Source organism: Larus michahellis, chromosome 17, assembly GCF_964199755.1.
Source record: "Larus michahellis chromosome 17, bLarMic1.1, whole genome shotgun sequence".
Taxonomy (NCBI): Eukaryota; Metazoa; Chordata; class Aves; order Charadriiformes; family Laridae; genus Larus; species Larus michahellis.
In genome coordinates, this window is record NC_133912.1 from 1 (window position 1) to 69767 (window position 69767).

Here is a 69767-nt window from a genome sequence, read left to right on the forward strand (position 1 = left end):
AAAATGTCAGGGCCGGCTCAGCCCCGTTATTTGGACGATTCCCTGAAAAAAAAAAAAAAAAAAAAGGTGTTTTTTTTTTGCAAAAACCGCAGATTTTTGCAAAAGGAGAGGGCCTCGGCGCTCTCCCCCAGCCCACCCCCGGGGGCTTCTGCGCCTCCTCCGATTTCGTTATTGTTTTAGTTCATTGTATTTTGTGTTGGGGTTCTTTTGTTGTGTCGGGGGGGGGGGGGTGTTTCATTTTAACTTTTATTAATTTGCGGAGTTTAATTTATTTTATTGTTTTATTTACTTTTATTTATTTTATTTTGTTATTTTATTTTTTCTTTTCTTTTCTTTTCTTTTCTTTTCTTTTCTTTTCTTTTCTTTTCTTTTTTCTTTTCTTTTCTTTTCTTTTCTTTTCTTTTCTTTTCTTTTCTTTTCTTTTCTCTTCTTTTCTTTTCTCTTCTTTTCTTTTCTCTTCTTTTCTCTTCTTTTCTCTTTTCTTTTCTTTTCTTTTCTGTTATTTTATTTTATTTTTTAAATTTAATTTAATTTAATTTAATTTAATTTAATTTAATTTAATTTAATTTACTTTTATTTTATTTTATTTTTTATTTTCTTTTATTTGTTTTTTCTTTTCTTTTCTTTTCTTTTCTTTTCTTTTCTTTTCTTTTCTTTTCTTTTCTTTTCTTTTCTTTTCTTTCTTACTTTCTTTTCTTTATTTTTTAATTTAATTTAATTTAATTTAATTTTTTTAATTTTATTTTATTTTATTTTATTTTATTTTATTTTATTTTATTTTATTTTATTTTATTTTATTTTATTTTTTAATTTTATTATTTCCAACTGAAAAGCAAAAACGTCCATTTTATTTTATTTAATTTTATTTCATTTTATTTTATTTTATTTTATTTTATTTTATTTTATTTTATTTTATTTTATTTTATTTTATTTTTGATTTATTTCCAACTGAAAAGCAAACCGTCCTCCCCTCAGCCATGTGCTTCCCCCTCCTCCTCCTCCTCCTCCCTGCCAGCGCTCCAAGACATTCGGGGGGTGGGGGGGTGTCAGTGCCATCCCTGCCCCGATTGTTAATGCCGAGCAGCGCAGGGTGATGCCAGCATCGCTCCTAATCCCCCCTTCGGCTGATGCAACCCCTCCGAGCAAAAGGGCTACAAATTGCTCGGGGGCTGCGAATTCTCCCCCCACCCCCCCAAAAAAAAAACCAAACCCCAACCCCCCCCCCCCCCCCCCCCAATCCTTGGGGTGACTCCGTGCCGGCGTTCCTAATTCACGGAGTGGCTCTGGAAATGGCAGCGGGCACCCGCCGCGGGGCCGCCGCTTCGTAAGTCCCAATAATTCAGCCCGCGCCTGGAATTTGCCTTTCATATCCCTCGGCTCAGTCCCGGCGGGGCCGCCGAAATTATGAAATTATTTCCTCCCCCCCCCCAACCCCCCCCCCCGCCGCCCTCAACCCTCGGTTCCCTGCTCCAGCCCGGGCGAATCTTGCATTAAACCGGGATCAGGACAGATTAAACTATAATATGCTGCGGTATTAGCAGCTGCAAATGAAGACTTAGCCCAGGGGTTTAACCCCTTCGCCTGACTCCGGCTCGGAAAAGACGGGCGGGAAGTGATTCGTAATCGTCCTCTGGACCATCGTTTGGAGAGAAAATGGCGGAGCAAATCCCAACCCGCTGGGATAACCGGGGAGGGGCTGGGGGAGGCCACCCCTGGAGCGCCGGTTCGCATTTCTCCCCTGAAAGACTCCGTAAATACTTTATTTATTTATTTTTTTTTTATTATTAATTTGCGCGGCTGGAGAGGCTCGTCGAAATTTGCGCTAACTCATGGTCTCCATCCCCTTCTTCTCCACGCACTTTGCTGTCATTGCATATATTTTGCGTTTTTAATTGCGTCGATTTTGGCATCATCGTGGTGGTTTTGCAAGAAGAATTGCGAATCTTTGCTTTCTAAAAGCCAACTTGTGGCAAGAAAGAAGTGGGATTTGACCCACCTTCATGGCTGGACGTGGATGTGCTTGACAGAGGTGCACAGACATCTCTTGGTGGAGGAGGAACCCGTAGCAAGGTTGGTCCGTAGGATGCTGCGGGCACGTAGAAACACCAGCCCATCCCCGTCCAGCGTCTCCGACCGAAAGATGTTTTGGGGTAAAATAATACCATCGATGAGCAGGTGCTGATGTTGATCCCCAAAACGCACGGCCACCAGGAACAGCAGATGGCTCCAAGACAGCCACCCCGAAGCCAAACCTTTTTGCTCATGGCAAAACATTTTGGAAATGCTTTGGTGCAATGATAGAAAGCGCCAAGATATTGGGAGAAGTCATTGCCTGGTGGAGAAGATGAGGACTTTTGTAATTTTTGAGCTTTTTTTGTTGTTGGAAAAGGTCTAGAGAGAGGACTTCCAGCTGGCTTGGGAGTGGGGTGCGCACCATCAGGTTCTTGCGAGCTGGGAAAGAATGGATGGATGGTGTGGGGTAAAAATGGACATGGGACCTAAAACAGTGGGAATTATGGGGGGGTCTCCTATGTCCTCTGCAGGCACCCGCTGTTTCCGCTGCTGACTCTCCTCTTTGAGAAGTGCGAGCAGGCGACGCAGGGCTCCGAGTGCATCACCTCGGCCAGCTTTGACGTCGACATCGAGAACTTTGTCCACCAGCAGGAGCAGGAGCACAAGCCCTTCTTCAGCGATGACCCCGAGCTGGACAACCTGGTAGAGGCGGCTGGGGCTTGGCTTGGTTTTTGGGGGGTGAGGAGAAGGTAGGGGGTGAGGAACAAATTATGGAGATCTACCACCTTGGGCAACATCTTGGGACTCCATTTGTAGTGTTGGCCATCTTGGCAATGCTCTCTGTGAGACGTTCTCCAGGGCCTTCTCGGAGACCTTTTCCATAAGATTCCCTGTGAGAACAAACCCCAGCCTGATTTTTGGCTAGTTTTCCCACACAAACACCGTGGGGTCAATGTGATTCCTGGAAACAGTCAAGATCAGTGGCTGGTTTGTGCCCCGAAACTTGCCATCTCCACAGGATGTCCCACCTTCAGTGCAACACGCAATAGCCTCTGCCTTCTTGTCTGGCACTGTCTTGTTTCAAGCGTTATGGCCAGCTCTTGTCCTAGAAGCAAGGCAAAATAAGAGCTTTCTCCAAAAAGGATGGTGCATATCAGTGATTTGGGACACTTTGGACCATTTTTGGTGGCTTCCCTGTCATAGCAATCCAAATTTCCCACCATACACATGGCTACTGGAAGGCAGCTCAGAAGACTGCTTGGAATGGAGCTTTTGTCTTGCAGGGACCTCAGAAAACATCCCCAAATCCCATTATTTTCTCCAGGAAGCCTCCATGCGCGCTCTGCGTGGCAAGCACGTGGGGGGGACAGGTCCACGGCACCATCCTGGTGCGCCCTCCCGGAGCTTCGCAAGCAGATTTTTAAGGTCAAAAGAGGCAATTTCACCCACTTCCGATGACGCAAAGAGCAAAACACCTTCCCCGAGGGATGGCGTGCCCCCTGGCATGTGTCACAGAGGGATTTCCATCCCAGAAAAGAAGCAAAATCGGGCAATTCACAGGCAGCTTTTTCCAAATATCGGAGATGTCGTAGAGGTGAGTTTGTCCAAGAACCTGTCACGACGGGAAGAAAAATGAGCAGTGCTCCCCCAAGTGCGAAAACTACCACTTTCCCAAAAATCCCACGGAGGAGAGTTTTGCAACATCCCCTAAATCAAGAGTGGTTTAGCAGCCTGTGGAAAGCTCTCCAAAAAATTACAGGTCATGCTCATGCGAAGCCCCGTTTGCAGATTACTAAGCCCATTTTGCAATGTCTTATAGCCAGGACCAGAAATGGCTTCGGGATGAACGACCGAAAAAGCAACATTTTGGATCATTTCAGTTTTGGGAGTGAATACGCGTTGAACTAGTTGAGATGCACCAAAAAAAAAACCCCATTGCATTAAATTAGATAAAAACGGGTGCAATGACTTAGCAAGAGGAGAGAGATGAAGCCAGCCGAAGCTAAAAAAAAAAATATCTAAAATTTTGGGGGAGGAAAATCAATTCCTACGTATATCAAGGTGTGAAACATCTCCAGCAAACGGCAAGGGCAGGAGATGCGTCCACAGAGGCTATTTTGACTGTTTTTTGGTGGTTTCTTCCAAAACAACTCACACCAGTCATGTTTTTTGGGCCGTAAATGTCCTGTTTGGGAGCAACTCTTGCTGCCGAGGTCAGATTTGACTGTGGAGATACGCATTGGTCCAATGGATGGCCTCGCAGCACTGGATGTGTTTATATTCATATATAGGTATATCTATATGTATTTTTGACCTATTTTCAGGACATAGCTGTCAAATAGATATTCTAATCTAATGCCCAAAACTTCTCCAAAAGCCACCCAAAGCGCTCAGCGTGGTTGGCCTCCGTCAAGCCACAGGAGATGGTTAACGTGATGCTGAAGAAGGACCGTTCCTCTTGGTGGGAAGAGCCGACTGGAGGGAATTTTGGACGGAAACGTCTCGCAGTATTCAAAACTCAACATTTCCACGTGGTCTTGACCCGGCGTTTTTTTCCCAATTTGCATTGTCCTTTTTTTGGGGGGGTTGGGTTTTTTTTTTGTTTTTTTTTTTTTTAAAACGCCGCCGATCCCCCGGAAACCGGCGATGGCAAAGTAGGGATGAAAAGGCCAGCGGCATTAGCCATCATTAGAATAAGAGTCATGTATTCCTCACCGCCGAGATGCACATAATTAGAAATTAGAAAAAGGTCAGATCTCACCATTATCAACTCAATCAGCTGCCGAGTGCCACACAGTCAATTAATTCAGCATCTGTATTTTTTACAACCCCGCGCACGTACGCCGTCGGACTGTAACTCTTTATCCGGACAGATATACGGCGCAGCGGAGCAGGGACATAAAATGAGACCCTAAGCAAATGAGCTGAGATAATTGAGAGATTTATTTTTTATACATATATGTGTCAGGTCTTCTTGCCTTTGCCCTTGAATATTGACTTTCATGGCCGTTGAGCCCTGGGAGGATGCGGAGAGTCGGGGCGCGGACGCCTCCACCTCGCGCTTTGCCGGCGCCAACTGCGGAGGAGGGGAAAAAAAAAAAAAAAGCAGGAAAAAGCAAAAAAAAGGCAAAAAAGAGAAAAAAAAAATCAATAAAAAGCCATCCCTGTTGTTGGCCAACTGAAAATTCACTTTCTCCATCGTGGTGGAGCCGCCACCCCAGTTTGGCCCTGGATTTTTTCGGGATGTTTCCCAACCGTGGCGACTCGCAGTTTGTAAAGATGACCACTAAAATTTGCAAGTTAAAAACACCCTTTGAAATGCAAAGACGCTTTGTTACATAAAACCGGATTTATTGCCCCGGAGTGAATAGCTGAAATTTTATATATTATGCAAGATTTCAAACAGCGGCTGTAAAACTTAAGGTTTCAGCTCGGCGAGAGGAATGTTTTATGTGTAAATTTTTTAACGTTTATGGGGTACGTTTTAATGAGGCCCAGGCTTTGCACCGGCAACAGCTTACGGCGGAGTTGCAGCCCCATAATCTTGTTAGAAGAAGTGGCCTCCGGAGGATAACCAAACACTTTTCGACATCCAGGACTTTGGCTTGGACTTTTTTGGGGCACAGGGAGCAATTCCGGTGAAGGCAGTGGGAATTTGGGGGGGAATTTTTCCCTCTTGGGATTTTAAAGGTACGATCGATGGGGAGGGAGAAGTGAGGAGGTGCGGAGGGATGGGCTCTTGTTGGGGCGAGAACAGTGATTTTTTTTTTGGTGTGCCAAGAAAGGAAATGCATCTAATCCTGCTGTAGGGACGGGTTCCATGTTATATTTTGGGTGAGAATATTGATTTTTGGTATTTTTTTTTTTTTCCCCCCATGTGTCCAGAAAAAAATGATTTTAACTTTGCCGTTTTGCGTCCTTGCATAGATGGTGAAGGCAATCCAGGTGCTGCGCATCCACCTCCTGGAGCTGGAGAAGGTCAACGAGTTGTGCAAGGACTTTTGCAACCGCTACATCACCTGCCTCAAAACCAAGATGCACAGTGACAACCTACTCAGGAACGACCTGGGGGGGCCCTACTCCCCCAACCCCTCCTCCATCAGCCTCCATCCCCAGGTAATGCCTTAAAAAATTGCCTGTAATCGCCACCGACGCACGTTGGCCAACGGGCGAGTTTGGGCCGACGAGGCTTCAGGGTTGCTCTACAGCTCTTGTGGCCTCCTGGAAATTCATCAAAACCCATCCCCAGTTGAGGAAAACCATTAAACCCCCCCCCCCCCCACCCGTATCTTGCCCGTATGGCACGATGAATGATGCTGCAGTGATTTTTTTTTTTTTTTCTATTTTTTAAATCTTTTTTTTTCACGGCCTTTCTTTTTTCATGGGTTGGGCAGAGCTGCAACCCCGAGGTTTGTGCCTCCGCGAAAGGGACAGATGAGGACTTCTAAACTCTTACGGTGCGGCAAGGCAAAGTGGGGGGAAGGAGTTGCAGAAGCCGTGGAAGCGCACGGGAAAATGGACAAGAAATTTGCATTCTTCCATGAAAAAATACTATGTGTTGGCGGGGGGGACAGAAACGCCACGATTTTCTCTCCACTGCTTCCTCCCTCCCCATTCGTGTCTTTGTTTTAAAGCAGCTCAACAGATTTTTGGGACTCGGATAACCCTTTTTGGCTTTGCCGTTCCTTTTTTTTGCCCAGGCGCATCTCGCACTTCTCCCCCAGCATCATCCCACCTTGCCTTTTTTTTTTTTTTTTTCCGGCATAATTTGGGCTTTAGCTGTGAGAAGGAAACATGGGGTGCCTCAAGCACAGTGCGGAAGTACGAGGAGATGCCCAAGAAGTGCAGAAATACCAGCTGAAATGGCCAACCCAAAGTGCCCCTTGGTGGCTTCTGAGGCAAAAGAAGGGATTGTAACTGAATATTCCGAAAAAAAAGTTGCCAGTGGGTTAGGGTTTTCATTAGCATTTGCAGCGCGGGGAATAAAAGTTGGCTGGTTGCATCCCAAAAAAACTTCCTCAATGCAATATTGCGTGTCCCTTGGGGATTTTTCTCTCAGACACTCGATTTTTTTTTTGGCGGGGGGGGGGGTGGTTGGGGAATGAAATTTGGGATCGCACAATCCCGCCAAAAATAACTGCAGCCGACCCAAAAGGGCCCAGGCCGCTCTTGGGGTTCTCCCCTCGAAAGGAGGCGGGTGGTGGGGGCTTCTTAGGGCTTTATAGTGCATTCGCAGGGTGGTGGAAAGGCCAAAAACCGTCATTTTTAGCCACTCGGCTCCAAGTGCTGCAGAGTTTGAAGCTCCCAACACAATCCTTGCGGCCCAGCATGAAAAAGGGAAAAGCCCCCCCCCCCCAGAAGTTTTATTTCTTATGTGGGTTTCCTGAAAGCACCAAACCACTTAATCACTGATCTAAAAAAAACCCCCGTCCTCTCTCTATTTTCTAATAATCTCTAGAAATGGACTTATTATCCCTTCGCTGCTTTATGGTAGCATTCCTTATGATCAAAATTAGCAAGACACTTGCATAAAAGAGAACAATAATTGCTCAACGAGCATCTCGTTTGTAATTTATTAGTTTCTATTATTGTGCGTCGCCATGGCAACCGCTCGCATCCCGGGTGATGAGAGAGATGTTAGATACGAGCCGACGAAACTCCCGGTCCCAGCAAATGGAGATGCACGTTTTTTATCAGTAATTTTCATGAAAATAATAAGTGAGGGAGTTAATGAGATGGAAAGCCGTCCTGTGGCTATTGTGATTTTTTTTTCCTCTTTTCCTTTTTTTTTTTTTTTAAAGTGTTGATCTAATTAGAATGCATCGGTCAGGAAAAGTAATGAGGATTTAGTGCCTCACAAAGAGGTGAGGATCGTATCAGAAAATTAGCACAAGTCTTTGGGAAATAATCAGGCCCATGGAGAGGTACCGAGCACCTCTGATTCCTGCAAACCCAGGGCTGCCGACGTTTCCCTTCCGGGCAAGACTTGAAAGTTGAGAAACTCAAGTGAGGATTTGGAGGCAGTTGCTAAATAAACAGGAATTCGCCCGGGAAAAACCCAACTGGAGGGAAAACGCTGGCCCAGCGACAAAGTTATTTCAGCTGGAGCCGAAATATTCACAGTGATAGACCAGAAGGAGCCACCATCTCATCTGGTCGTTGGGTGAGGATGACAGTACGATGGCAATTTTTTTCTAATTAACCAACTGAGCAATGTCAAGTGCTTCGATTTGTTGAGTATACTTGAGTTTGCGTGGATAAGGCTTAAAAAAATGGGTGGAAATACTCTATATCCATCAGTTGAGCTTGAAAGGCTGGGGATGCTCCAGAGCGCTGAAGAATCGCAGGATCCATGTTTAAAAAATGGCAGGTAGGATGAATTCGTTAATTATCATCCTATTAAGCTCACACTGAGGGCAGGTAAAACAGCTAAGGGGCCACTCATTTAGGATATTTTTTTTTTTTCAGTAAATAATGGAAATGTGTCTGATGTCAATGAACAACGTTTCTCAGAAAATAGGTCTTCTCAGGGTATGGGAGGGGCATTGATCATTTTATGGGCAGATACACCAGGTTGGTCATGAAAGCAAAATATCTCTATTTTTTTGCAAAGTTTTTTATCATGGGACAGCCTGCTTAAAAAGCTATGGATAACACAGTAACAGGGATGTCAACCAAAACTGAGAAAACAATGTCCGAAGCTGTCAAAATGTCGTCGCAGAAGAATCGTGGTTGGATTTTCCTGGTGTATCCGAAAAGGATGCCCCTTGGCTTGGTGTTATTTGTCCTTTCTAAGATGAAAAATGCAAGAATTTCTGGAAATGTAAAAATCTTGGAAGTGACGGACGGATGAGAGAGCACCCCAACAGGTGTTTCAGCTGCTGGAGAAATCTTCTCATGTCGCCAAGTCTAGAGATGACTCCTGGCATTGGCCAAGTTTGGGTGAAAAGTTAGGTTTTTTTCCTATGCGGTGAGCCACCCCTGAACCTTCGTTGCCTTACAGGCATTTTTCGACCCAGTTTTCTCCATCGCTTTCTCATTTTGTGCTTCGCTTTGTTTTGTGGAGGAGTTTTGGCCTCTTTAGCTTCTTTGGCCTGCAAGTCCACCAAGCTATTCCCCTTCTTCCGTTTTTCTCGGTGGTTTTTCACTTGGCTTCGTTCCTCTCCCTTCAGTCCTTATCGGACCCTTTTTAACTCCCTCCCTTCGTTTAACGCATACTTTCCAAGATTTTCAGACAAGGGTAGGAGAGGGGAGGTGCTTGTGGCACGGGGGGAGAAAAAGTCGATTTAACCCAATGCTTAAAATGAATCGGTTCAACTTTCCTTCAACATCCCAGTGGTCCTCACTGCTCTCCAGTTGACTTAACTTGCAAGAAAAAACCCACCGCAAAGCCAATCACATGGGGAATCACAGCACCGCCAGCCACGTTCAAATTATTAGATCGAATATTGCATTTTTCAGCTCTCGTTTTGAGTGAGAAGTGCAGCAGATTGGCAATGTTTCAATGGGCATTTTTAGGACAACATTTCTGCTTCTCAAATTCCTTCTCCACCTTGTCGGCGGTTGGAGGCGGCCAGTTGGGTTGGCCTGGCAGTACTTCTCTGTATAAAGTTTGCCGGTGTGGACAAGCCTGGATTTTTCTTTTATTTAAAGCCAACTTTTTTTTCTCATCTCCATCCATCCACCCATCCATCCACGAAGGAGCCTTATGCATCTTCTTACATGAGTTTGAGTTTGGCCAACTCGTTCTCGGCAAACTCATGCGTTTCCTTTTTCTCCAACCAACCCCCATTTCCCTCAGCTTTACCCAAGCACAAATAAATGTCACAAAGTTAGGATGAGATAGACTTTTTTCGTTAAAGTGACTTTTCAGTCAGAGAAATCGTGTTTTGCCACAGAGCCATGGAAGGTCAGTGGCGAGATGTGGATCTGCAGAGACACCTAGTGATGCGGTTTTTTTTTTTTTTTTTTTTACACTCCAGTTTCAAAATTGCTGGAAACATTTAAACTTCTTTGAGTCCTAAAATATAAAATATTTTCCACTGTAGCGAAATCGCGAGCGTAATATAATTTGGCTGACATTTGCGATCCAAGGCAATTAGTATGCAAAATGTATTTTTTAAATCTTCTCGGAGATATCTATATTTATTTTAAGGCAGAGCCTCCACTTCCTTTGGGTCCCCTTGGTTTCACAGTGCCGTTGCAGAAACACCGTGAATTTCTTTCCTGTCTTTTTTCTGATAATTACCAATATTCTGCCTTTTTGAACACCGCTGAGCTGGTGTTTTGGGACAGTTTTCCTCTATGCCACCAAAAAAGTGCAATTTTTGTCATAAATGCTGCTGAGAATTGCTTTGACCGCTATATCTGGAAACGGCAGTTTCTTTGTTCCCGTTTTCCAATATCCCCGATTATTTCTTCCCAGCGCACTTCCAAAAATGGTCTTCTGGATGCCCTTCTTTTGGAGGTATCATGGGAAAACAAGACGGGAGAGGAAAGCTGGAGGTCCCCAGGCCGGTCCATGCCTCTGGTCACCCCTGGCCGTATCTGGCTGCTTTTCGAGGTTCTCCAGGGACCACATTTGGTTTTATTATGACCATTTCCACTGTGTTTGTTAGTCGGATGCTTAGCAAAAGCCAAGTCCAAGCGCGTGCAAAAGCAACCGATTTTTCGTTTTCTGTGTGCTGAGAAATCCTCGTTTTTCAAACCGAAAACCATTTCCCCCCACAAGGCTGGAGGTGGGGAAAGGATATTGAAAAACAAGTACCAGCATTTTGTAGCCACATTTGCATTTTTTTTTTTTTTTAAATTAGTTTAGCTGCGGAAAGGAATGTCTGGAAGACGAGGGAAAAATTCACAGTAATCACAGCAAAATTTCCAGGTCAAGAATATCCAGATCATCAATGTAGAGGACAAAAATGACACGCGGCAGAGGCAGCAGTTGCACCGTTTTGGGTTCGGCATCACGGGAGGGGAAAAGGCAGCGAGGGATTTTAATCGCAAAAGCGTGCAGGGGGATCGGAGTTTATTCAGGCGGATCAGCGGTGGGTGGTGGTGAAAAAGCTGCTAGAGGTAAAGGGGAAACCCCCCAAAAACGGACCCAAACCCAACATTTTCCCCCCAATCATGGAAAACGCAGCAAAACCTAGACGCAAGGGTACCCTGACTCCCCACTGAACGATGCGCCCGCAGCATCTCTTGACGTAAAATGAATTGTTTAATTCAAATGACCATCTCTGTGGTTTTATTGCGAGGGAAAGAGGAGCTGTGGCTTTTTCCGGCCCGACCGCGTTCGTGTGGTCACGTTTTCCGGTGTCATTGCGTGTCGCTCTTCCCGAGAAATCCTTTTTTTTCTTGAGCCAAGAAATAGGTTTCTTGAAGAAATGCATCAAAATGAAGAGAAATTGAATAAAAAGGAGAAATAAAAAATCCCCCTCGTTGGCATTTTGTTCGACAGTGGAAAACCAGCTGGACAGCAGGGAAATGGGAAAACGTGTAGAAAAGGGGGAAAAAGATTTTCCTTGCAAGAAATGAGCCTAGTTTTATTTCTGTTACAATCGGGCGCGTTAGAGATAGATAGTTACCGCGAGCTTATGTTGAAATGATAATTTTCTAAATATTGTTGGCATAACGCACGACAATTCTGCCCATCTGGGAGACTGTGCTACATCGCCCCGAATTCCCCAATATCCTCCATCGCAGCACCCTTCCCTTCCCTTCCCTTCCCTTCCCTTCCCTTCCCTTCCCTTCCCTTCCCTTCCCTTCCCTTCCCTTCCCTTCCCTTCCCTTCCCTTCCCTTCCCTTCCCTTCCCTTCCCTTCCCTTCCCTTCCCTTCCCTTCCCTTCCCTTCCCTTCCCTTCCCTTCCCTTCCCTTCCCTTCCCTTCCCTTCCCTTCCCTTCCCTTCCCTTCCCTTCCCTTCCCTTCCCTTTTCCCCTTCCCTTCCCTTCCCTTCCCTTCCCTTCCCTTCCCTTCCCTTCCCTTCCCTTCCCTTCCCTTCCCTTCCCTTTTCCCTTCCCTTCCCCTTCCCCTTCCCGAAACGTTGTGTTAAATATTCGAATAATCATTCAATTTGGGCTTTTCCCAATTGCTTCTCACATGCCGAAGCCACTCCAGAGCCAGGTTACAATTCCCAGCTTTTTTTTTTTTTTTAAAAAAAAAAAAAAAAAAAGTCTGCTTTCGCAAGAATTTGGCTTAAAGCTGCAAGGAATTCTATAAAATTGGGTTATATTATTATTATTATTATCATGATTTTACTATCATTCTGGCAAGGGGAAACCGTGGCGCTCGCCCCAGCTTTTGGCAACATCCAATTCCAGTCCAAGCATGAGAAAAATAGGAACTGATAGAATAAAAGAAGACGACTGGAAAAAAAATCCCGCTTCTCTACCACACTCTTTTTTTTTTTTTCCTCTCCTTTTTCCTTATGGGAAATAGTGGCTGCACAAAGAAGAGGAGTTTGGGGAAGACACTAAGTGGGAGGTTTGCAAAGCATCAATCCTTATTTTTCCACCGTTTGTTTTTGGGTGGTTTTTTTTTTTTTTTTCAATTGCAACAAACTGAAAAAAATCCCTTTTTCAGCAGTTTTGCTGGTTGAACCACCTAGAGAGGAATAAAAAAAAAAAGGCAACGGGGCGTATTTATTGGAAGCGGGGGGAAATGAAAACCTCGTGTGCTTCCACTGGGTGTTAAAATTCGTGTTTTCAGCGGGGTATTTTTTTTTTTGTTTGTTTGTTTTTTTCTTAATTCCGCAGGAGATGCTGCAGAGCTCACCCGCGGCGCTGCCGCCGGCCTCCAACCCGCCGCCGGGCATCGTGGTGCCGGCGGCCACGTTACCGCCGGGCAACTTGGCCATGAGCGCCGGCAGCGGCTCACCCGCTGTGCCAGGTAGGGACCGCCGAGAAGTTGCCAAGTTGGGGGGGGGGCGGGGGGGACACGCCACAGAAATTTGGGGGTTTGGTACCCCCACGAGCCTTTTTTCCCCAGGTGGAGCCTTGTACCAGCCCGTGACGATGGTGACGTCGCAGGGCCAGGTCCTAGCCCAAGCCATTGCCCCCGGTGCCCTGCAGATCCCCAACGCCCAGGTAAGACCTTCCCACCTCCGGTTTCCCGTTCAGGCAATATTTTGCGCTGCTGCAGGAAGCCAAAACCCTGTTTCTCCGGAAATTTAGCCCTTGGAGTATCCTAAATTTCGAATTAGCAAGAAAACACCGAGGAAATCCAACCGCCGGGCGCCTTTGGGGTACCCAACGAATTAGAGCAATCGCCTAACAAATTATGGGGATGCTTATGGTATTGCTATATTATATAGTATATTATTATATTATATTATGTTATGTTATGTTATGTTATGTTATGTTATGTTATGTTATGTTATGTTATGTTATGTTATATTACATTACATTATTATATTGTATGCTAGATGTGATATGACATGACACGACATATATTATTGCCGTTATATTCTGGATCTGGGATCCCCGGCGTCACCCGCCTGGTGCGGCAACCACGGGGCTCATACGGAAGGCGCCTTTTTTTTTTCCCTTGCTTTATGGATTCGGGGGTATTTTTTTTTAGCCCTTTGCTCCGGTTTCGTTCCTTTTTTTGCCACGAACGACGGGGAGTTCCCCCCCGCAGAGCTGCGTTCTTGCAATGAGGCAACAATTCCGGGGTGGAAATGGATTTCGAAGGGCAACTTGCCATCCCCGTTGGCCTGTGATCCCTCCCAAACCCCCCATTCCCCAGGAATCCGGGCAAAAAAAAAAACAAACCCCATCGGTTTCTGCTACGCTGCTTCCCGAGGGCGGATCAGCAAAAATACCCCCGTGCAAATATTTTTCTGAAATACCCCAATTTAATGGCATTTCTTAAAAAGAAGAATAAATGGCGTTTCGGAAATGGGCGGCGCTTTCCCGGCAGGTTTTATTGCCTGTGCAATGCTTTTTTAGATTTCTTTCTTTAATATCTCACCGTGGCGGGCTCGAATCTTGCAGCAAAACCCTCTGCGCTGGGAAAAACATGCGCGCAGGGAATATCGGGGCAGGGAGAGAGCCCTGGACAAGCACCTCTGGATGCTCTTCCCGTGCCGCTGGCATGATTTATTCAGGCGGAGCCCAGGGGAATCGCAGGGACCTGCTGGCCTGATGTTTAATTCATCCAGGAGAAGTGTTTTGATGAAGAGCTGGGGGGAAAAAAAATAGAAAAAAAAATAGAAAAAAAAAAAAAAATCCCTTTTTAAACTCAAGCGCCGAGATTTCAGTCCGGTTCCCGCCACCTCATTAAAACTTCTCTCGCAGCAAGACATTTATTTTTTTGGGGGGAGGCGGGGGAAGCGAATTTTAGCTCGATGGTTTAAAATTTAGCTTCTCCTCGTGGTAGGGATCGGATGGGTGAGGAACGCGGGTTTATGAGGAGTTAATGAGCGGCGGGGCTTTTACCTCAGGTTTAGAAAGTCATCTTTTTCAGGGTTGGTGGGGTTTTTTTTGTTTTTTAAGACAAAAGTGTTTTCTTCCTTCTTCGCCCATCGAAAACGGTTGCGGCGTCAGCACCCCAGTTCCCAACTGGGCCGGAGCCGCCGCGGGGAGAAAAAGCCGGTTGCCCTTTGCAAAGCGTTGGCAACAAAAAAAATTGAGGTGTTAAATAGAGAATCCTGGGGGAAAATGGGAATTTAATGCAAATTTTTTTTTTTGGAAAAAAAATGGGGTTTGGACGCTCCTGTTTTTTGCATCCGCCCCACCCCCATTTTGGGTTGGTTTTGCTCATTTTTTTGGGGGGTTGGTTTTGCTCAGGTTTTGGGTTGGTTTTGCTCAGGTTTTGGGTTGGTTTTGCTCAGGTTTTGGGTTGTCCGTCGCCGTTTTCAACCAGTTCTCTCTCCCTATTCTTCTCCCCTGGCAGGTGAACCTGGATCTCACCTCCCTCCTCGACGGTGAGGACAAGAAGTCCAAGAATAAGCGGGGAGTCCTGCCCAAACATGCCACCAACATCATGCGCTCATGGCTCTTCCAGCATCTCATGGTGAGCACTATAGACACAAAAACGCCTTCCGAAGCTGGGAAAAATGGCAAGAAAACCCAAAATGAAAGAAATTGAGGTGGTGGTTTGCCTGAATTTATATTCAGAGGCACGAAGTGGTTTTGCTTTTATTTGGGGAGTATTTTTGGGGGTGACCGTTTTCGCTACAGGTGGCAAAAATACTCCCTCAACGCATGGAGAAGCCAACAAAACCAGAGGTGGCCTTCCACAAATTATCGCAGTTGGGTGATGGAGCATTTTTTTCCAGTTACCGGCTCCAAACTACCGTTTTCCAGCAAGGCGGGTTGCGAAAGCTGCCCCGCAGGTAGGGGTCTGGCACGTCAGCAATCAGCAGAAATGCAGAATTGCAATGTCGCCCCCAATTTTGGGGGGTTGGTGGTAGAGATGTAAGTAGACGGAGGGACCTCAGAGGATGAAACCGGGATGTTTTCATGCAAGGAGATGGCTCTCCCACCCGCAGAGCTGCAAGAAGGGCAAAAAGCTAAAAAAAAAAAAAGAAATCCCTTTTCCCGCAATAATTTCGCCAAGAAATCCCTTGAAGGCTGGTTGCGAAGAGTCACGTGAGGGTCTCCAGGAAGACGGGAGAGCCACCACAGATAACAGCAAGACGCGAAATAGCAGCTCCATGGAGCAACTTGGCATAAAACACGACTCAGGACATGGAGCAGCAGCTGGTTGGGAACTTCCCAGCCTTTTTTTTCATGGGAAATTTGGGATTTATTGCATTGAGGACAAGAGCATCGTCATGTTGGGCCACCGTCCCAGGCTGCCTCCTGCAACTCCCATGCTTTTGGCGGGCTGGGCCGCAGATTTGCGAGCAGAATAAGGATTTAGGAGACCAGAAACTGAAGAGCAACTTTCTGCCAGGTGCCAGGAGAACCTCATGGTCTGAGATTTCCAAAACCGGATCGAAAAACTAGAAGAAATCGTGCTTCTACTGGATGGCTGGACATTTTGCTCAGCCTGGTCCTCATGGTCAGAAGATGCTTGGGCTTCCCCGTGGGATTTCTCCATCTGGCATCACAGATGATGTGGTTTTTAACCCAAGAGCATTGATGCTCATCATTTTATTGGGTGGGTTTGGAAGTTTTGTAGCACCCGCAGGAGGAAGGAATGCTGGAAATAACATGTCAAAAATGGGGATACTTTTGCCAAAAAAGAGCCATTTTTGACCACTTTGGCATCCCTGAGGTCCCGGCGGGACAGGAGTCTCCTGCATGATGTGACTTTGGGTGGTTTTGCCAAGGAAATCCCACTATTTTGGGGGCAAACGGCTTTAACACAAGTCACGTGAATCAACATCGGTGCCAGCTTGGGGGGCCGAAAAATGACACGTGGGGCTGTTTTGAGAATAATTTCATTTTTAATGTTGGAAAGGAGGATTTTAGCGGGGTTGGCAGGAGGTTCTTGAAGCTTTGGGTGCCGGCAGCCTCTTACCGCAGATGTTTCAGCATTTTTGATCGATGCACCTGACACGGAGCGTTGTGGGCGACAGTGGGTTTTCAAGCCCGAATCCCACCTTTACCAACAACCGTTGCTAGAAAATCACTAAAACTAAAAAAAAAAAAAAAAAATAAATAATAAACCTAATATTTTTCTTCCAGGGAAAACCTTTGATGGAAAACCTTGGAAAACCCTTAAGGACGCCAGGGAAACCATAATGCCACCCTTAAGCCTTGCATCTTGTAAATGCAAGAAGCCACCAAATTTGGGGTGGGAAAAATGAAAAAAACAAAACGTTTAACGCACAGGGATGTCATTTTGCTGCCCCCTCTCTTTTATTTTTTTTCTAGCACCCCTACCCCACGGAGGACGAAAAGAGGCAAATCGCCGCCCAAACCAACCTGACCCTCTTGCAAGTCAACAACTGGTGAGCGCATCGGTGGCCCCTGCAGTCCTCTGGCTGGCTTTAGAATGTCGTTCGCGCTGTTTCGGTGCCATGTTAATGCTTTTTTGGGGGTAACTTGGGCGGTTCAGGATGATTCCGGGGAGACAGGCTCGGGTGCGTTTAATTAGCAACGTTCGTTTGCGATGTCTCAGTGCCCTCTCCTGGCAAACCCAATATGTAGCAGCTTCCAACACTTGGCTGGAAAAATTAACGTGTAACATGCCTCAGACCAATAAAATAGGGTAAAACCCCAGCTTTTTGGACCATGCGGCCACTTTCAAAAGGGTTTTAGACTGCAGCTCATTGAATTGTTATAATGTCTGGTTTTTTTTAACTCGAAATTGATGTAAAACAACTCTAATTTGCTCGAATGGTCTCTCGTTTTCCCTGGAAAGGTTCATTAATGCCCGGCGGCGCATCCTGCAGCCAATGCTCGATGCCAGCAACCCGGACCCCGCCCCCAAAGCCAAGAAAATCAAATCTCAGCACCGGCCCACCCAGCGGTTCTGGCCCAACTCCATCGCTGCTGGGGTCCTGCAGCAGCAGGGCGGCAATTCGGGGACAAATCCAGACGGTAAGGACAAACCCCTGAGAGCTCCTGGTCTTCCTCGATGGGGTGGCCACACATCGAATTATGGCCTTAATTAGTAATTAAGCATTTCTTGAGCCCTTTATCACCCTGCAGGGAACAAACATGTTGAAGAGGTGGTCAATGCGAGAAGGTCCTTCCAATTGGCCATCACAAGGACACTGGCATGGCCATCTCCTCGGCATGGGAACAGCCCTCAGGGATCACAGAATGGCTGGAGTTGGAAGCGACCTTGAAGATCATCGCGTTCCACCCCCCTGCCCTGGGCAGGGGCACCTCCCACCAGCCCAGGTTGCTCCAAGCCCCGTCCAACCTGGCCTTGAACCCCTCCAGGGATGGGGCAGCCACAGCTTCTCTGGGCAACCTGGGCCAGGGGCTCACCACCCTCACACCAAACAATTTCTTCCCCAGATCTCATCTCAGTCTCCCCTCTTTCAGTTTAAACCCGTTCCCCCTCGTCCCATGGCTCCCCTCCCTGCTCCAGAGTCCCTCCCCAGCTTTCCTGGAGCCCCTTTAGGGACTGGAAGGGGCTGGAAGGTCTCCCCAGAGCCTTCTCTTCTCCAAGCTGAACCCCCTCAACTCTCTCAGACTGTCCTCACAGCAGAGGCCCTCCAGCCCTCTGATCATCTTTGTGGCCTCCTCTGGACCTGCTCCAACAGGTCCATGTCCTTCTTGTGTTGAGGACTCCAGAGCTGGACGCAGTGCTCCAGGTGGGGTCTCACCAGAGCAGAGTAGAGGGGGAGAATCACCTCCCTCGACCTGCTGGCCACGCTTCTTTTGATGCAGCCCAGGATGCCATTGGCTTTCTGGGCTGCCAGCGCACATGTTGCCAGCTCATATTGGCCTTCTCGTCCACCAGCACTCCCAGGTCCTTCTCCTCAGGGCTGCTCTCCAGCCATTCTCCACCCAACCTGTCTTTGTGCCTGGGATTGCCATGACCCAGGTGCAGGACCTTGCCCTTGGCCTGGTTGAACTTCATGATGTTGCCATGCTGCCACCTCTCCAGCCTGTCCAGGTCCCTCGGGATGGCATCCCTTCCCTCCAGCGTGTTGATTGCGCCACACAGCTTGGTGTCACCGGCAAACTTCCTGAGGGTGCCCTCAATCCTACTGTCCATGTCACCGACAAAGACGTTAAACGGCACCAGTCCCGGTACTGACCCCTGAGGAACGCCACTCGTCACTGGTTTCCACTTGGACATTGAGCCGTTGACCACAACCCTTTGAGTGCAGCCATCCAGCCAGTTCCTTATCCATCACCCACTTGGGATGTTTCCTGAGTGCTGGGAGGGGATGAAGGGGGAGATGGGGAGAGGAGACAAAATGAAAAAAAGATGAAAAGATGAGATGAGAAGACAGATGAGACAAGATGGGAAGAAAGAAGATGAAGAGAAGATGAAGACGAAGAGACGACAGATGATGAAAATGAGGAGTAGAGAAGATGAAGAGAAGGTGAAGAGAGCAGAGATGAGAATGGACTAGACAAGATGAGAACAGAGAAGGTCAAGAGAAAGGAAGGCGGAAATTAAGAGAAGATGAAGAGAAGGTCTGCCCAACAATTTGGGCATCTACTTGCTCAAAAATGAAGGTTTCTTGTCATTTAATGGAGACACATTAGCTAAAAAAATTAAGTGTTGGACCTTGGGGAGTGGCTGGGGCAGGTGAGACACCATACGGGGTGCTCTGTCTAGGTAGCTTTTCGCTTGGGTTACTCTATGCACTTTTTTGTCCTTTTTATGTTAGCTGGGGAGTCCTTATTTCTATATTTTTTTAATTTCAGGCTCGCTCAGCATGGACAACCTGCAACCCCTCTCGTCAGCCACGGCCACCATGGCCATGCAGCAGGCCATGCTGGCGGCCCACGAAGACTCCCTTGACGGCACCGAGGAAGAGGAGGAGGACGAGGAGGACGAGGAGGACATGGAGGAGGAGGAAGAAGAGGAGGAAGAGTTGGAGGAAGAGCCCGGTGGCCTCCCGGCAGCGCCTGGCGCCGACCTCGGCTTGGACCACAGTGACTCGCTGGAATAGCTCCTCCTGCGCCCTCCCCAAATCACTGGTGGCACCGGAAACAAAACTCCCCCCCAAATGCCAAAAAACTGGCAAGAGCAAAAACAAAATTGGTGAGAAAAAAGCAAACTGGAGGGGCGCTGGCAGACGACCGGTTGCCCACGGGAGCACGGGGACTACCACATCAGCGCGTGGAAGTGAAGGACACATGTTTACAAGGCACATATTGTGGCCAGATTAATTTTTTTTTTTTTGCAGGTTTTATTCTTATTTTCCCCTTTTCCCCTTCATTTTTGCTAAGAAGAAGCATTTTTAGGGGAAGCCGTTTTCCCCAGATGATGCTCGGATGCTGTTGGGCGATGGCGGGTTTTCACTGCGGGCCACCGCGTCCATCGCTTGGATTTCTTGGTGCAAAAAAAAAAAACCAAACCCCTAAACAACCCCAGGACTGATGCTTTTTGGGTTTTTCCCCCCAGAAGGCGGTTCACAGGCATAAATACGAGCACGCGGGGAAAAAAATGATCAATCATCAGGTGCAAATTCCGCTTCAGGTCGGATCTGAGGAGGTTTTCGCGCTCATGACCCACCAGATTGCCCAAACCTCCCCATTTTGATCCCGATGCTGCGGTTGTTTGGTGACTCTGGATGCAACTTCCTGGAAAAGGGAGGAAATTCCCCCAAATCCTTTAATTTATGTGCTACAAACCCATCGAATCTGGAAAAAAAAAACAAACAAAACCCCCATCCTCGTCCTTAAGGGCTGAGACTGGACGCGGGGTTGGGGCAAAGGCTGCCAGGAGCGAGACTTTCCCAGGGCACTTTTGGCACCGAGTCAGGAAAAAATGGGGGGAAAAAATGGGTTTAAAAAATGCAGGTTTTCCACCCAAAATTGAATGGTGACCCCCCACCCCCCGGGTGGAAGGAAATTCAATATTGTTGCCGGCAAGATGGTTTCTCCCTGATATTGTGGGGGAAAACGGTGGAGTTTTACCCCAAAGGAGCCACGGGGGAGGGCGGCTCTGCAAAAAAAAAACGACGTATTTTGGCATTTTTTTTAAATGCCGGCAAAAGGGCCAATTTCGCCTTAAAATGTGGCGCGGCGGGCGGGCGGGGCGGGGGGGGGGAAACGCAAAAGCGAAGGCGGGTGATGCGGGGGCGAAAATAATAAAGGAATTTTCTTCTGCAGGTTCCTCCGGCAAACGCAGGATATTATTTTTTTTTTTTTGGCGGCTTTTTGCCGGTTTTGTGTCCCCCCCCTTTTTTTTTTTTTTTGGGGTCTCGAGGAGTTGAGAAAAAAAATCAAACCAACAGCAGCCAGGGGAAAAAAAAACCACAAAACAAAACCAACAAACGAGTGATGCAATGGGCAGAAAAGCCTATTTTTCGATACCGATCTGGCGTGAATGTAATCTGTAATTTCATAAAGGATTCATTGTAATTTAGTATTAATTCATGGCCATTTATTATAAAGTGCTACGAGATGAGGTTTCGCAGCTGTATTTTATTGGCAGCTTCTTCCTGCGAGTGGAGAAGCCCCAAAACGGGCGAATAACCCCCCAAAACGGGCAAAACGCCCCTCAAATAGGCAAATTGGCCCCCAAAATGGCCGAATTGACCCAAATCCGGGAGGGAGCGGTGCGGCGCAAATAGGTTTTATACTTCTAAAAGTGGTGCCCCCCTCCTCCAAAATGAGTGATGTTCCCCCCCAAAATGAGTGATGCCCCGCCCCCCGCCCCAAAAATGACCTCAAATGTGATTTTAACCCGATATGAATGATGTTCCCCCAAAATGGGTGATGCACTCCCCAAAATGATGCACCCCGCCCTAAAATTAGTGATTTTTTTTCACACCCCCCCCCCCGAAGGAGTGATATTCTCAAAAAAACGAGTGATGCTCCCCAAAAAGGAATGGTGTTCCCCGAAAGGGACAACCCAGCCCCAAAATGCGCGATGCTCCCCCCAAAACGTTACGCGCGGGCCTCAACTGTGTGACGCTCGCCCCAAAATGAGTTCTGTTCTCCAAAAAGGAAGGGTTCTCCCCCAAAATGTGTGATGCTCGCCTCAAAACGAGTAATGGTCTCCAAAAAGGAGGGGTTCTCCCCCAAAAAGGTGTGACGCTCGCCTCAAAATGCGTTATTTTCTCCGAAAAGGAAGGATGCTCCCCGAAGAACAAGTGACCTACCTCAAAATGGGCGACGCTGCCCCAAAACGTGGGCCGCTCCCCCCCAAAATGAGGGGCGCTCCCCAAAGTTGAAGTCCTGCCTCCAAAAAAGTGCTATTTCCCCCCAAAACGAGGGGTGCTCCTCCAGAATTAAGTGCTTTTTTTATTTTATTTTTTTTTTTTTTCCTTGGACTGATGCCCTAAAAACGATTGAGCTCCTCAAAACCACGACGCTCCCCAAAACGTTACCCCCCCCAAAACACGCAAATCCTCCCCCAAAATGAGCAATGCTCCCCGAAACAAGGGAAATTCACCCAAAACGATGCTCTCCCGACCTCCTGAAAATGAGTTAACTCTCCCCAAAAGCACGGGATGATCCCCCAAATGAGTAAATCTCCCCAAAATGAGTAACTTCCCCCAAACCGACTGAATTTGCCCCACAAAATGGACGACGCTCAAAAAAATGAGCAGTGACCACCAAATTAGTGCCCGCCGGCCAAAATAAGTGACAACCCCCCCCAAAAAATGAGCAATTCTCCCCAAAATGGATGCCCCCCCCCGCCCATTCCCTAACGAGGCTAATTAATGGGTTGATTTTTCTGGCAAAAAAAAAAAAAAAAAAAAGGTGATTTTTGCTCGATCTTCAGCAGAAAATGGGGCTGCGGGAAAAGCTAAAAATGGGGAGAAAAAAAAATCCCCTCAAAACGGAATTTACGGGCAAATTTTACCCCTCGGATCGCGGCGGCTGCCTGCATACCCAGCACCTCCTTAGCCAGAAATTTGCATATTTTTAGAAAACGCTGAAGATTCGCGAGCACCGCAGCGAAATTTCCTCGCCGGTATTTTCTGCCAAAAAAAAAAAAAAAAACCAACCAAAAAGCGCGTTTTTCCTATCGAAAAGTCGCAAAACGACGGCGGTGGCGAGCAGAGTGGGGGGGCGGGGGGAGGGGATGAAGATGCCGGAGGCCGGTTGCTTAATTAATGAAACGAATTATTTATTTCCCAGCTATGCAAAGGTTGCGGGGGTGGGGGGGGAGCGCGGGGCGGGGGTGCAGGGTCGTGGGCGACCCGTTTTCCTCGGGTTTGGCCCCATTTTCAGGGGTCGGAGGGCGGGGTGGGGGGCACGAGGGCGGCGTCGCATCAGGTTGGGCAGAGCACTGCAAAGAGAGAGGTCGTGGTGTGCACCCCCGTGCACCGGGGATGGGGGGGGGCGGGGGGGGGACGGACACGAGCGTGCACGGGGAGGCACGAGGCCGCGCGCCGAGGCACGGCGACGCACGGGGGTGCGAGGGGGTGCACGAGGCCGCGCGACGGCTCCCGCGCGCATGCGCGGGGACGCAGGAGGATGCGTGAGGGCGCGCGAGCAGGCGCGGGGATGCGCGAAGAGGCGCGGGGACGCACGATGGTGCACGAGAGCGCACGGGGATGCACAAGCTCGGAGAGGGACGCGTGGGGACGCGCGATGAGGCACGAGCGCGCACGGGGACGCGGGAGGACGCACGACGCTGCGCGAGCGCATACAGGGACGCGTGGGGATGCACGATGAGGCACGAGCGTGCACGGGGATGCGCGAGGATGCACGAGCGTGCGTGGGGATGCAGGAGGATGCACAGTGATGCACAAGCGCACACAGGGACGCGTGAGGATGCACGATGAGGCACGAGCGTGCACGGGGATGCGCGAGGATGCATGAGGATGCACAGCGATGCGCATACAGGGACGCATGCGGATGCACGAGTGTGTAAGGGGGTGCACGAGCGCGCACAGGGACGCGGGAGGACGCACGACGCTGCGCGAGCGCATACAGGGATGCGTGGGGATGCACGATGAGGCACGAGCGTGCGTGGGGATGCACGAGGATGCATGAGCGTGCGTGGGGACGCACGAGGATGCAGAGCGATGCACAAGCACATACAGGGACACATGAGGATGCACGAGTGTGTAAGGGGGTGCACGACGCCGCACGAGCGCATACAGCGACGCGCGAGGATGCGCGGTGCCGCACAAGTGCGTAACGGCGTGCACGAGCATGCAGGGAGCCGCGTGAGGAGGCACGATGGTGCACAAGCGCATACAGGGTGCACAGCCATGCACAAGTTTGCACGGGGATGCACGCGGGCGTGCAAGGGTGCACAGTAACGCGGGAGGGTGTACAACAATGCATGAGGGCGCGCGGGGGGCTGCATGAGGATACACGAGTGCGCACGGGGATGCATTAGGGGTGTGTTAAGCGTGCCCGCACGAGGATTCCTGAGCATGCAGAAGGGGTGCACGAGCGCGCGTGAGGGCACCGGGGTGCACAAGGAGGCACCATCACGCACGCGGGCTGCAGGAGGCTGCCCAGCGGCTGCAAACGGGACGGCGCCGAGGATGCAGGAGGAACACGGAAGGGACGCGTGACGAGTGCACAAAGCGCGCGCGACAGTGCGCGAAAGGCGCCCGAGGGATGCACGAGGAGGCAGGAGGCTGCAGAGGAGCTGCACGAGAGCTGCGCGGGAGGCGCCCAGGGATGCACGAGGATGCCCAGGTGAGGGGTGCCCAGGAGATGCACCGAGAACGAACGGGGATGCACGAGGGACGCGCAGGAGGGAGGCACGACGGCACGGGAGGGGGGAAAGGGGGTGCGCGGGGGTCCGCGAGGCGGCACGAAGGAAGCAGACGGGCCACCCAAGGGTGCAAGGGGGGGATGCACGGCGGCCTGTGAAGGTGCGTGAGGATGCACCAGGAGCTGCACCTGGGATGCACAGAGGATGCACCGGAGATGCACAAGGGATGCACGGGGATGCGTGAAGGATGCACAGAGGATGCACAGAGGATGCACAGAGGATGGAAGGGAGATGCGCAAGGACGCAGAAAAGATCCACGGGAGAGGCATGAAGGACGCATGAGGGATGACCAGGAGATGCACTCGGGAATCAGAGAGATGCGTGAAGGCACGCATGGAGATGCGTGAGGAGGGATGCACGGGAGATGCGTGGGAGCTGCACAGAGGAGGGGCACGGAGGGTGCAAGGGAGACGCACGAGGACGCAGAAGGGATCCACGGCGGAGGCACAGAGGCACAAGGGCTGCACGGGAGGCGCGTGAAGGACGCGCAGGGGATGCAGGAGGCGAGCGGATACCTTTGAGGATGTAGTCCGTGAGCAGTGTGGGCACCTTCTCGTTCCCCTCCTTCATGGCAAACAGGACTGCGAGGGAGAACGGAGCCATGAGCCCAGCTCCACTGCTCCCCAAACGTCCCCTTTCCCCCTCAAAACCAGCCCCACAGTCGCCACGGAGCCACTGCCAGAGTTTCCCACAATGCACCAGGCCAGCCAGCATCCGAAATGAGCACTTTCACGCCCAACCATCCGGTCTGCGGCAACGCAGAATGGGTGTTTTAGCCCCAAATCGGCGCTGGTGTAACATGCAAAAAGGCCAGGGGGGAGGGGGAGGGCGGGGGCCGGGTTGCTGCAAATGCGCCGTCCTGCAGTGACGCAAAACGGGCGATCGCATCCCAAACCGGCCGCGCTGCCACGCTGCGAAATGGCTCAGCAACGCCCGCCGCCCCTCTGCGTCCCCAAACGCGCCCCGCCGCGGCGACGCGAAACGGCCGATTCTGCCCCAAAACGGGGCGGGGGGGGGCTTGCATGAACTACTCACTGTTGGTGAGCATCTGCAGGTCCTCGACGGAGGGCGGCGACCCTTTCTTCTCGTAGGGAATCACCGTGTTCAGGTACTGCATTAAAAAAAAAAAAACACCACCACCCCAAAAGCCACTCAGACGGCACAAAATTGCCTATTTTTTTGCACCGCCTTCCCGCAAATCGCCCCAAATTGCCGCAAAAGCAGCATACGGCTGTGATTGCGTTTAATTTTCAGGTTGTTTTAGGGGGTACCGAATTAATTGCATGCTGCAGAACCCGCCCAAACGCCAACTTCTGCTTAGGGAGGTTTTTTGGGGGGGTAAAAAAGGGTGATTTTTTTTTTTTTTTTTTTTTTTCAAGATGAATTAGCGGGGTGTAGGCGACGGAGCAGAATTGTAAAATTAAAAAATTTTTTAAAAGAGGTTTTGGGGGATGTAGGGGAATGGGGTGTGTGCAGGATGGGGCGGTGGGGGGGCTGAAAAGGGACAGATCTGGGCAATTTTGGAGGGGGGAGAAAGGGCACCTGCTTCTCATTGGCAGCGGGGCCGAAGGTCTGGCGCAGGCCGGAGTGCAGGATGCTGGAGATGCCCTCCATGCTGAAGCGCTGGGGACACACGTGTCACCCTGTCACCTCCCAGGGACACGGACATCTCCCGCGGCACCTCCCTTGGCACCAGCGTCCCCTTGGCTCCCCGAGTCCCATCCACCTCCCCCTGTCCTACATCCCACCCCCCTCCCCGACCCCGGCTCTGTCCCCACTCCACCCAAACCCGTGTCCCCCATCCTCCTGTTCTCATGTCCCATGTCCCCCTGTCTCCTTGCCCCATCCCCTCTCCTGTCCCCGCATCACCCCGTTGCGTGTTCCCCCATCCTGTGTCCCCATCCCTCCCATGTCTCCCCGTCCCATGTCTCTCTGCCCCTCCCGTCACCCGTCCCCTGTCCCCAAAACCCCCTGTCCCATGTCCCCGTCTTGTCCCCCCCACCCCACATCCCCCTGCTCCGTGTCCCCCTGTCCCCACACCCCCCTTGTCCTATGTTCCCCCCATCCCTCATGCTCCCGCCTCGTGTCCCCATCCCATGTCCCTCTGCCCCATCCCATCACCCATCCCCACGTCCCAGATCCACCTGCCCTGTCCCCTGTACCCACATCCCCCGTCCTCGCATCCCCCCGTCCCATGTCCCTCCATCCCTCATCCCCCTGCCCTGTGTCCCTGTCCCATGTCCCTCCGCCCCGTCCCATCACCCGCCCCCATATCCCCACCCCGTGTCTCCCTGTCCCCAGACCCCGCCGTCCCACGTGCCCCCATCCCTCATTCTCCTGCCTCGTGTCCTCCTGTCCCACGTCCCTCTGCCCCATCCCGTTCACCCCTCCCCTGTCCCCACATACCTGTCCCATACCCCCCATCCCCCTGCTCTGTGTCCCCCCGCCTTGTCCCCATCTCCCCTCCCCGTGGCCGCGGTGTCCCCCACCTTCCGGGGCATGTGGTTCCCGCGCTCGGGACGCCCCCCTTGCAGGCTCAGCCCCCTGTCACGACGGCGGCGACGGGCGGCCTCCCGCTGCTCCCGCTGCTCCCCCTGCACCGCCAGCAGCGCCCCGATGAACGCCGTCTTCACCTCCTTCTCGAACGCCAGCTCGTCCCGCCGCGCCAGCTGGGCCACCAGCTCCGCCGACAGCGCCCGGCTTGCCGCCTCCGCGCGCCCTGCCGCCGCCGCCAGCTCCCGCGCCGACAGCCGCCCCAGCCCTGCCGCCATGGCATCGCAGTTAGAGACGGGCCCGCGCCCGCCGGGAGGTGCAGCATGCCGGCAGAGACGCGGACAGTGCGATTATCGAGATGCGCGGGGCGATCGGTGGGCGGCCCGGTGCAATCGGTGCAAGGCCTGGTGCAATCAGTGCCATGCACAGGGCGATCAATGAAATGCCCAGTGCAATTGCTGCAAGGCCCAGTGCAATAAATGCAATGCCCGGTGCAGTGAGTACAACGCGCAGCGCAGTAAGCGCAATGCCTGGTGCAATTCGTGAGATGCACAATGCAATAAACGAAATGTCTGGCACAAGAAGTGCAATGCCCGGTGCAGTAAGTGAAACACCCGTCGCAGTAAGTGCAATGCCCCGTGCAGTAAATAAAATGCCCAGTGTAACGGGTGACGTGCCCGGTGCAGCTAGTGCAAGGCCCCACGCAATAAATGAAACGTCCAGTGCAACCAGTGAAACACCCAGGGCAGTCAGCGCGTCGCCCGGTGCAGTAAGCGCGATGCACAGTGCAATAAAGGAAATGCATAGTGCCGTAAAGTGCAATGCCTGGTGCAATCAGTGACACGCACGCGCTACAAACAGCCACACCCCGACAGCGATTACTGAAATGCCCGCTGCAACCAGTTACGTGCCCAGCACCCTCACTGGTGTGCGCGGCGCGACGAGGGGAAAGGCACCCTACAGTTTGCAAAATGCTTCGTGCAGGCAGAGGTGCACGCTGCCGTTATTAAGACGCACGGGGTGATTAGTGGGCTCCGCGGCGCAACTGGTGAAAACGACCGGTGCCATAAATGCGACGCCCAGTGCCGTGAGCACCGCGCACAGGGCAAGAAGCGCAACGCCTGGTGCAATGAGTCGAGATGCACGAGGCGACGGATGAAATGCCTGGGCACGGTTAAGTGCAACGCACAGCGCAGGAAGCGAAACGCCCGCTGCGCTAAGGGCGGTGCCTGGTGCAATAAATTAAAGGCCTGCCGCAATTAGTGTCGTGCAATTACTGAAAGGTACGGTACAACAAACGAAATGGCCGGTGCAGCTCGTGACCCGCACAGCGCAACGAGCGGCGCGCGCGGTACGGTTAGGGAAATGCACGCTGAAGTTTGCAAAACTGCCTGCCGTAATTAGCGAGGCGCGCATGGCGATTACGAAGCCACGTGAGGCAATCAGCGTGCTGCCCGGTACTGCCCGGTGCAGTAAGTGCAAGGCACAGCACAACTAAGGAAACGCCCGCCGCAATTAGTGGCACGGCCAGTAAAATTAGTAAAATGCACAGTGCAATTAGCGACGTATCTGATGCAGTTAAGCGTCATTGCGGGTGCAATTAGGGAAACACGTGACAGAATTAGCGACATGCCCGGAGCAATCAGGTGAAATGCATAGTGCAGGAGTGAAACACCTGATGCAATTAGCAACACGCCTGGTGCAATTAGTGACATGCACGGTGCAAGTGAACACACGCTACGTTTAGTGAAACTCCCCGGGGGCAATTAATGAAATGCCCGGGGCAATGAGTGAAATGCACGCCGACGCTGTTAAAATGCATCACGTGATTAATGAGGTGCACGGTGCATTTATTGGACCACCAATAAATAAATACATTGTGCAATTCCCGAAATGCCAGGCGTCAGAAAGGACGTGCCCAGAGCAACTACGGAATCGCCGGGGGTGATTAGCGACGCCCAGTGCGCCATCAGTGAGAAGTCGGGTGCATGGCGCATTTTGCAGCGCGCGGCACACGCAGAGGCGGGCGCCGCGTGCCGCATGGTGCGCCCTGTTCAGTGCACGCCGCATGGCACTCCCGCGGAAAGGCACAATGCTAAGCAGGGAAATGTAAAATAATGTGCAATTAGGCATGGAGTGAAATTCCGAGACGGCGGCGCTGCCGTATTTTCCACGGAGGTAGGAAAACGCCCGGTGCACGGCACGTATTTAAGCGGTCGCCGGTGTGCTGGGGGGAGTGAAGCGCGCCGCCATACGCGGAGCGCAGCCAGGGACATGCGCCCTGTACGGCTCGGGGAGGTGCCGGGCGTGTGCGGCGATGGGCACGGTGCCGCCAAGTAACCGCATTCCCTGCAAGGCGGGATTGCAAACAGCAGAACGCGAAGCACGCGGGGCACTTTTGCACGATGCCCCGGCAAGCGTAGCAAAAAGCTCAGCGTGCGCAGAGGAGGGACGGGGCATGACACCGCCAGGGCATGGCGCCGTACGTTTAATGACCGTTTTGCCAAACGCGGAGCGCTTCAGGGAGAGGCACAGCGCCTTTAGGGGCGATGCAGGAGGCGTTTTTGCAAAATGCCAGGCGTGCTCGGCGAAACCCAGGGGGGGCGTTTAAAAGCAATGCTAACGGCAAGGTCCACCCGGGCTCCCGTTTCTGCCAAGAGCCCTCTCCTGGCCAAACAGCGTGCAAAAACTGGCGTGAGCCAGCCCTGAAGCCTGGTGAGACTCAATTGTCCAATTTGGCCGGAATCGCCCCCCAAAAGTGACTGGCCTGGGTTTTGCTGGCCGTACCTTCATGGGAGCAGTTGTTGTTGAAGGCAGGGGAGAAAGCACGCAGCTCACGCAGAAGGATGGGCTCCGTGCCCCCGCCACCGCCTTTGCCTTCAGCATCAGCCTCAGTTTCCTCCTCCTCCTCTTCCTCATCCTCATCCCCCTCCGGGTCGGCCTCCGGGTCGGGCGAACTCTGCATCAGCTCCTCCAGCTCCTCGATGACCTGCAGGGCACCAGCGTCCTCCATCTGCACCTGCGTCCCACCTCCATCTTGCAGCTACACCCTGCATCTGTGTCCTGCACCCGCATCTGCAACCTGCTCCCTTCATCCTCCCCTTCATCCTCCGTCTGCATCCAGCTCCCTCCATCCTGCGTCTCCACCTGCATTCCCATCCATCTGTACCCCGCGCCCTCCGTTTGCATCCTGCATCTGCATCCAAATCCCACCCCCGCCGCGGGCAATCACACCCTGGACTTGCACCTACATCCGCATCTGCATCCCGCGCCTATGGCTGCATCCTGCTCTCTTCATCCTGCGTCCTCCATCTGCACCCCGGATCCTGTACTTGCACCTGCACCCTCTACCCAGCAGCCACCCCCTCACCCTGCATCCCCATCCCATCTCCTTCCCCACATCTGCACCCTGCATCCCGTATCCCACAGCAGCATCCCACCTCCCCACCCCGCGTTTTCACCCTTCAGCCCACGCCACCCTTTTGCATCAAGCCCTGGCACCCCACGTTCCCGTCTGCACCCAAAATTCCAGATCGGCACCCACAACCCGCACCTCCCGTCTACATCCAAATCTGCACCCCATGCCCTGCATCCCACATCCCAAGACAATGGGATTTGGCCCTTTTTTTTGTGCTTTCACCACATGGCCATGGGGCTGCGGTGGGCTGAAGCCATTCTTGGGGGGGGCCAAAGCCTGGCTTTTGGGGGACAGGCAGGCGTTCGGGTGCCCGTGGGTACCTGATCAGCTGTCAGCAGCGGCTCCTCGTTGATGCCCGAGTCTTGCTCACTCCTCTCAGTGAGCTCCTCCTCCTCCTTCTCGCAGAGCTGCAGGAGACACAGGCTGGGCAGCCGTGATGGCACCGCAGGCACGGCACGGCACCGGCACAGCCCCAGCACAGACACAGACACGGCTCCGGCCCTGGCACAGGGAGAGCCTTCAGAGAACCACAGCTTGGGGCCGGCGGGGGGGACACGCTGCGTGGGGGAGCTTGCATGGGGAGGCATCCAATGGAGACATCAGGTTGGGACGTTGGACAAAGGGGAGGTGTTGGACGAGAGCACTGGGTGGAGATGTGGATGGGGATCTTAGATGGAGATGCCGGATGGGAACACTGGATGGGAGGATGTTGGACAGGGACACTAGATAGAGATGGATGGAGATGTTGGACGAGGCAATGTTGGACAGGGATGATGGACGGGACTGTGGATAGGGACACGGGATGGGGATGCTGGATGGAGACATTGGAGAGGAAGATGATGAACAGGGAAGCATGGGATGGCGAGGTGTTGCAAAGAGACAGACGCTGAATGTGGAGACACTGGATGGAGAGTTGTTGGATGGAGACATTGGACCGGGAAACCGAACAGGGAGAAGCACAGGTACGTTGGATGGAGATGCTGGATGGAGAGATTTTGGAATTAATATATTGGATGGCGATATTGGATGGGGAGGTGTTGCAGACGCTGGATGGAGGTGATGGGGACGTTGGATGGGGATGGTGAAGCTGAATGTGGAAGAGGCCAGATGGAGACACTGGATGCGGACATTAGATGGGGAGATGTCAGAGGGGGACACTGCCTGGGGAGGTGATGGAGGGAGATGTTGGATGGGGAGGCATCTTCTTTCTTACCACCTTTCACAGTCTATTTATTTCACCTTTTTAGCAGAAAATAACCCTGGAAATTTACCTTCTCTTCCCCTTTAGCAACAGTTTGTGCAACATCCAAATGGGTTAAGTTCAGGGGATTTTGGGGCATTTTTGCAGCCCTCCCGCCACCCCAAACACAGCAATTCACAGCATGAACTCACTACAACAAAGAAAACGCTATTTTCTACCCTCCAAAAATACACCACTTTACCCATGGCTTGGAGGCAAACTGGCAAAGACCAGATTGCCAAATCAAACACTTAATCTTGCCTGTTTCAGTGTGATTTCACCCTAAAACGTGGACACCCACTGCGTTGGTGCTGCGGCACTCCAAAAATACCTTTTTGGGTAGTTTGCAGTGCCCTGATGGTCGCTGAGCCTTGGGGCTGACTGACAGCTGTCAAGCATCGCCAGGGAGTCATGCGGGGACAGGGGGGGCTTGGGGAGCCAAGGGGTGGCCACAGCCGTACCTGGGGGTCAGTGCCGTCGGGGGCCTCAGCCCCGGGGAGCAGCCAGGGCCGGGGGGAGCCCCGGGGGGCGAAGCCATCGGTGAGAGCATCCCAGACCCTGCAGGGAGGTGGGTGGTGAGCGGCGATCCCAAAATGTTGCCCCCCAGAAAGCCGTCCCAAAATGACATGCCAAAATGCCTCACAACACCCCAAAATGCAGCTCCAGGAACACCCTGAAGCGTCTCCAAATACTGCCTGGAAAAATCCCAAAACACCACTGAGATGCCTGAAATATCCCCAAACACCCCAAATGCTACCCTAGAAGACCCCAAATAATGGCCCTAGAAGACTCCAAAGCTTCTCAAAATACCATGAAATACTGCCTTGAAATACCAAAGTACCCCCAAATGCTGCCCGAGCAGTCGAGATGGCCCCAAATGTCATTTTGAAACGTTGCCATCAAAATACCCCCTAAAAGGCCACTGCAACGTCCCAAAATGTCCCCAGATGCCCCAAAAGACCAACCTGAAATGCTTCAAAATACTACTCCAAAACACCACCATGATGCCCCGAAATGCCACAAAACATCCTAAAAAGCTGCCAAAGGCCCAGAAACACGCCAAAATGCCATCCTAAAATATTGCCCCACGACCCTCTGAAGGAACCAACGAGGAGAGAAACTATGCTGGACCTTGTCCACCCCCCACCAACACGGAGGGGCTGGTGGGGAACGTCAAGCTCAAGGGCAGCCTCGGCTGCAGTGATCATGAAGTGGTAGAACTCAAGATCCTTCGGGCAGTGAGGAGAGCACGCCGCAAGCTCACTACCCTGGACTTCAGGAGAGCAGACTTTGGCCTCTTGAGGGACTTGCTTGGCAGGGAAACATGGGAAAAAGCACTGGAGGGAAGAGGGGCCCAAGAGAGACGGTTAGTATTCAAGGATCACCTCCTCCAAGCTCAGGAACATCCCAAGAATGAAGAAGTCAGGCAAAAATGAGCAGGAGGCCTGTGTGGATGAACAAGGAGCTCCTGGAGAAGCTCAAGAGCAAAAAGGAGGCCTACAGAGGGAAGACGTGGGCCCTCTCCAGAAGGAGGCAGGAGACCTGGTCACCCAGGGGATGGAGAAGGCTGAGGTGCTGAATGACTTTTTCGCCTTGGTCTTCACCGGCAAGGGCTCCAACCACACCATCCGAATCGCAGGATGCAAAGGCAGGGGCTATGAGAATGAAGAGCCGCCCACTGTAGGAGAAGATCAGGTTCAGGACCATCTGAGGAACGTGAAGGTGCGTAAGTCCACGGGACCGGATGAAATCCATCCGTGGGTCCTGAGGGAGCTGGCAGATGAAGTCGCCAAGCCGCTTTCCATTATATCTGAAAAGTCGTGGCAGTCCGGTGAAGTTCCCACTGACTGGAAAAGGGGAAACAGAACCCCCACGTTCAAAAAGGGAAAAAAGGAAGAGCCGGGGAACTACAGGCCGGTCAGTCCCACCTCTGTGCCCGGCAAGATCATGGAGCAGATCCTCCTGGAATCTGTGCTGAGGCACATGGGACATAAGGAGGTGACTGGTGACAGCCAACATGGTTTCACCAAGGGCAAGTCGTGCCTGACAAATCTGGTGGCCTTCTATGATGGTGCCACAGCATTGGTAGATAAGGGGAGAGCAACCGACATCATCTACCTGGACTTATGCAAAGCTTTTGACACTGTCCCGCACGACATCCTGGTCTCTAAATTGGAAAAGCAGGGATTTGATGGATGGACCGCTGGGTGGATAAGGAACTGGCTGGATGGCCGCGCTCAAAGGGTTGCGGTCAACGGCTCGATGTCCACGTGGAAACTAGTGACGAGTGGCGTTCCTCAGGGGTCAGTACTGGGACCGGTGCTGTTTAACATCTTTGTGGGTGACATGGACAGTGGGATCGAGGGCACCCTCAGGAAGTTTGCTGATGACACCATCGGTTGACACGCTGGAGGGAAGGGATGCCATCCAGAGGGACCTGGACAGGCTGGAGAGGTGGGATCACGGCAACCTCATGAAGTTCAACCAGGCCAAGGGCAAGGCAGCTGTGGCTGCCCCATCCCTGGAGGGGTTCAAGGCCAGGCTGGGTGAGGTTTTGAGCAGCCTGGTCTGGTGGGAGGTGTCCCTGCCCAGGGCAGGGGGGCAGGAACGAGATGATCTTTAAGGTCCCTTCCAACCCGAACCATTCTGTGATTCTACGAAAACACCTCAAAACACTGCCCTCGAACACCCCAAAATGCCCCTAAAGTCCCAAAGCTCCAAAATGCCTTGAAATTGCCCCCAAAGTCACAATCCTCCAAAACGCTACCCTGAAATGCTCCAAACCACCCCCCCAAAATACCCTGAAATGCCCCAAAATATCCCAAAATGCCACCTTTGAATACCTAGAAATACCCCAAAATGAAATCCTGAAACACTGTCCAAAATGCTCCAAAACACCCAAAATGCTGCCTGAAACATCTCCAAATGCTGTCCCCAAAACACCACCCCAAAAATCTCTCCAATGCTCCAAAATACTGCCCCGATACCCGCAAAAGCCCCAAAACGTCACTGGGAAAGACCTCAAAATGCTCTCCTCAAACAATGCCCAGAGACACCCTAAAATGCCTCAAAAAGCTGCCCTGATACCCCAAAGAAAAACCCTCAAATGCCACCTCAATGCTCCAGAACATCCCCCAAGTGCCTGACACCCCAAACTGCTTCTGCAATGCCCCAAATGCCTCAAAACTCCCCAAAATGCTGTCCTGGAACATGCTGAAATGCCCCAAAGTGCAGTCACAGCACCCCAAAATGCCACCCTGAAACACCCCAAATTGCCACCTTGAAACAGTCCTGAAACACCCCAAAACTGCCCTGAAACACCCCAAAATACGGCTCTGGAACATCCACAAATGAAATACCCTCCAAACACCGTAAAAAACAGCTGCAATGCCCTGAAACCCCCCCCAAATCCCCAAAACCTCCCAAAGTACCCTGAAATGGTGCCCCAAAACACAGTCCTGAAACAGCTGGAAACAATCCCAAAATTACCCCAAAACACCCCGAAACTGCCTGAAACCATTCCAAACCATGGCCCTGATACCCTAAAATGCAACAAACGTCCCAAAACTGCCCTGAACCCCCCCAACCCCCGCTCCTCTGCACCACTATTTGAGGTGCCCAATTCTCCCCCACTGGGCTGGACCATTTTTGTCCAATTTCACCCCAAAAAAGGTGCATGGGGGAGGGGTTGGGGAACAGGGAGGAAAGGAGGGAAAAGGGGAGAATAGTGAAAAATGCAAAAAAATATGAAAAAATGTGAAAAAAGGGGGAAAAAGGAGGGGACGGAGGGAAATAAGGAAAAAGGGGGCAAATAGGGAAAAAAGAAAAGGGAGGGAAAAGAGGAAAAAGGGGGGAAAAGGGAAAAACATTGAAAAAAAAGTGAAAAATGTGAAAAAAAAAATGTGAAAAGGGGGGAAGGGGGGAAATTTGGAAAAAGAGGGGGGAAAATGAAAAAAAGGAGAGAAAGGAAAAAAGGAAAAAGGGGAAAAAACAGAGAAAAGAGGAGGAAAAAAGGGTAAAGAAGGAGAAGATGGGAAAAAAAGGGCCAAAGGGGGGGGAAACGGGGTAAAAGGGGAAATGGAAGAAAAAATGAGAACGAGGGGAAAGAAGGAAAAGGGGGAAAAAGGGGAAAGAAGAGAAGAAGATGGAGAAAGGGAAAGATGGGAAAATGGGGAACAGGCGAAGGGGGAAAAGTGGTAAAAGAGGGGAAAAGGAAAAAATGGTGGGAAAAGGGGAAATTAGGGAAAAGGGAAAATGTAAGAAAAAGGGGGGAAATAAGCAGAAAAATGTGGAAAAGTGAAGAGAAAGGGAGAAATGCGAGAGAAAGAGGAAAAAATGGGGAAAAGGGGAGAAAAGAGCTGAAAAGTGGCGACACTGAGAAAAAGGTCAAAAATAGGGAAAAAGGCCAAAATGGGGAAAAAGGCCAAAAATGGGGAAAAAGGCACAAAAAGATTAGACAATTTCTCCCCTATTAAGGCAAATCCACCCATTTTCCCATCACAAATAGCATTTTTAGTCCGACACGGTGCCACATCTACGCACATCCCAATTCCCCCTAAATCACCCCAAAACCTCCTGCCCCTCCCAGCCCCAAACCCACTGATTTTAGGGCATTTATCTCATCTCCCTCCTCACCTTACCTTAAACCCCCCCGAAATCACACAAATTAATGCACAAAATGCACGTCCAAAGAAAGCCTGTATTCTGATTTTTAACAAACACGCAGCAAATAAGGAAAAAAATTATTATCCCCCCCCAAATTTGTGCTTTTTTTCCGCTCTTAAAGAGCCAGCACCCTGCAGGGTGGGGCAAGCAGCAGCAGCAGATTTCTGGGTTAATTATGGCAAGAATTGGTTAATAATTAGGGAAATACAGTGCCTTTAAGGCCCCAGCCCATCCCCCGCCCGTGCACACAGGGCCCATTCAAGAGGGAGGAAAAAAAAAAGCCCTGTTTTGCCCAAAGTGACCCAAAAAGACACAATAAGCAGCACAAAGCGGCGCCGCGAGCCGGCTGCCGGCGACAGCGCGGCGCTCCCGGCACCAGGCCAAAATGCGTTTTTCTCTGAAAAACCATCGGTTCGGTCAATTACAGAAAGCAATTCGACCTTGAGGAAAGGAAAAAAAAAAACCCAAAAAACCAAAATAAACATATCTGGGGGCTTTTGGGGTGAAAACAACCACTTCGCAAGGTGAAAAAGCAGTATTAGGGACTGCGGCCTGGGAAATAATCCCAATTAAACACACGGAAAAAATCCATTAGAAAGGTGCTAATGTATAAACACTGCTGAAAAAAAATTCACTAATTTGGCCAAAAAAAAAAAAAAAAAAAAGGCATTTTGCAAGACAAAAAAAGGTTTTTAATGAAAATTTAGATTTCAATGCAAATGCCACTGTATTGTGGCAGGGCCGGGGGGGGCGGTTGTCAAAAAGCTACTGCAAGGATCCCACTGAGCTACTCCATGGATCCCACAGAGCTACTCCATGGATCCCACACAGCAACTCCAAGGATCCCACAGAGCTACTCCAAGGATCCCACAGAGCTCCTCTGAAGATCTCACAGAGCTACCCCATGGATCCCACAGAGCTACTCCATGGATCCCACACAGTAACTCCAAGGATCCCACAGAGCTACTCCAAGGATCCCACAGAGCTCCTCCGAAGATCCCACAGAGCTCCTCCGAAGATCCCACAGAGCTACTCCACGGATCCCACACAGTAACTCCAAGGATCCCACAGAGCAACTCGAAAGATCCCACAGAGCTACTCCAAGATCCCACACAGCAACTCCAAGGATCCCACAGAGCTACTCCAAGGTGCTGCAGGACCACGCCATAGCGCAGGCAGCCGATTCGTGCACGGTGGAGACCTTGCAAGGGCGCAAGGAGGCGCAATAGGCCCCGGAGGGACGTTACTCGTAGGATACTCCACCGTTACTCCGATGGGAGTACTCAGAGTACTCACTGGACAGGAGTACTCTTTGCCGGGTTCAAAACTGTCTGGGGCAGTGACGGTCCCCCTGTGCTGGGCACCGGGGAGGCCCCACCTCGAGGGCTGTGTCCAGTTTTGGGCCCCTCACTCCAAGAAAGACGTTGAGGGGCTGGAGCGTGTCCAGAGAAGGGCGATGGAGCTGGTGAGGGGTCTGGAGCACAAGTCCTGTGAGGAGCGGCTGAGGGAGCTGGGGGTGTTCAGCCTGGAGAAGAGGAGGCTCAGGGGAGACCTTCTTGCTCTCTGCAGCTCCCTGAAAGGAGGGGGTAGCCGGGGGGGTCGGTCTCTTTGCCCAAGGAACAGGCGATGGGACAAGAGGAGACGGCCTCAAGTTGTGCTAGGTGAGGTTTCGACTGGATATTAGGAAAAATTTTGACACTGAAAGGGTTATCAAGCATTGGAAGAGGCTGCCCGGGGAAGCGGTTGGGGCACCATCCCTGGAGGGATTTAAAAGGCGGGCAGACGCGGGGCTGAGAGACGTGGGTTAGTGGTGGTTTTTGCCAGAGTTAGGTCGACGGTTGGACTCCATGATGCGAAAGGTCCCTTCCAACCCGGGCGATTCTACGATTCTACGCGCTGCGCACCCGGGCTGCAACGGGGAAGGCTGGTCAGCGTGCCGTGGGGTGGGGGGGTCGCTCATGGCTGTGCAAGGAGGCATGCGGGCCCATGGGTGGCCTACTCCAAGGATCCCACACAGCTACTCCAAGGATCCCACACAGCTACTCCAAGGACGCTACAAAGCTGATCCAGGGTTCCCACACAGCTACTCCGAGGTTCCCACACGGCTACTCCACACGGCTGCATGAGCACACCGCGACGTTGGGGGCTGAGCTGCATGTGGTAGCGTGCAAGGTGGCATGCAGACTCCAAGGGAGTCCTTACTCGTAGGATACTACACGCTATTCCTGACGCGGTGCGTGACCGCGCTGCAGCGCAGGGGGCTGGTCAGGGAAGTCTCGCAAGGCTGCAAGGATGCCCACAGGCTGCGGCGGGAGCTTACTCACAGGTTACGCCACGACTACGCCACGACTTTGCTGTGCTGCGTGACCACGCTGCAACGCGGGGAGCCCGTGTGCGTGGCGGGGGGGTGGATTTTGCAGGTGCGCGAGGAGGCACGTGTCGCCAGGAGCTGGGGATGGGGGGGGGGGGGCGGGGAGGGGGCCCTTACTCACTCCTCATCCTGGAGGCGCTCCTCCTCCTCCTGCGCCTGGAGACGTCCCCGCACGGGGGCCAGACCCTCGGTGGCAGCATCGTAGTTGCGGAAGCAGACGGTGAGCTTCTCGTCGAACTCCTGTACCAGGTCCTCCATCGACTTGAAGCTCATCATCTCGGCTGAGAAGCTCTCCAGCTCAGCCAGTGCCGGGTCCGCAGTACGTTGGGGGGTCCCCCCATCGTCCCCAGGCCCCTCCTCGAACTCTTCCTCCAGGCTTACCAGGGGGGCCTCCATCCTCCTCAATGCTGACGCACCGCCTTAGCTGCGGGGAGAGGGTGCCCGTGAGGCACTGGTGGCCACTCACCGGTGATGACACCAGGGCTCCCCCATCCCCTTTGCTGCTGCTGCGCTGGCTGAAACCCTAGTGCCAGGGCTACGACACCACCACCGGCACCTCTGCAGTACCCCAGCAGTATTCCAACGGCATCTTAGTACTGTCTTCATAGAAACCCGCAGATATCCTGACACTATACTAGTAGTACTTTACTAATAGCACCAAAGGGTTGATAGTGGCCCAAAGGTCTCCTCGTGCTACCCTGACAGCACATAAAAAGTATCACAACGCTACCTTTTTTACTGAACTGGGAGTATTTCAGTTGTATCCTTATACTACATCACTATCTTAGTCGTGACCTGAAAGTATCATGCTAGTAATGTGTTGGCATTATCCCAAAAGTCTTGAGTGTTGCCCTGATGGCATCCCAGAAGTATCTTACCACAATCTTTTCTAGTGCCCTTGTAGTATCTCAGAAGAATCCTACTAATACCCTAGTAGCATCCTGACAGCACCCTACTAAGACATGACTACTGTCCTGATAGCACCTTAGCAGCGTTGTGATAATATCCTTATCATCACAGTACTCCGATACTATCTTAGTAGCAACCTAGCAGCGGCCCTGTAGTATCTTAGTAGTGCCTCAATAGTATTGTAAAAGTATCTCACTGGTATCTTTGGAGTATCCAGGCAGCACCCTGATAATATGAAGTTCACCAAGGGCAAGTGCAGGGTCCTGCACCTCGGGAGGAATAACCCCCTGCACCAGGACAGGTTGGGGGCTGACCCAGGAGTCCTGGTGGACAACAAGTTGCCCACGAGCCAGCCATGTGCCCTTGTGGCCAAGAAGGCCCATGGTCTCCCGGGGTGCATTGGGAAGAGCGTGGCTGCAGGGGGAGGGAGGTCGTCCTCCCTCTCGGCTCTGCCCTGGGGAGGCCGCACCTGGAGCGCTGGGTCCAGTTCTGGGCTCCCCGGTTCCAGAAGGGCAGGGAACTGCTGGAGAGAGTCCGGCGGAGGCGACGGAGATGCTGAGGGGCTGGAGCACCTCTGTGCTGAGGAAAGGCTGAGAGCCCTGGGGCTGGTCAGCTGGAGAAGAGCAGGCTGAGGGGGGATCTCAGCAACGCTCAGCAAGAGCTAAAGGGAGGGAGGGGGGCAAGAGGATGGGGCCAGACTCTTCTCAGTGGTGCCCGGGGACGGGACAAGGGGCAGCGGGCACAAATTGGAACACGGGTAATTCCATCCGAACACGAGGAGGAACTTCTTTCCTGTGAGGGTGGCAGAGCCCTGGCGCAGGCTGCCCAGAGAGGTGGTGGAGTCTCCGTCTCTGGAGACATTCCAACCCTGCCTGGAGGCGTTCCTGTGCCACCTGCTCTGGGTGACCCTGCTCTGGCAGGGGGTTGGAGGAGATGATCTCCAGAGGTCCCTTCCCACCCCGGCCAGGCTGTGATTCTGCGAACATCTTATCAGCGTCCTGATAGTACCTTTGTGCCGCATCGAGAGTATCCCCACAGCAGCCATTGAACATCTCAGCGCGGCCCCGAAGGTGTACTAGCGCAGGTAGTAGTACCCTGATACTACGCCAGGAGCATCCCAATAGCATCCTAGTTATATCCTAACAGTGCCCTGACAGTATCACAGCAGTGCAGGAGCAGTGTCCTGATGGGACCCTGACACTGTTGTAATGGTATATAGCTCCTATCTGAGTAGGGTCCTGCTAGTACCTTGGTAGCGCAGTGTAATACCCAGGTATGAGCTTAGTGCCACGTTACTACGCTAAAAGCATCTCAACTGTACCTGTTGTAGTATCCTGAGAGTACCCTGCTGGTGGCTTCGCACTGCCCCAGTGGTACCTTCAGAGAAGTATCTCAGGACCAACCCTGGAGAGATGCTGGAAGCATCTTAGTCGCGTCCTGATCGCATGCTGGCAGCGCCCTGGCGGCACCACAGTAACATTCTCCCAGGATCCCGGTAGTATCTGAGCGCCCGCTACCTTAGGGCCTTAGCGCCATCTGCGGAGAATCCTAACAGTATTTTAGTAAACCCCCTGGTGTCATCACAGCAGCATCCCAGTAGCGCCCTGAGGGTACCTCAGCCGTCGCTTGACAGTATCTCATTGACCCCTCACGAGGTTACCCAGAGTATCCCAGCCGTATCGCGGCGGCAGCCTCATAAGGAAGCAAACAGTAACTTGGCCGTAAGCCCCGTTAACAAAGGCCCCGCTACCCCAAAGCGCTCACCCGGCCCCGCTCACGCTTCTCCCGCGGACGGGGAGAAGAGGAGAAACGCACCGCGGCTTTTGAGGGAAAACCCGGCCAGATTGGGGCCTCTGAGGGGCGCGTGCAGGTGAAGGCGCGCGCGTGTGCTGAGGCGGCGCAGGCGGGGCGGGGCGGGCGCGCGCGCGGGCCGCCGGCGTGCACCTCCACGCGCGCGTGCCCCTGCGGATGCGCGCGCCGGGCAGGTACGCGCCCAGCGCGCGCGTGCACCGCCGTACATGCGTGCGCGCGCCCCCCCATACATGCCCCATGTACCGCCATTCACACCCCCCCCATACCCCCCCCGTGCTCCGGGGTGGTGGCGTTGGGGTGTTGCATGCACACAGCCGCACCCCCTCTCTGCATGCACCCCCCGAGCTGCACGCACCCATGCCACCCCCCCCCCACCACCGCAAACACCCCAAAATGCCCCAAGCACCCGCCCCTAACCCGTGCCCCCCCCCCCCACCCCCCCCCGGGGGGGCAGCGCCTGCGCATCCCCACAACGCACCACTCCCGCACGGATGCTGATGCGCAGCGCAGCACCCCCGGGGACAGGCAGACACCCCCCCCCCCCCGCCCCGTGCACCGCTGCACCCCCACAATCAACACCCCCCCACCCCCCCCCCCCGCGGCGATGCGCCCCTCCATGCGAACCCCCCCCCGCCCCCCCCCACGCCACGCAGCGCTGCGGCGCGACCCCCCCCCCCCCCGCCCCATGCGACACCTACCCCGCAGCTTGCACCAGGATGCACCCCCCCCCCCCCCCGCCCCGATTCACGCAGCACCCACAACGCACCACGGCGAGGCACACCCCCACCCACCCCCTCCCCGCCTGCACCCCAACACCCCCCCCCCATTGCATCCTCCCTCCCGCCCCCCGCAGCACAACGCACCCACCTGCGGCCCCGCATCCTCCGCGCCGAGTCGAGGGGGGGGGGGGGGAGGGGGGAGGGGGGCCGCCCTGCGCACGCGCGGGGGGAGGAAGGGGTGACGTCACCGGGGAGGTGGGCAAGGGAGCCGTGACGTCATAGTGCCCCGGGGGTGGCCTGCATGCTTTAATCTTACCGGGCCCCCTCCCCCGCTGGGTATCTGTTTGTCGGCGCGCAGCTGCACCGCTGGAGGATGCGCATTATAAATAGAAATTAAAAAAAAAAAAAAAAAAAAGCAAAGATGAGGGAAAGGTGAAAGATGTCCCAAAAAAAGTTATTTGCCGACGGTCCGGAAAACCCTTTTTTTTTTTTTTTTTTTTCTTTCTTTTTTTTTTTTTAACCGAAACATGTTTTAGAGCAGTGGGGTCACAGACGCTGCTGCTGCCGCCGCTTTTTTTTTTTTTTTTTTTTTTTTTTTTCTCTTTTTAAATCTCAGCTGATCAGTTTGCGATGCGTGTCTGAATGTCGTGAATGTCTGGTTTGGTTTTAAGTTCGGTTTCCCCCGATCCAAGGGTTTTAAGTTCCCTTGTCCCCGGTACCGGGTTTAACGGCTGGCCACGCGCCCTAGGGCACAAATGTATAGTTTGGGCGAGGTTTCTCGTTCGCAATAGCGGGTGGAAATCCCGATTTCGTACGGCCGCCTTGCCGGAGAGCAAACCGATAAACTGCTCCTGCCGTAAAACCTGTGACAGAATTAATCAAACAAGTAGAGCGATAATCTGGGTGTTCGAGGGGGAAATAAAATGGCATTCATAGAATCATTGAATGGTTGGGGTTCAAAGGGACCTTGAAGACCATCTCGTTCCATCCCCTGCCCTGGGCAGGGACACCTCCCACCATCCCAGGTTGCTCCAAGCCCCGTCCAACCTGGCCTTGAACCCCTCCAGGGATGGGGCAGCCACAGCTTCTCTGGGCAACCTGGGCCAGGGGCTCACCCCCCTCACAGCCAAGAATTTCTTCCCAATATCTCATCTCAGTCTCCCCTCTGCCAGTTTCAAACCCTTCCCCCTCGTCCCATGGCTCCCCTCCCTGCTCCAGAGTCCCTCCCCAGCTTTCCTGGAGCCCCTTTAGGGACTGGAAGGGGCTGGAAGGTCTCCCCGGAGCCTTCTCTTCTCCAGGCTGAACCCCCCCAGCTCTCTCAGCCTGTCCCCACAGCAGAGGGGCTCCAGCCCTCCCAGCATCTCCAGGGCCTCCTCCGGCCCCGCTCCAACAGCTCCGTGTCCTTCTGCTGTTGGTGCCCCAGCGCTGGAGGCAGCGCTGCAGGGGGGTCTCCCCCGAGCGGAGCAGAGGGGCAGAATCCCCCCCCTCGCCCTGCTGCCCACGCTGCTGGGGATGCAGCCCAGGCTGCGGGGGGGTTTCTGGGCTGTTCGTCATATACAGCCCCATCTGGCCCGTTAAAAAAACGGACGGGACGCGGCACGTGGCTGTAGGGCTTTAAGTAAAGTCACCGACCCTCTAACAGCCACTGTGCTTAGTGTGGCAGGTACAATTAATGCAATTAATGACGGCGCTCGATATGTACAAACACAGCCTGTGGTGGACCCACAACCCCCCAAAACTGAGCCGCCCTTGCAGAGCTGCTTCACCGCCCTGCAGAGTGAAGAAGTGTCGTGGTTTAGCCTCGGGCGGCAACAAAGGGCCGCGGGGCGGCTCTCTCAAACATCACCCCCCAGGGGGAAGAATCGGGAGGAAAAGGCGAAACTCGTGGGTTGAGGCGAAGGCAGTTTAACAGAGCAGCAAAGGGCGCAGGAGAAGAGCAGCAACGACGCGGACAGAGGAATGTACAAACGCGATTGTGGTGCCACCGCTCAGGGCTCGTCCACCGACCCACCCCAGGTGCCCCAGCCTGCTCCGAGTGGTGACTTCCCGCCCCCTCCCCCGCCAGCTCCTGGCTACCCACCGGCCATGGCTGGCATGGGATGGAATACCCGTGTCCCTGCCGGAGCCTGGGGAGAATTAACCCTGTCCCCACCGGAACCAGGACAAGAGGGAAAACCTGTTGTATCAGGAGAGATGCTGGCGCTGAGGAAGACTACCCGATCTGCTCCCCGTGTAACCACGAGAGCAACAAAGAAAAGGCAACGGGCGATAGTTGTCGGCGACTCTCTTCTGGGAGGTACGGAGGCACCCGTTTGCTGGCCTGACGCACGCTCTAGGAGGCGTGCTGCTCGCCGGGAGCTCCTGTCGGGGACGTTACTGAGAGACTCCCAAACCCCGCGCGGTCCTCAGACTGTTATCCACTGCTGCTCTTCCGTGTGGGCACCAGTGATGCAGCCGGGAGCACCCTGAAGACTATCAAGAAAGCCTATAGAGCCCCGGGAGCGGTGGGCAGGGGCTCTGGGACGCGGGTGGTTTTTTCATCAGTCCTCCCAGTCAAAGGGAAGGGGGCTGATAGGGCCGGGCGAATCTGGCAAATTAATAACTGTCTACAGGTCTGGCGCCACAGCCGGGGGTTTGGCTACGTAGACCATGGGACTCGCTTTGAGAAACCCGGTCTGCTGGGCCCTGATGGGGTCCACCTATTAGAGAAGGGGAAGAACATCTTCAGTCAGAGGCTCGCCAAGCTTGTGAAGAGGGTTTCAAACTAGAGTTGCGGGGGGGGGGAACCGGAATCTGTCCCGCTCCTACCAATATGATGCTAATACCAGTGGTAGAGGCCCAAAACCTGGAGATGGGTTACAGATCAGCAGGAGAGCCCCTGGAATGCAGCTTAAGAGAAAAACAGCCGCTCCAGCCAGGAAGCTTCATCAGGGGCCCAACTTAAATGCCCGTATGCAAATGCACGTTGCATGGGGAGCAGACAAGAGGAGTCAGAGACATGAGCGCACCTGCAGGGCTATGATCCAGTTGGCATCGTGGAGGCATCGTGGGATGGCTCCTATTCAAGGAGGACGGGCAGGGGAGGCGATGAAGAGGTATCGTCCTCTATGTCAAGGAGCGGCTGGAGTGCATGGAGCTCCACTGGGAAATGGACGAGGAGCCGACCGAGAGTTTATGGGTCAAGATTAAAGAGAGGGCAGGGATGGGTGATGCTATAGTGGAGGTCTGCCACAGGTCACCTGAGCAGGAAGATTGAGTGGCTGAGGCCCTCTATAGATAGATAGGAGCAGCCTCAAATTCACAAGCCCTGGTCCTCATGGGGGACTTCAACCATCTGTTGGAAGAACAACACCATAGGGCATAAGCAGTCAAGGAGATTCCTGGAATGTGTCGACGATAACTTCCTTCTCCAAGTGATGGAGAAGTCAATGAGGAGATGGTGCCATGCTGGACCTTGTTCTCACCAACAAGGAGGGGCTGGTGGGGAATGTCATGCTCAAGGGCAGCTCTGGCTGCAGTGACCATGAGACGGTGGAGTTTGAGATCCTTAGGGCAACAAGGAGGGCGCACAGTGAGCTTGCTACCCTGGGCTTCAGGAGAGCAGCCTTTGGCCTCTTCAGGGACCTGCTTGATGGAGTACCATGAGAGACAGCCCTGGAGGGAAGAGGGGCCGAGGAAAGCTGGCTAATATTCAAGGATCACCTCCTCCAAGCCCAGGAGCAATGCATCCCGCCAAAGAGGAAGTCAGTCAAAAAAGGCAGGAGGCTTGCATGGATGAACACAGCGCTCCTGGACAATCTCAAACAGAAAAAAAGGAAACCTACAGAGGGTGGAAGCCAGGACAGGTAGCCTGGGAGGAATACAGAGAAATTGTTTGAGCAGCCAGGAACCAGATTAGGCAAGCTAAAGCCCAGATAGAGTTAAAGCTGGCCAGAGGTGTCAAGGCCAACAAGAAAGCCTTCAATAGGCATGTCAGTCATAAAAGGAAGTCTAGGGAAAATATGTGCCCCCTCAGGAAGGCAATGGGAGACCTGGTCACCCAGGACATGGACAAGGCTGAGTGTCCTGGTTCCAGCGGGGATAGGGTTAATTTTTCCTGGTATTCCATGCCATGTAAGCCACGCCCACCCTGAGCTGCCGGGGGAGGGGGCAGGAAGTTGCTGCTTAAAAGTGGGCTGGGGCGTCCCGGTCCGGCTGGTGAGTGGCTTACCTGTTTGTATATTCTGTTGTTGTGGTGGTTGTGGTGGTTGTGGTGGTTGTGGTGGTTGTGGTGGTGGTGGTGGTGGTGGTGGTGGTTGTGGTGGTGGTGGTGGTGGTGGTGGTTGTTGTGGTGGTTGTTGTGGTGGTGGTTGTGGTTGTGGTTGTTGTTGTTGTGGTTGTTGTTGTTGTTGTGGTGTTTGTTGTTGTTGTGGTGTTTGTTGTTGTTGTTGTTTGCCTGTTCCCTTTACTGTCCTGTTAAACTGCCTTTGTCTCAACCCAAGAGTTTTGCCTTTTCTTACGATTCTTCCTGTGTTAGGAAGGCGCGAGCGAGCGGCACGTGGTTCTTTGTTGCCGTCTGAGGCTAAACCACGACAGTCCTTTTTGGCGCCCAACGTGGGGCTCGAAGGGTTGAGATAACGACAGAATCCAACTAGAACGTGGAAAAAACAGTTCTGGTTTTTTTTTTTTTGTATGCATTTATTTTATTAGGTAAGTAGTCACTGGTCATCATGTTGCTTGGTTTGTTCTCATGGCTGTGTTACAGAAATTCCTATATGGCTTATGTACTCCCTGCGATGCTGTTTACCATGTCTGGAAGAGGGATGAGGATTATCATTCTGCTGTCCTGTGCGATATCTGTTTATGATATGATAACATCACTGTTCAGACGGCTATTTTGGGGTGTTTATGTGGTTTTGCTGTCCTGTCTGTACATTGGACACCGTCTCTCAGAATTTGTTAATAATTTCCCCAGCCCTTTTGCCTCCCTTTTCTCCTTCGGGTCAGGTATGACAGCTTTTGAGAATTTTGAATATCCTTGGGATACTCAAACCAGCGTGTTCCTAGTGCTATGTCTCCTGAATACGTTCCAAGTCTTGTTTAGGGTTAAGCGACTATTTAAGACTACCACCCGGCGATCTGCTCCGAGGCTGGACAGTCAGGGGTGGCATGGCATGTGGGACAACGTGGGCAGGTATCTAGAGAACTTCTCGCCTCCAGTGGTCTGGGACTTCACCCCTGAACAATTACAGGACCCTGATAAAGTGGTAGAATATTTGAAGGGAAAATGCTGTGGCTATTCTAGAGAGGCACAACTCACCGCACTGTGCTGGGCCCTGGCCAGTATCTACCAGGCACTGCTCAGAATTATGCAGCACCCTCAAGGGGAAGAGATGGAAACCAGACCAGCAGCCCCTGCGGCTGCTGCAGCCCCTGCGTCAGCCCCTGCGGCTGCTGCAGCCCCTGCGTCAGCCCCTGCGGCTGCTGCAGCCCCTGCGTCAGCCCCTGCGGCTGCTGCAGCCCCTGCGTCAGCCCCTGCGGCTGCTGCAGCCCCTGCGTCAGCCACTGCGGCTACTGCAACCCCTGTGACGGACACTGCGGCTACTGACTCGATTTGTCAGAGTCCCAGTCAAAAAACTCCTATCCCCGGGGAGGGCAGTGAGCCACCCTGTCCGACGGGTACTAGCTATTCAATGGCTCTCTCATAAAGATTCTGAACCTATTATCACCATTCCTGTCGGACCCCAGAGGATGTCAGTAAACTTTATTATTGATACCAGAGCCCAAATGTCTGCACTCACTAACGAAACGGCACAACTCCTAGGTATAAATCCCACCAGACGCAGAGTCAACTTCGCAGGAATTGATGGTGTGGTAAAAACATGCCCCGTTGCAAAAATTAACCTCTGGTTGCCGGGAGAGCAGCGAATGACTAGGACGGAAGCGTTAGTGGGTGCCTCGCGTACTAACCTCCTAGGATTTGACGTGCTGCGTGGGCGAATGTGGAAATTCCCAGATGGAACTGTGTGGAGTTTTGCAGGATGCGAAAAAGTAATAGACACAGTGAAATTGAGTCTCTTGGAAACTTCCATGCCTTTACCTCCCTCTAAAATCACTAATGTCCGGCAGTATCCACTGCCTGCAGCTGCGCTTGCAGGAGCAGACGGGGTGGTATCAGATTTAGAAAAAAGAGACATCATTAAGAGGACTCACTCGCCTTATAATTCACCAGTGTGGCCGGTAAAGAAACCAAACGGGCAATGGCGTTTCACAGTAGATTACTGAAAGTTGAATGCCAACACTGCACCCCTCACTGCCGCAGTTCCAAATATCGCGGAAATTGTGACAATGATACTGTTGCGTGAAACGGGGCCAAGCGGTTTTGGCAGAAGATAAACGCCCTTGCGTTCTAACACTCCTCACCGAGGTGGGAGGCTAGGTGCGGCTAGGTTTAAATTCTGAGTGATGCCCAATTCAGCACTATCAGTCCAATCGCGTTTAATATGTATTAAACTATTACGATTTGGATACACTAATGGTGGGCTGCACCTTCAGTCTAGTCGTGCTCCTGAACTAGCACGGCCTCTCTCAAGTTTTGGTCGCGTTCAGTGAGAAAGCGAAACGGCTAGCTACTTAAACAGTGCAGTTTATTTAAACAACAGATATACAGGTTCTTTAGGATTGCCGGTGATAAATACACTGTCTGCAAAGCACGTGCAAATAAAGATATTGCTAAGTATACAAACGCGCGACAAAATTATAAACGATACAGCCTGGCTATAAATGTAGGGTAGAGATTCTCTAGAGAAATTTCTAAGTCCCCGAGAAAGCGCTCGGTGTAATCGAAGTCTTACCCAAAGGCGTCCCTATGGGGGGGAAGAAAGGCTCAGCCCGTCGACTGATCCCGGAAATCAGCGGTGGAATTCTTCGCGATGGTGTCTTCCCTGACATCCCCTCTCTCTTGGGCTATTTTTATATTATTTTTTTATCTTCAAAGTGGAGTTTGAGTGACTTTAGTCATACATACTTTTATTATGATTAATGTATTCAAGGAGGAGTGTTCACACCTCGGGGGCGGATAGCCTCCGGGATGGAGGTGTGTTTTGGTACATTGTGGTGAGCAAAGTTCGCACAAAAGGACAGCATTTCATCAACATTAGACGAAATGTTGGCTCGGGTAGCGTGTAGGCCGCTTATCAGTTCCGTAGTACCATCTCGTCCCCATATCTGCTATTCGTCACAAGGGAAGGCCACGGAACAAGCGTGTTCCGTTCCATCCCTCATGTAGTTTCGCAAACAACCTTGTACAGGGAATCACAGATGCTGCATTCTTCGTGTGCTAGCTGCGGCTGTATTCTACCTCAGAAGCCTCTTGATTTTATGACTTTCCTTAATGTGTGAACAATGCTGTATTTTTGTATTCTTGGCCAATTTAGTAATTATTCCACATAATCCACCCCGTGACTACAGTCACTCAAGCTCCACGATAATCAATACTGATGGGGAATATCACATGTCCTCTTATGGCGAGGGATATCAAGTGCAAATACTTCTTGTGGGGTGATTAAGCGAGTTAAGCGTTTCATCATAATCCAAAGTCTAACATATAAAACAATTGTCAAAGCAAAGCACAATACAGTGAGTACTAGTAGAACAACAACAGGATGGAGCATCTTGTTAAAAAGTCCTGTAGCTGTTGGTGACCATCCAAAGAGGGTGTCCCACCATTCATGTCCACCGTCTCTCTTGACCCTTTCCAGTACATGGTGTATTTCTTCAACGTCATGATGGACAGTAATCAGAGTTCTTTGTCCATTTTCTTGGGCCTCTTTCAACAATCGCTTCAATTCATCGTGTTGTAGCAACTTCTTCACTAGTGAGAGATTCATTCCGATAGGGGTAGGCAGCAAATCTCGAATCAATGTGTAATTAGATTGTAGCAATTGAAAAGACGTAACAGGAGCTGAATAACTGAAGTCACATCCAATGATGTTAGTAAAGTTACAAACACAAAGATTTGAGTTATTACTTGTATCTACTGCTATGTCATCTACGAATACAAAAGTACAGGGAGACCTCATGCAAACACACCCTTTCCCAATATATACAAGCACAGTTTCTGGGGTTTCATCAGGTTGTATCTCAAAATGACAAACATTCTGGTTGGTGTCAAGACAAATGTCTTGTGCCTTGAGAGTATTACTCTCACAAATGAATCCTTGTTGATCTCGTGAAATGCATGCTTCAACATCAACAGTTTGCCATTTATTCTCGTTTTGTTGTGCCCACACTCTATGCTCTACCGGATGGAGTATAGCTCCATGGTGATTCAACCCCAGTGCGATGATTGGGTATATGGTGTATACTGAGGCATTGCGTATCGTTAAGACAAAAGCTGTGGCTTTGCTCTCAGTGGGATCATAGATGAAATTAACCAGATACCACCAGGATTGAAATTTTCTCTCAAACTCAATTGCATTATCCCATATTACTTTTCGAATTTCAGTGGGCAAGGTGCCTTCTTCACCTTCCCTTATAATTGCGGCTGTCATAGATTGCATCCACAGTTGGGCTTGGATACAACTAAGGGCCAAGGAAACATTGTTTTGGGTTGTACCAAGTGCATTTGTGATCAGCTGATGGTCTTTTTCACCCGTTTCCTCCCACTGAGGCAATATATTCGATAAAAGCCATTGGTGATTTCCCAATGCTGATAGAGAGGACTGTAGAGGATGTTCTAATTTGTCTAGATCACTAGTAGTTGTGACTAGTTTGTTTGCAAGTATCTCAGCATCTATACTATTTAAGACTCCCAGTCCTGTTCCTAAGATACCAGTCACCTCTCTCTTCAGTCGTTGTGAGGTGGCAACAGTTCGCCGGCCTAACCATGCTGACCATCCTGCATAAGATGTACTCAGGAATGGTGAGCAGGTGGGTTTGATCGCAGAGATATTAATCTGCATTGACAATTCTACTCGTTTGAGGGAATATGTTGGGTTAAACAGTATTTGTTGTTGACCTGTGTGTTTAATGGCATAAGGGCCAACGTTAAAGGTGTAAGGAGTTAGACTAATGGAGGGCTGAGTAGCTACACCCTTGAAAGTTTGTAGGGGTGTAGGTTTTGGGTTCATTTCAACAGGTTCAGATGTATTTGAGTCAATCATAAATTCAAATAACAATTCCGTGCCCCTGTAGCCCCAAATACAATATACTACGATAGGTTTGATAAAGGTGAAGTTGTGCCAGCAATCTGAGTTTGGCTCTATAATTTTGTAACAATCAGTGTTATATTTGTCCGGTTTAGTAGAGTCTACATGGATGGTTTCAATTACAGTTGGTCTATGGTGAGCAGACCCATTGATTACTCGGCAGCTAATTTGTATTTTCTTTCCTGGGACGGCTTCAAGCTTAGCCATTTGGAGTGAGTCTTTCCAACTCCATTTATCTCTGGAATATACTTCACTTCCTTGTATAACCAGAGTGGAGAGATTTAAATCCCTCATGTTTTCTAGTGTCTCAGTGCTTGCAGTGTATCGTGACAGTGCATTATCCCAAAGCTCATCATCAAGGGGCAGATTCTTAAGTCCGCTCAATAAGGTGTCATTATCGGGGGTTTCAGATAGTGGCAGTGGAACCAGACTAGTCTGTGGAGTTGAGTCAGGTTCGACTATATCTATGCTTTGATCTATCTCATGTTTTGAAAACACCTCATTTTCATGTAGGACTACAGTGGCCAGGCTCAATTTTCCTTTTCCTGTTCCTGCCATCGCATTGTGTTTTACATAAGCTTGAGACCACGGCCATTCTGGGTCTCTTTGACTACAAACAACAGGGAGTAAAAAGATAAAACTGAATAGCATCAATTCCATCTGCCAATTCGTCATTCTAAAATTTAGGCCTCCAGATGGCCATACATAACAAAAATAATATTATTGCCAGGATCAATGTCAGGATTCCCTGGAGACACTCGAGGTTAGCGTAGGCCAATGCGTCTGTCCAGTACAGTTCTTCCAAGGTTCCTGTAAGACACAAAGGAAAAGAAAATCTGCTCGGTCTCATTTGACCGACGGGGTTAAAAAGAGGGCGAGATCCACCGGGTGCTGATCCGGTGTATCTTCCCTGAACAGTCTTTGGCTTCCCATGCATGGGGGTTTTTGGGAGCAGCTAACACCATTGGTACTGTGCCAATTTGAGGCATTTTCACTAACACAGGTTGCCCAGGGTGAAATTGTCCTAGGTATTTTCGTGGTTCATTGGGAACTTTTGGAGTGATGATATCAGCAGATACACAGAAAGCTTTCATTTTAGGACAGCCATCTCCACTCCATCTGTTATTTAATTGATAGATGGCATCATCCAATCGCAAATGCCAACCAGGTTCATGAGTTTTTGCAAAACGCTTAACCAATCCATTGGTGCGTTCAACAATGCCATTAGCCTGAGGATAATAGGGAGTATGAAATACCCATCGAATCCCTTCTTCTTTGGCCCAGTCTTGTACCACTGTAGCGGTAAAGTGTGAACCGTTATCACTTTGGATTTCCTCAGGAAGGGGAAGTGTGCTGAACCACCCTTTTAGGCCTTTCACTGTGTTGTCCCCAGTAGCTGATTTGAAGCTGGTGGCCATAGTGAGGCCAGAGATAATCTCCACTCCGACTAGGACGTATCTTTTCTCACCTGATGATCTCAAGGGCCCAATATAATCAATTTGCCATGAATGCCACAATGTTTTCTTGTCCCGAATGTGTAAAGGAGGCGCCTTACTCGGATGATCTTTATTGAGTCGTAGGCGACATTGTGAACAGGCGGTTACTACTTGTTCACACAGCTTAACCGACACAGGCCACCCCCGGGCTAGACCTTCCTGATACAGATCAGCACGGCCTGTATGGCCACGCTTAATATGTAACCATTCGAGTAAGCGTTCCCATTCCTGACCATCATCTACAATGTCAATTTGCTGCAACCGCGTGAGGCTATCTACCTGTTGGTTGAATTGAGCAGTGATCGAGTTCGAACGATCATGGCCTTTTACCCAACCAATGTGCAATGTTCTCTGTCCTCCCATTTCCAACAGTTGCTTCCAACTATCTGTCTCCCAGATTGGGACTCTATTCACCTGCCAATCATTGGCTGCCCAGTGTCCAATCCATTCAGTGGCTCCTTTAAAAACAGCATATGAGTCAGTGTAAATGTAAGTAGCCCCATGTTGTGCAGCTAGTAGGACGGCTCTGAGTTCCCCTACTTGTGCGCTACCTTCTCCTGTTTCAATTGCTCTTTCCCCCGTTGCTACTTCCAGTGCTACGGCCTTGTATTTCCACTTACTGTTCTCACGGTGAGATGACGCATCAGTAAACCACACTCCTGTAAGATCACTGCCTTCTTTCAGAGGAGGTGCTTCTTGGATTGGAGATGGTCTGTTTGGTGGGGATTGGAACAATAGGGCACCATCTATATCCTTCTGGAGCTTGGATACTTTGATACTACCTTCAGAGATTGGCATGATATCATTAATGCCTTCTAAATAAGCATACCACTTTCGAACTGTGGGTTTCTGGGCAATGCCGGCTGGTGGTGCTGTCCCTTTACGGACCACATCTAGGAGACGAAAAGGGCCCCGAACAATCACGCTCTGTTCTCTCCTTGTCTGCTCTGCTCGTTGCAATGCTCGCACCAGGGACAGTAAACCCTTCTCAAGGTCTGAATATCTGCTCTCAGTATCATTAAAGGAGTGAGAGCTAAATTCTAATGGTCTCTCCGGTCCTGCTGGTCCCTTTTGCCATAAGTTACAATGAGAACCATGTTCGCTGAACCCCCATTCTACATGGACAGGGTCAGTTGGATGTATGGGGCCAAGTTGTTGGAATAACCTTAGCTCTTTTATTAGCAATTCTAGTGCATTAGTATGTTGTTCAGTCCACTCCCAGGATTTACCTTTTTTGAGCAAACAATAAAGGGGGCGAGCAATGATGGAAAAGCCAGGGATGTGTTTACACCAATAACTTAAAGTTCCCAGAACTTGCTGTAACTCCTTCGTGCTGGAAGGATTCTGTCCATGTTCTATTTTTTTCAGGGTATCCTGAGGGACAGAAGCAGCTCCCTTAATCCACCAGACCCCCAGGAATTTAACTTCCTGTGTGGGTCCCTGACATTTTGAGTCTGGAATTTCCAATCCCAAATCTGATAATGTTTTTCGGATGTTTTGCATCATGTCTTGTACACTTTCTTGGCTCTCTCCCCCTATTAAGATGTCGTCAATATATTGGTATACTGTACATCCCTGTGAAACAGGAATCTCTGATAGCACTTTAGCTAAAGCATTATGAGCAATGGTGGGGGAATGTTTGTATCCTTGTGGAAGTCGGTTAAAGGTATATTGGACTCCTTTGCACGTGAATGCAAACTGCGCTTTGTCTTGCTCAAGGAGGGGAATCACAAAAAACATGTCTTTTACATCTAAGGCAGCCATCCAAGGATGGGCAGCTCCTTTTATCATTGTCACAATTTCAGCGATACTCGGAACCGCAGCGGTCAGGGGTGCAGTGTTGGCGTTTAACTTTCGGTAATCTACTGTGAAACGCCATTGCCCGGTTGGTTTCTTTACTGGCCACACCGGTGAATTATAAGGCGAGTGAGTCCTCTTAATGATGTCTCTTTTTTCTAAATCTGATACCACCCCGTCTGCTCCTGCAAGTGCAGCTGCAGGCAGTGGGTACTGTCGGACGTTGGTAATTTTAGAGGGAGGCAAAGGTATAGATGTTTCTAATAGGCCCAGTTTAACTGTGTCTAATCCTTTTTTGCGTCCTGCAAAACTCCACACAGTTCCATCCGGGAATTTCCACATTCGCCCACGCAGCACGTCAAATCCTAGGAGGTTAGAATGTGAGGCACCCACTAACACTTCTGCCCTAGTCATTCGCTGCTCTCCCGGCAACCAGAGGTTAATTTTTGCAGTGGGGCATGTTTTTACCACACCATCAATTCCTGTGAAGTTGACTCTGCGTCGGGTGGGATTTATACCTAGAAGTTGTGCTGTTTCGTTAGTGATTGCAGACATTTGAGCTCCAGTATCAATAATAAAATTTACCAATATCTTCCGGGGTCCAACAGGAATGACAATAACGGGTTCAGAGTCTTTATGAGAGAGCCATTGAATTGCTAGTACCTGCCGGACAGGGTGGCTCACTGCCCTCCCCGGGGATAGGAGTTTTTTGGCTGGGACTCTGTCAAATCAATCAAGTTACGTTCCGGTGCAGAAGGCACAATTTTCTCACGACTTGGGGATTCTCTGGTTAGACTTTTCTCCCCAGCCGCATTATTCTTTCTAGTTAGAGATTGGACTAGTGTACGGAGGTCTCCCGTAGGGACACCGTGCAAGAATTGTCGGGGCACCCCTAATTGTAGGGCTTTACGCCACAACTCATTCCGGTCCTTATCAGGCTTAAACCTTTCCACCGGTTTGGGGTTTTTAGTGTGAGTTCGGACTTGGCGAACCTTTCGGGGGTGTTCGGAGGATTTCTCACTAGTTAGGCTGGCCCAGCCCATTCGGCGCCCATATTGATCTATTTCCTGTACATATTCATTCCAGGTGGGCATGTAGTGACGACGGCCCCGCCCATGAGCATCCCGAGCCTCTCGTATACGATCTTGAGTACGAACAAGGAACGGTTTCAGGCAATCGGGAAGACCACGGATGAGAGGGGCTAATCGATCGGGGTCGATAGGGGCTGACATTGGGGATTTCCGAAATTCCTCTCTGTCATACATGGCTTGCAGACAAGCTGCTTTCCGTACAGCCGCAAACAGATCAGAGTAGCCTGTAGCTCTAATCTCTAACGGCTCCCCTCTCTCTCGCGGATCCATACCCCCTGCCCAATAGGCTGCTCGAGCAGTTAGGGAATAATTATGATCCCCAGGCATAGTGGTTAAAAACACTCCTGGTCCCCAAGAGTCTCCTGCTTCTTCCTCACTCAGCATAATTCTGTCCCCCCCTTCAGAAGAAACTCGCCACTCGTACTCAACAGCTGACTCTTCTGGTCGCCTCGAATATTTCTCCCTTATTTTTGTTAACTCGGTTGGTGTCCATGGAACGGTACGCACAGTGGTGTGAATTTCATCATCGTCATCAACCGCAGTTTCAGTTTTAACCAGAGGACGTAAAGGAAAAACTTGGGATTTCAAAGTAAAAGTCCTTTCCTCCTCATCTTCTTCGTCATCCTCACTATTAGACAAAAAATCTCCAGTCTGGGTTCCGGAATTTGGATAACACATTAACTTACGAATCTGTTGGACCTGGGTCGAGGGCTGCATTTTATCTAAGAGCCCAGTCACCCTTTCCAATAACATTTTAAGTTGGAGATTTTCACTCCCAAGCTTATTGACTTGAGTTCTTAATTTTTCTCCTGTCTCCTTTTGCAAGACTAATGATGACTTCAGCACCTCATTCTCCGATTTCAGGGTTGCATATTCTACAGCTGAAATCAGATTAGGAGCAGGGGTTTCTCTAGCTTCTTGTTGTGCACAAGATAAACAGGCGCCTAACACAGCACAAATCACACCCTTGCCTTTCCCCGCTCTGAGCTTCTGTGAAACCCGACACTCTTCAATACGTTCCACCACTTTCTCTTCATCCTTCCAAAATTTTTGGGCCCACTCCTTCCCAGCCTGGGAAGGGGCATAATCATATTTTTGCAGCAGTTTATCCATGGCAATCCCACCAGACTACGCCAAATTCTGTTGCGTGAAACGGGGCCAAGCGGTTTTGGCAGAAGATAAACGCCCTTGCGTTCTAACACTCCTCACCGAGGTGGGAGGCTAGGTGCGGCTAGGTTTAAATTCTGAGTGATGCCCAATTCAGCACTATCAGTCCAATCGCGTTTAATATGTATTAAACTATTACGATTTGGATACACTAATGGTGGGCTGCACCTTCAGTCTAGTCGTGCTCCTGAACTAGCACGGCCTCTCTCAAGTTTTGGTCGCGTTCAGTGAGAAAGCGAAACGGCTAGCTACTTAAACAGTGCAGTTTATTTAAACAACAGATATACAGGTTCTTTAGGATTGCCGGTGATAAATACACTGTCTGCAAAGCACGTGCAAATAAAGATATTGCTAAGTATACAAACGCGCGACAAAATTATAAACGATACAGCCTGGCTATAAATGTAGGGTAGAGATTCTCTAGAGAAATTTCTAAGTCCCCGAGAAAGCGCTCGGTGTAATCGAAGTCTTACCCAAAGGCGTCCCTATGGGGGGGAAGAAAGGCTCAGCCCGTCGACTGATCCCGGAAATCAGCGGTGGAATTCTTCGCGATGGTGTCTTCCCTGACATCCCCTCTCTCTTGGGCTATTTTTATATTATTTTTTTATCTTCAAAGTGGAGTTTGAGTGACTTTAGTCATACATACTTTTATTATGATTAATGTATTCAAGGAGGAGTGTTCACACCTCGGGGGCGGATAGCCTCCGGGATGGAGGTGTGTTTTGGTACATTGTGGTGAGCAAAGTTCGCACAAAAGGACAGCATTTCATCAACATTAGACGAAATGTTGGCTCGGGTAGCGTGTAGGCCGCTTATCAGTTCCGTAGTACCATCTCGTCCCCATATCTGCTATTCGTCACAAGGGAAGGCCACGGAACAAGCGTGTTCCGTTCCATCCCTCATGTAGTTTCGCAAACAACCTTGTACAGGGAATCACAGATGCTGCATTCTTCGTGTGCTAGCTGCGGCTGTATTCTACCTCAGAAGCCTCTTGATTTTATGACTTTCCTTAATGTGTGAACAATGCTGTATTTTTGTATTCTTGGCCAATTTAGTAATTATTCCACAGATACAAGGAGCTGCCCATCCTTGGATGGCTGCCTTAGATGTTAAAGACATGTTTTTTATGATTCCCCTCCTTGAGCAGGACAAAGCGCAGTTTGCATTCACGTGGAAAGGAGTCCAATGTACCTTTAACCGACTTCCACAAGGATACAGACATTCCCCCACTATTGCTCATAATGCTTTAGCTAAAGTGCTATCAGAGATTCCTGTTTCACAGGGATGTACGGTGTACCAATATATTGATGACATCCTAATAGGGGGAGAGAACCAAGAAAGTGTAAAAGACATGATGGAAAACATCCAAAAAACATTACTTGATTTAGGATTGGAAATTCCAGACTCAAAGTGTCAGGGACCTGCACAGGAAGTTAAGTTCCTGGGGGTCTGGTGGATTAAGGGAGCTGCTTCTGTCCCTCAGGATACCCTGGAAAAAATAGAGCATGGACAGAATCCATCCAGCGTGAAGGAGTTACAGCAAGTTCTGGGAACTTTAAGTTATTGGCGTAAACACATCCCTGGCTTTTCCATCATTGCTCGCCCCCTTTATAGTTTACTCAAAAAGGGTAGATCCTGGGAGTGGACTGAACAACACACTAATGCTCTGCAATTACTAATAAAGGAGCTAAGGTTATTCCAACAGCTTGGTCCTATACATCCAACTGACCCTGTCCACGTAGAATGGGGGTTCAGTGAACATGGTTCCCATTGTAATTTATGGCAGAAGGGACCAGCAGGACCGGAGAGACCATTAGAATTTAGCTCTCACTCCTTCAATGATACTGAGAGCAGATATTCAGACCTTGAGAAGGGTTTACTGTCCCTAGTGCGAGCGTTGCAACGAACAGAGCAGATAAGAAGAGAACAGAGTGTGATCATTCGGGGACCTTTCCGCCTCCTAGATGTGGTCCGTAAAGGGACAACACCACCAGCTGGCATTGCCCAGAAACCTACAGTTCGAAAGTGGTATGCTTATTTAGAAGGCATTAATGAAATCATGCCAGTCTCTGAAGGCAGTGTTAAAGTATCCAAGCTGCAAAAGGATATAGATGGTGCCCTATTGTTCCAATCCCCACCAAACAGACCATCTCCGATCCAAGAAGCACCTCCTTTGAAGGAAGGCAGTGATCTTACAGGAGTGTGGTTTACTGATGCGTCATCTCACCGTGAAAACAATAAGTGGAAATATAAGGCCGTAGCACTGGAAGTAGCAACGGGAGAAAGAGCGATTGAAACAGGGGAGGGTAGTGCACAAGTAGGGGGAACTCAGAGCTGTCCTACTAGCTGCACAACATGGAGCCACCTCCATTTACACTGACTCATATGCTGTTTTTAAAGGAGCCACTGAATGGATAGGTCACTGGGCAGCCAATGATTGGCAGGTGAACAGAGTCCCGATTTGGGAGACGGACAGTTGGAAGCAACTGCTAGAAATAGGAGGACAGAGAACATTGCACATTGGTTGGGTAAAAGGCCATGATCGTTCAAACTCGATCACTGCTCAATTCAACCAACAGGTAGATAGCCTCACGCGGCTACAGCAAATTGACATTGTAGATGATGGTCGGGAATGGGCACGCTTACTTGAATGGTTACACGTCAAGCGTGGCCACATCGCTCTGTTAAATCAGAAATCCCGTGTAACAGCAACTACCTTCAAAAAAGTAAATTTGATATTAAGCACGGAATATCTAAAAGAACCTTGTTAGAGAGTATTGGGCCAACACCGCAACCAGAAGCTTCTTGCCATTGGGCTGCTCCCTTTCATCACCCCTCCTCTCCATTTTCCCTTGCTCCTCCCGACTCAGCCAGATTCCTGCCTTTGGCCCTTTCCTTGAAGGACCGGCATGAGCTTTGCACGCTCACAGTTGTCTCAGTTGTCTTCAAACGCCCCAGAACAAGTCCTGCGCAGTCCCCCAAGCCCCCTGTGATATTCCACAAGGAGTTTGCTCTTTGCAGGAGACTCAGGATAATTTTGTCTCCTTGTGGTCAGTGACAGAGCCCTGGTTGGCCCTCTCCTAGGTTTTACTAGGGAGGTTCCTTCAGAGCTCGTCCATCAGTGACCCAAGAGCTCTGAAAGAGATCTGTGGGGCACCTGAGCCAGGGCACCACGTCCCCTGTCAGACAGCAGGGACACTTCTCCCCTGGCTCGTGGGCGTTCAGGGTGCTTGCCTGCGGGAAGGAGACCACGGGACTGGGCTGTTGGTTCCAGCTTTATTCACCTGCAGACATTTATCCCAAGAGACCTTCACCTCCCCCTGTCCCCCCGGAGCCCGCAGCACAGTGTTCGCAGGGACCACCCAGATGTTGGCTGCTTCCTTGGTGCTTCCAGGATCAGCAAGGTCTGAGCTGCCAGGGACTGGACTGAGGGTTCAGCATCGTTCACTAAGGGCTTGAGGACTGTGACAGAAAGAAACGGAGCAGTGGTGAAACCCCGCCGTCTGCAGAGACCCTCCCATGCCAGCCCCGTCCGTCTCTTCCTCTGGCCAGGAGAGGCAGGTGGAGACCCAAGGGATCAGCTGGAAGCTGTTGCTCAGGAACGCCCCAAATGCCCCTGCCATGTTCCTCTGCCCCTGAAGCAGTTCCCTGCAGCAGGGCCAGGGATGGCAGCCCCCTGCCCAGGCTCTGTCCCCTGCCCCACCAGCCCTGGCCAGCACAGCACTGCCCCTGCTCACCGTTGCAGATGTACTGCAGCTGCTTCTCATTCCGGTTCACCAGGTGCCGCGCAGCGAGCCCTGGGCACAGAGCTTCGTCAGACCCCCTGCTCCCCAGCACACCCTGGCAGCACGGCCCCCGTCCCTGCCAGCCTGGCCGTGCGCCCTCCTGCCCCTCGGCAGGGCTGACCCCAGGGAAGGACAGTCCCCGAGGGCGGTGGGACTGAGCAAGGCTCCCAGCGAGCCCACCTGCGTGGGCAGGGGTAAGAGAGGAAGGCACAAGGGCTCTGGCAGCCGCAGGGCTGATCCTTGCTGCCAGTCCAGCGGCAGGGTCGGGGGCCAGGCTCCGGACGAGGGACCGCGGGGGCGGTGGCTCACCGATGAACCTGACGGCCTCCTCTCTCAAGGTGGCCTGAGCATCCTTCAGGTATGACATGCTGTACTGCAGGTATTCTTCAACCCTCCACCTGTCCTGCCCCAGCTGCAGAGAGCACAAGGTCACGGGGCTGGCACAGACCATTCCAGCTCGGCCAGAGCAGTCCCTCTGCCCATCACCCTGCTTCCTCCCCAAGGCCATTCCCGGCTCCCAGCCAGGAGCCCTGCGGGGCTGAGGTTCAGAGAGAGCCACAGGCAGAGGGGGCGCAGGGGTGCTGAGACCCCTCCGTCCTGCTGCCAGGGCCCAGGTGGGTCAGGGTCTGCTGCAGCACCCAGGGTCGGGAGGGGAGAGGGGCCTGGAGAAGAGCCCTTGGGGGCTCCGTGCTTGAGAAAAGGGAAGGGAAGGGAAGGGAAGGGAAGGGAAGGGAAAAGGGAAGGGAAAGGCAAAAGGGAAGGGAAGGGAAAAGGGAAGGGAAAGAGAACTGGAAAGGGAAAGTGAAAGGGAAAGGAAGGGAAAGAAGGGAAGGGAAGGGAAGGGAAGGGAAGGGAAGGGAAGGGAAGGGAAGGGAAAAGGGAAAGGCAAAAGGGAAGGGAAGGGAAAAGGGAAGGGAAAGAGAATCGGAAAGGGAAAGTGAAAGTGAAAGGGAAAAGAAAAGGGAAGGGAAAGTAAAAAAGAAAAGGGAAAAGCGAAGGGAAGGGAAAAGGAAAGGGAAGGGAAAAGGGAAGGGAAAGAGAACCAGAAAGGGGAAAGAAAAGGGAAGGGAAAGTAAAAAAGAAAAGGGAAAAGCGAAGAGAAGGGAAGGGAAAAGGAAAGGGAAAAGGGAAGGGAAAGGGAAAGGGAAAGGGAAAATGGAAGGGAAAATGGAAGGGAAAATGGAAAGGGAAGGGAAGGGAAGGGAAGGGAAGGGAAGGGAAGGGAAGGGAAGGGAAGGGAAGGGAAGGGAAGGGAAGGGAAGGGAAGGGAAGGGAAGGGAAGGGAAAAGTAAAGGGAAAAGGGAAGAGAAGGGAAAGGGAAAGGGAAAAGGGAAGAGAAGGGAAAGGGAAGGGCAGGGAAGGGAAGGGAAGGGAAGGGAAGGCGGATGCAGCTCCAGGCTGTGGGCTCCAGGTGGGAGCAGGGACGGAAAACAAGAGCAGCACAGTCCACACTCCAGGCACATGGGACAACCCTTGTCCAGCCTGGGCCCTGGGGCTTGTCCTCACCAAGGCCTCTCCAATTCTCCATGTCTGTTTGGTCTGGACCAGTTGCTTGAGCTTTTTCCAATTCAGGAATCTGGCACAGGTGAGGAGGGTTTCCTCAGAGACCTGCAAAGCAGCAGACGGTGGGAGATGGCACCCCAGCTCGGAGAAGGAGACCTCTCAGCCCCCTCCTGTGGCAAGGCTGCGAGCTGTTGCCAGCTTGTTATGGGAAAAAACAGCTGGGGACAGAGTCTCCAGTCTCAACCGGGTTTAATGCCCAAAGCACGGGCACAGAGCATCCACCCTCTCAGGGATGGCACTCCACCAGCCAGCAGAATAGAGATCCACAAGAGGCGCTGAGCTGCTGCTGGGGCTGGGGGCAGAGGGACGGGTGAAGGAGGTGTGGGCCCATGGCTGGCGGTGGTGAGAGCAGCAGGCGCAGAGACAGCAGGGCAGGAGGGAGCCAGCAGCACCTCCCATGGGAATCCCCCAGCAGAACGCTTGGCTCCCCAGCTCCTTTACACTGAAGCTCCGGGCGGGCAGAGCGTTGACCCTGGAATGCGTGACCAGGATTCCTCCGGCTGTGTCTCCATTCCTGCCGCTCTCCCCGCCCCGGGCTGGGGAACAAGCCGTCTCTCCACTCCTTGCCACCCCTCTGCCCAGAGCAAGTTCACTGGCCCTGTGCAGGGTGATCTTGGTGAGCAGGGCTTCCATCCTGCTTTCAGGGAGCTTCCCAAAAGATCTGGGGGACTCTTGGGCATAGCCCCTGGGGGACAGGGTTGGCACTGGAAGCCCTGGCCTCTGACACCTGCAGGCACAGCTGGGAAGCCTCTAGGGACTTGCCAGTTTGGTGGCCGTGGGCTGCTGCCCAGCCCTGCTGGGCCATGTAGGGCAGGTCTGGGAAATGTCCGTGCCAGCTTCGTGCTGGGGGTGCCGGGACCTTTCCTCTGGGCTGAATGGGGGAGTGGGGCTGGGAGGGGACCCCAGAACCCCCTCCACCTCTGCAGCAGGAGGCTTGGGAGGAGGAGGCAGGCAGTGCTGTCAGCGGGGCAGGGGAGGAGGGCAGCTCTGCCCCGACCTCAGTGACTCGGGCCCTGAGGTTACAACCATTCCCAGAGTGCGACTGCCAGCAGCCTGCATCCCTGATGTCCAGGCCACTGCCGTGGCATCGGCACACCCTTCCCCGCGGCACTGTTCGGCTTTGAAATCGGTACCTTGGCCACACTCTCACTCTGGTCCTTCATATGGAAGTAGAGCAGCACCAGGTGACTCTGGATTTCCTCCTTCATCTGCCTCTTGTGTCGCCCCACCACATTCTCTACCGTGTCTCTGAAGAGGCAGATGGAGAGCTCTCGCACCTGGCTGGACGCCTGCAAGGAAGGAAGACAGGGGCACTTCAGCAACAGCCTCTCCCTGCCCAGGGTGATGGAGGGCGTTCACGTGGTCGACGGGACGGGAGATGCTCCAAGGTCAGTTTCTGCACAGAGGCGTCGGGGGCCAGGTCTGCAGCGGTGGCTGAAGGCCCTGGGCAGTGGCTCTGGGCCGTGGCCCCCGCCAAAGGCCTCCCGAGAGTTTTCCGTCGGGCGGTGCTGTGCCCCCGAGTGCTCTCCCAGCCCTCCAGCGCTCGCCACCAGCTCTGCCAGTGCAGCGCTCCCCGGGGACGGGCTGAGGAGGAGGCCGCGCTGGCCCTCGGCAGTGCCTCCGGGGCACACGCCGCTGGCTCGGCCTCGGCATCCCGGCCGCGGCGCCTGGGGAGAACGTCTGGTCCTGCCTGAGAGCGTGGCTGGGGCAGCCCTGGGGGCTCAGGGCAGCTCTTGGGCTGCTGGTGCTTTGCCGTACGTTGTCAGTGAGCTGCCGAAGCTCCCACATCAGCGTCAGAGCCAAGCTGCTGGCTTGCTTCCTCTCCATATGACGCACAAGGTTCCTGAGGACAAGCAGGGCCTGGATCTTCAAGTCTGCATCGCAAATGCTCAGGGTGCGCAGCATGTCTGCCTTCAGGATGTGCATTTCTTTTGCCTGTGTGAAGCATGGGATTTCTTTTACGGCGAAGCCCTGGAAAACCGCCCTGGCCAAAATGCTGCGTTCACCGGGCACCAGCCTCCCGTCCGGCTTCCTGACGGGCACTACGGGAATGGCTGCAGCAGCCTCCTGTCTGGCGGCGGCCGCGCGCACGCTGATGGGGACGAGGGAGAACGGGGGCAGGGCAGGGAGGGCAGGACGACAAAGGCTCTGTGTCCCCTGACCAGCCACCCCCTTTTCTGACACCCACCTCCTTACTTTCAGCCAGGCTCAAGCCACCGCGTTACCCACAGCCCCAGGCTGCCCACGTGCCCTCACTTGACTCTGCCTTGCTCACCAGCTTGGCTTTTTCCGACAGCGTGACCATGCCTCTGAGTGCCAGCACTTGGATCATGCGGTGCCCACACCACAAATGAGACTGGAGGAGGACTGCGTCTCTCCGTTGCCTTTGAAGATCATCGCAGGCCAGCAGCTGAAACGACGGGGGCAGTGAGAGGCTGGCAGAGCCTGCGGGACTCCCCGCGCTGCTCAGGGCACGGGGCCTGACGCAGCCCGTCCCGCGGCCCACCCTGCCTCTGGACATGCAGGTGGTTATAAGTGCTACCCCTGCAGAAAGGGGTCGGGGCCAGAGGTCCTGACAATGGACCCCCGCTGTCCCAGCTCTGGCGACTGTCGTCCCACCCTGCAGCCATGTGTGCAAAAGGGCTGGGTTCAGAAGCACCTCAGAGAGGCACTGCATGCCACCAGGCCTACCTCAACGTAGAAAATCATGGCAACTTTTGTCCTGAATTCTCCCACACGGGGTTCAAGAATCTCGCGCAGGTGCTGCAAGATCCAGGATCGATGATCAAGCGTGCCCTTCCTCATCTCTCTGGCAGGGGAAAGAAAAGCACCGCTGGGACTGAGCAGGGCAAGCAAAGGACACCCCAGGCCAGAACATGTGTTTGCACTCGGTCACAGCTTCTACACAACTCGTTCACAGCGACCTGCTCTTTCCCCAGGCAAAGAGGGACCTTTTCCACTCTGGCTGTGCCATCACGAGCGCTGCGGCTGCAGCCTCGTGCCCTGGGGTGCTGGGGACCCTCTCTCAGCCACGAGGGACGGGGTTGCGGAGGCACTGCTGGCTGAAAGGGGCTCTCACCTGGCCAGCACACTGAGTCCTTTGAGGTGGGTCTCAGTTCTGAGAAGCATGTCCCAGCCGCCCTCCCCCTGGATCCTGAGGACATGCTCTTTGTAGCCAGCAGCACAGAGCAGAACTTCAATGGCCTCCACTGCAAACCTGCATGCAGAGCAAAGCCCAGTCACACACAGAGCATGCGCCCGAGTGTAGGAATGGCAGGGGAAGGAGGATGGAGCACTTGATGGGCTGGCTTACTTGGCCTGATCCTGTCTGACGGATTTCCAGAAAGCTTCCAGTTGGGGATCTTTGGGTCTTGGGAGCTTTGCTACGCATACGATCTGGAAGACCAGGGCCATGAGGAGCTTGGGGAAGAGTGCTTCCAGTGCCTCCTGCCAGACGGCGTGCTGGGTGAGCATGCACAGGACCTTGGTTGCCTGTGGAAAACACACAGCGACAAGTCTGACTGCTGCTCTTGCACTGCCAAAGCCCTGGGGTTGCCCATGGGTTGCGCTCAAGCGCTGGCCCTGGCCACAGAGACACTGATGGAGAGGGCACCCCTGCTGCCAGGCCAAGGCCAAGGCCCAGCAGCCCTGGGGGCTCCGCTCCTGCTTCTGACGTGGCCATGAAGAGCCCAGAAGATGAGGAAGATCTGGACTGGTCACTCACATCTATGGAAAGCTTGTCCATGCCCTTTGTGGTGATCCAACACTCTGGGAAATGCTCCTGGATCAGACTGAGCAGCTGCTGGAAGATGGTCTGGGAAGCGCTGGGCAGGGAGACCATCACCTCCCACATGGCCAGGGCAGCACTGCAAGCCAAAGTGCTCTGTTAGCAGGGCTGGCTCGGCCTGTGCCAGGCTGTCAGACAAGCCCTCGGGGCTGCCAGGGCTGGGACCTGTCACAAGAAGGACTGATCTGCAACAGGCTCATGACCGCATCCTTGGGGCACTTCTTGGTCAGCAGGAGAAGCAGTGATTCCAGGATGTTCCAGGCTGCCTCCGTGCAGATGGCCTCCATGTTTCTGTGGATGCCCTCCAAGATCTTTTTTGTCTGGAAGAGGTAAAGGAGAGGATGGTGCTACGACTGGAGTGCAACAATCTTCCCAGCTGCTGCTGGAACTGCTGCCCCATCCTTCTCTGCTGGCTTGAAATGGCTTCAGGTGCCCGAGGCACCGGCATTTGGGAGGGAGGGAGGAAAAACGCCAGGATGCTTACATCCATCAGCCAGGAGGTAGGGTCTGCCATGGCCATGTAGAGTATGCTGCAGGCCACCTGCTTGTCACGGTTGCTGGAGCCTCTCATGGCGTCAACGGCTGTGAGGATCATGTCTGTCCTCTCCGAAGGCTGGAGGTATTCTTCAAACACCTACAGGAAGAAGAAAGGGAGGGAAGACATGTCACACCGAGTGCCCTGATTGTGCTGCTTTGCCGAGCTGTGAGAGCAGCTCCATTGAGAGATGCCCGGCATTGCCCATGGCAAAGCTGGAGACGGGCTGCAGTCACTGCAGGGCAGAGCATGAGAGCAGAGGGCCCTCAGGGGGAGGGAGGAGGCTTGGGGTGACGGGCACAGCGCGCTGGCCCTGCAGAGAACCAGGGCTCGCTGGTGGCCAGGAGGGCTGGAGCTGCTGCGAGGATGCTGGCGTGCAACCCTGGGATAGTCCCTTCTCGGGGACAGCGGGAGCCCTCTCTCACGAGGGAGAGCAAGGCCATGCCAGTCCTGCTGCTTCTGGGTCCCTTTGCTCACTGGAGTCCCCCGCTGATGCCACGCACAAGAGTCCCAGCAAGGGAGGAGCTCATTACCATCGCAATGTCAATGGCGTTGCAGTGCAAAGAAAGCCAGGAGGCGCACTCAGCTTCCCAGTCCCTCTGGAGCTGGGGATGCTCTGGGCTCCCTTTGGATAGCGTCCTGCCTAAAACGGGGGGAAGGAAACACAGAACAGTTGGTAGGACAGAGGATATTTGCCAACAAGCTTACCAGCTGGGGAAAAGAGCTTTTGGCTAAGGAGGGAGTTGACAACCTGCAGCGAAGGGTAGAAGTGGACAGGGGTGTAAAGCAAAGGGTGACGGGCGATGGGAATGAGAGGGACCTCAGGAATGATGGAGAAGGATTAGATGCACCTGCCTAAAGTGTATGTATACAAATCACAGAATCATAGAATGGTTTGGGCTGGAAGGGACCTTAAAGATCATCTCGTTCCACCCCCCTGCCCTGGGCAGGGACACCTCCCACCAGCCCAGGTTGCTCCAAGCCCCGTCCAACCTGGCCTTGAACCCCTCCAGGGATGGGGCAGCCACAGCCTCTCTGGGCAACCTGGGCCAGGGGCTCACCGCCCTCACAGCAAAGAATTTGGCCTTTTGCTTTGGCCTCTCTGCCCGGAAGGACCCAACTTCTTGTTGTTTTTTTCTTACTTTTTCGCCGCAGGGTGAACTTGTAGAGGTATCGAAGAGCATCCGCAGCCTCAAAGCGGACCTTCAGGTTGTTGGGAGCACAGCATAGGAGGAGATGTCCCACCAGTTTGCCCAGGTCCTGGAAATACTCCTCTTCTTCATCAAGGTCCGGGTTGTCAGAGACGCAGAGCTGAGGGAGGGAGGAAGCACTTGAAGCAGGGCTACAGTGTGGGCTGCAGTGGGGGTTGTTACCAAAGCGTATCCCTGAGATGTTATTAGTCACTGCTGTTGACAGGCCTGATGTGTCTTCTGACGAATAGCGAGGATTCTATCCTTGAATTTATCAGGCACGGGCTAATGAAAGAACTCCTAATCAAGGCAGGCGAGTACTGCGTCATTCTCGAGGAAGTGCATCGAGCATGGGGACCTTGAGGACGGTCCTAATCTACACTTTTGGAGACGCCAACATGGCAGGAAAGTGAAAATTCGTAGTGTCCGAAGCTGAACTACCTTCATTATAATAGTACAGATCACGCCCGTAGGTCAAGAAGCCCCTTGCCCAGGCAAAGACCCTTCCCTTGAGCGCGGCTGGGAGCTATAACTTGATGGTGTAATCGTATGGAAATTACTAACCAATCAAATATAGGTAGGAGGTACTTCTATTATCATGATGCTGTAAAATGTGTATAAAAATGGTGCGGAGAGATCTGATGGGTGTGCGTGAAAGGAGGAGAGATCCCCCACACACCCGGCACCACAAATAAACTGACGTCGGCTTTTCTAAGCTACAAACCTGGTTTGGAGAGTGAGAGTTTCATTAGGGATTTTGGTCACAGGGTGACCAGAGGCTGTCTGGGCCTGAGGCCCCTTACCCCTGGGGAGGAGGAGTTGACAAACGATGCCGTCAGCCAGGTGATGACGTTCACAGCCTCCTGACGTTCCTCTGGTCTCTGGGACTGTGTGAAGGGCAGCAGGACCTGCGAGAAGAAAAAGCTGATGCTCTGCCTCGGGCTCTGGCGGCTGTTGAGGAGCGGCAGCGCTGCTCAGTGCCTGGCAGGGGTCAAAGCATTTGCCAAGGCTTCCTGGGAACAGCAGCAAAGCCCGTCACCGGTTTTGTGTCCCTGGAGGCCCTCCAGCCTCAGGGAAAGGTTCCCGCACCAATCTGCCACCTGCAGGGAGGTCACCAGAGCCCCGTCCCCCTGCAGCCTCTGCTCCGTTCTCTGCCATGCTCCAAAAGGGGCCTTCTGTTCCCCTCAAGGTGCAGAGGACATCGGGGCAGAAACCTCCCTGGGGGTTTTCACTGGGGAAGCTGGGATCTGCTCTGGAAATGCCAGACCTGCAAGAGATTCCGCCGTTCCGAAAGGCTGAAGGATGAAATGTTGAATAGCAAATCCTTCAGCAGGTTGTCCAGAACGCTCTGGTCCTGCAAGGAAAAAAGAAGGTTACGGGGCAACTTGATGGATCCCTCTTACCCACAAGACACTGGTGCCTTTTTCTTGTTGGTTTTTCCCCCAGCTTTGCACACAGGACAGCCCTGCAGGAGCATGGGAGGCGCTGGAGGGAGAGGCGAGCACAAGACAGGCAGCAGTCCCTGAGGTTTCTGGGCTCCCCAGTTCAAGAAGGACAGGGAACTGCTGGAGAGGGGCCAGCAAAGGGCTACCAAGGTGCCGAGGGGACTGGAACACCTCTCTCATGAAGAAAGGCTGAGGGACTTGGGTCTCTTCAATCTGGAAAAAAGACAGCTGAGGGGGGATCTCATCAAGGGTTCTAAATACTTCAAAGGTGGGTGTCAGGAGGATGGGGCCAGGCTCTTTTCAGTGGTGCCTGGCGACAGGACAAGAGGTAACGGGCACAAACTTGAGCGCAGGAAGTTCCACCTAAACATGAGGAGGAACTTTTTTACCTTGGGGGTGGCAGAGCCCTGGCACAGGCTGCCCAGAGAGGTGGGGGAGTCTCCGTCTCTGGAGACATTCCAACCCCACCTGGACGCGTTCCTGTGCCACCTGCTCTGGCAGGGGTTTGGGCTGGGTGATCTCCAGAGGTCCCTGCCAACCCCTGCCGTTCTGTGATTCTGTGGTTCTGCCTCTCCTGAGTCTTTGAGAGAGTCCTTGCTGCTCACGTGGACGTCCTTCTCCTCACTTGGTGGCAGATCCAGAAGGCTGCAGGAATCAGACTCGGCATCTAATAAAGCAAGTGGGGAGGGCGAGCTGAGGGAGACGGAAGAGCGATACCCTGCATCCAGCCGCACGCCAGGACAAAGCCAGCCCTGGGCGGGTGGACTGAAAGAGGGGACGGACATGGCGTTTCCCCCTGACGGT

The 69767-nt window shown here is 52.3% G+C and overlaps 2 protein-coding genes across 5 annotated transcripts; one reads left to right on the top strand and one right to left on the bottom strand.

Annotated features, from left to right (window-relative positions):
• Positions 1-2014: 2014 nt before the first annotated feature.
• On the top strand, positions 2015-20834 carry PKNOX2 (PBX/knotted 1 homeobox 2). The gene is made up of 9 exons (XM_074561252.1): positions 2015-2070; positions 2508-2715; positions 5941-6129; positions 12766-12898; positions 12998-13095; positions 14906-15025; positions 16837-16913; positions 17327-17505; positions 19300-20834. The coding sequence occupies exons 1-9, from the start codon at positions 2015-2017 to the stop codon at positions 19545-19547; spliced, it is 1308 nt and encodes a 435-aa protein (XP_074417353.1). The 3' UTR covers positions 19548-20834.
• A 723-nt stretch (positions 20835-21557) lies between these two features.
• On the bottom strand, positions 21558-42275 carry FEZ1 (fasciculation and elongation protein zeta 1). Of its 4 annotated transcripts, none has more exons than XM_074560934.1 (11): positions 42068-42091; positions 40710-40924; positions 38601-38903; positions 31905-32001; positions 30524-30610; positions 29573-29774; positions 26782-27053; positions 25835-25915; positions 25328-25403; positions 24808-24873; positions 22661-22843 (listed from the first exon to the last, which is right to left on the bottom strand). In XM_074560934.1, the coding sequence occupies exons 3-11, from the start codon at positions 38873-38875 to the stop codon at positions 22827-22829; spliced, it is 1173 nt and encodes a 390-aa protein (XP_074417035.1). In that variant the 5' UTR covers positions 38876-38903; positions 40710-40924; positions 42068-42091; the 3' UTR covers positions 22661-22826. The 4 variants fall into 4 exon arrangements, with proteins under 4 accessions (XP_074417037.1, XP_074417035.1, XP_074417036.1 ...); XM_074560935.1 differs by lacking the exon at positions 42068-42091 and adding an exon at positions 41003-41076; XM_074560936.1 differs by lacking the exons at positions 22661-22843; positions 40710-40924 and adding an exon at positions 21558-22532 and having other exon boundaries at positions 42068-42168.
• Between the last annotated feature and the right edge of the window lie 27492 nt (positions 42276-69767).

Excerpts from the sequence above, each read along its gene's own strand:
- PKNOX2 (XM_074561252.1), top strand. The coding sequence starts at position 2,015 with ATGTGCTTGACAGAGGTGCACAGACATCTCTTGGTGGAGGAGGAACCC. Across the intron at positions 13,096-14,905 it reads TGCAGATCCCCAACGCCCAG|GTGAACCTGGATCTCACCTC; the intron begins GTAAGACCTTCC and ends CTCCCCTGGCAG. Across the intron at positions 17,506-19,299 it reads TTCGGGGACAAATCCAGACG|GCTCGCTCAGCATGGACAAC; the intron begins GTAAGGACAAAC and ends TTTTAATTTCAG.
- FEZ1 (XM_074560936.1), bottom strand. The coding sequence starts at position 38,875 with ATGGAGGCCCCCCTGGTAAGCCTGGAGGAAGAGTTCGAGGAGGGGCCT. Across the intron at positions 30,611-31,904 it reads CCGACGGCACTGACCCCCAG|CTCTGCGAGAAGGAGGAGGA; the intron begins GTACGGCTGTGG and ends TGTCTCCTGCAG. Across the intron at positions 27,054-29,572 it reads CAACAACTGCTCCCATGAAG|GGCTGGGGCGGCTGTCGGCG; the intron begins GTACGGCCAGCA and ends CCATGGCGGCAG.